The sequence below is a fragment of the Humulus lupulus genome, chromosome 9 (assembly GCF_963169125.1).
Source record: "Humulus lupulus chromosome 9, drHumLupu1.1, whole genome shotgun sequence".
NCBI classification, from domain to species: domain Eukaryota; kingdom Viridiplantae; phylum Streptophyta; class Magnoliopsida; order Rosales; family Cannabaceae; genus Humulus; species Humulus lupulus.
Window position 1 is genome coordinate 66,824,534 of NC_084801.1, and position 72,089 is coordinate 66,896,622.

The following is a 72,089-nucleotide window of genomic DNA, read 5'->3' on the forward strand; positions in this document are numbered from 1 at the left end:
AGGAATTAGAAACTCTGGCAGACGGATTGTTGAGGATATCATCTGGAGTAAGTGAATGAGACTGAATGGGAGCTGAGCGGACCAGTGGGAAAAGTAGGTGAGTATGTAAAGAAAGATTTAGGGGATACTTCAAGGTCAGACTACAGATAGGACTGGTATAAGGAATGTTGTAGAAGACGGTTTTGGCTGACAGAAAGTCTATTGGAGCAATCGAAGGAATCTGAGCCTGGTGTAGCTAGTGCGTCATACTGCAAGGATTGCTAGTATCGTCGGGTTAGGACGAAAAGTACAATGTTGGATACAAGAGGGGACGATGTCCCCAAGAGTTGATCTACGACCTGGTTATTGCCAGTTGGAAACCAAGGATAGAGACGTTTCGTGGATTGTCTAGTTTGCGCCGGCTAGAGTGTGAGGAGTTGGTAACAAAGATTCTGGAACAGTTCAAGCTACAGCAGCACAGGTAAGTTCTTTAGGCAGAGGATGCATGAACGGTATGGACAAGTTCCCTTCAAGCTCATGAGCAGTGCATACGGATTATCCCCAGACGGAAATGGTGAGCAAATGACTATGCGGAAGACGTTTGTACCCAGAAGGCGGTGTCTCAGGTAAGGTTCTACGGAGTGTTAGTTTGGGTGTCGTCAGGAGTACTCAGATTAGAGCTACAAGGAGAAAGGACAGGCATGAGGAGATTTGGTCTGAAGCCGCAAAGAAGCTAATGAAGAACGTTTGAAGAACAGAAAGCCTAGCAAGACTGGTAAGCGCGTCATCTATTGCACAAGCACCTCCGGAGACAACTACATCAGAGATGAGGAGAACAGTAAAACTTGAGGTTAGACGGACTGAGTGGTGTCACATCAGAAGGAAATTCAGACGGCAAGGTAGGAATTGATTAGTATCTGGTAATGCTGGAATGCGTGTGTGTTATGGTTAAGTAAAGAAGTGATGGCATAAAGGAATTGATCTATGGTAAGGGTATGGACTTGTGGGAGTGCGTCACGGATTGTGCACGCCCAGGCGCATCTGCCGCGAGGATTGATCGAACCTTGCGGGAGACGAAGGTATGAACCTGGTTGATATACTTGCAACGTTAAGTCGACTGTTGTGCATGGCGTAAGGTACTTAAGTCTTGGGTATTAGTGCGAAAGGTTAACGTGGAGACACAGATGTGGTGAAAAGTAACAGACGGATGATCAGTGTTTGAAATCCTCGATTGAGCGAGGGGAGATATAATTGGAGGCGGAACTCCTAACTGAGAGGCGTGTGTCAGTCAAGGAATAACGCCATAGACTGTAATAGAGTGGACAAGGCAACGACTGAGATTGGCGTAACGTTAGTAGGTATGATTAGCTGGTGAGTGTCACTGAGCTATAGAATCCGAAGTGCCGGCTTTGGTTGAAATAGGAAAGAACCCTGTTAGGGTGGTACAAGTTGGGATACCAGGGATGGATGAAGGATCCAATTAGATTTGGTTTTGAACGAGAATTCTGAATGGATATCATTCCACCTCCTTGGGTACGTCGTACCAGGAGGGTCGAGCGGGTGACAGAATCTAGTGTTTTCCTTTAGACCCTGAGGGGTTAGGTGATGTGGTGGCGTATCGAGGGAATAGACCACATTAGACCTTAAGTAAGGTATCCGCATAAGAAAAGTTTTAACTCAGTTGATCGAGTTAGTGTAGTTGGGTCAAGTGAACTGGTTTCGGGATGGAACGTCGATGATATTGAATGGAGACCCTATGGTATTTTAAATTTTGGAATGGATTTAGAGAACGAAAAGAGCAGAGTGGGAACCTGGAATTATCAATTGATTGCAAGTGAAATGCCAGTCTGAAAGTTTATCAGATATCTTAAGGGATTGAACGCTGAGTAGGCGAATACTTGAGGTATTAAGGGAAGTGTAATCCCTGATGAGTTAGTCATGGTAGCAGTTGCTGGTGTCTGGTTAATGAAACGCGACATAGGACATGGTAAAAGGTGAAGGATAGTGGATACTACTTTTTGGCAATGGCTCAGAGAGGAAGCCAGAGAGGCTGTTGGAATTCTTAAGGCAGGAGTGTCTGCCTATCTGAAAGAATAAAGAGCTGGTGAATTGTTAAATTATGAGGAAATAAAGCTCCGGAAGGTAAGAGTTGCATCTCTGCGTAATAACAGACGAGGATCTGTAAGGTGTTCAGAGAAAGAAGGGAGAGTTCGGACTCTTGATTCAACATAAAATTTCGAAGTTGTACTAAGTGTTAGGCCAGCGGGGCCTACAAGCTGATCCCACCTAGTAGAGGTGATGACGTTTGAGTATCTATGGAATCAGGAATAAGACAATGAATTGGTCATTGTAATCTAGGCAGACCCTGGGCTTCGGCAGGGTTGCAGTGTTAAAGAGGGGCTATCGAGAGTATGGCTATTAGACGAGATCTTGCGGGCAAAGATTGTTCTCCTGAAAGAGCGTTGGTGGGAACTAAAGTAAGACGATGGACCTTGGAGGTTATGGTTACAGTTGCGGGTTTACTGACTGATGTGTTTGGGTAAATTTCGAGGACGAAATTTTTATGAGGAGGGGATAGTTGTAACGACCCAAATTCGCTAATAAGGCTTAAGGGCCTTGATTAGTGTGCCAGGAGGGCAGGTTGGGATTTATGTGTGATTTTATGAGTTAAATGCATGGTTATGATTTAAAGCATGTTATTTGGCTATTTGTTTAACTGAGGTGCATGGCTATGTTTACTAGTATGCATGTAGGCCCGGATCGTGTTAGAAGGGCGTAATTGTAATTTTAGCCATGTTGGGCATAACTGTATTGAGATGTGATAATTGTATTCTGTGAATTGTACCACGTGAGTGTGGTTTTATTATTGTGATGCACGTGCCGAGACGGTCCTAGAGAGCTAGTTAACTCAAGAGTCGCAACGGGATTTCTATACCCGGCTCGGGAGGAGCCTAGGGGTACTTTGGGAATTTTATGGTTAAGTTGAGATTTAGCGGGTAATGGTTATTGGAGATTTAGTAACCTGGGTAACCATTAGTTACTGCTGTGGGTAACAAGTTTTAAGGTAAAAAGTGATAGAATTGAAATGAAGTGTAAAGACTTGAGTGCCCTTTGAGGTTTAGCTAAGGAGGATTAGTAGGAAAGGGTAAAATGGTCTTTTGGCAAGGGTTATAGACAAAATTCAGCTGGGATTTAGGGGGGTTCGGTTTGGGCATTTATGTCACTTGAGGCTTGATAGAAATTGAAGAGAAGAAAGAGAAGGAGAAAGAAGGTTAGGGCAAGAAGAAGAAGAGAAGGAGAAGTGGGAGTCTAGGAGGAGATCAAGGACTTTGTGTGGGTTCTCCATTTGAGGTAAGGGTTTTATTCACATCTAAGTTTTGATTTCTGTTTTGATTTGTAAAATCTAGAGCTTGGGTTGTGTTTTTGACCTTTGGGTTTGAGTTTTCTGAAAGTTGAAATCAAATGGGTGATTTTGAGTGTGATTGTGTTATTGAGTTGGGTTATGATGTTTATGGGTTGATGTATGGTCTATATGAAGTTTGGATTTGAGTTTTGGGGTTTAGGTATTGGTTTGGGGTGATTTGGAGAGGTTGAAGCTCGGGAAAACGCGAAGGAGAAACCCAGAATTCTGGGTCTGCGAAGGCGTGCCGCGACACAGGTTTTTCGTGCCGCGGCGAGGGAGTCCCTGACTGATGGGTGCCGCGGCACAAGGCAAATTTCAGGTTGACATTTTTGGCAATTTTAGGCCTTTGCTCCGAGGGTTCGGGGGATGTCTCCGGGGTGTTGTTTTAAGGTTTTAGAGGTCCTGAGAGTGCGGGATTGGTCCCGGGAAGTGGTTTTGGGTTGATTAGTATTGAGGGATGTTTCTTGTGTGTTGTGACTAGGTTGTTGGTGAGGCTCGTGCTAGAGGACCGTGCTCGCGGCTTTAGTGCATCAGGAGGCTCGGAATACAGGTAAGAAAACTATAACACCTGTAGGATAGGGCGTGGGCCCATAGTGTGATTGCCGGGCATGGCTCTATATTGCATGTTGCATGATGAGATGATTGACGGGCATGGCCCTATATTGCATTACATGTTAGGGTGCAGATTTAAATAAATTGGCATTTGTTTGAATGTTGCTTGATTTATGTTATATATGGTTATAATGAAATGAACGGCAAGGGCCGAGTGCGGCGTAGGCCGGGTGCGGCAACGGAGCCGAAAGTAACACTAAGCACATGGGATGCTTATGTTCAGGGCGGGGCCCGGGACCCAGAGGATATGTGTGAGATCCTTGCGGTGAGGACCGAGACCCCAGGCTTCGGTAAGGCTTCGGGGGCGGCATGGCCGTGTTTGCTTAGTCTAATGGTTGACTTGTTTATCTGTGGATTATCTGATATGATTAACTGTATATTTTGCATATGTTATGAAATGCTTGAGTTTTCTTGCTGGGCTTCGGCTCACGGGTGCTCCGTGTTGCAGGTAAGGGCAAAGGCTGAGTCAACCAACCATGAGTACGGAGAGCGTGAAGCGACGCGTACATGTTTGGCCTGCCCGACTGCTTTGGTTGGGGGTTTATTCGAAAATGGCTGTAATAATCTATGATTTTTATGATTAATCAACTGTAAACTTATTTCAATATGTAAATAGTTTTCAAACCTTATTTTGGGATCCCAAATGTTTAATAATAGAAGTTTTAATGAAACGTCGCATTTTCAAAGATTACAGCCCTAACTTTTAATTAGTCACACTTTTGTTTCAAAACCTCGGTTAGCGAGTTCATTGCACACTATTTTGTCTTAAAACTCACTTAGTAACGGCTCTAAGGAAGTAGGGCGTTACAGAGACGGTCCTAGAGAGCAAATTAACTTAAAAGTCACAACGGGATTTCTATACCCGGCTCGGGAGGAGCCTAGGGGTACCTTGGGAATTCTATGGTTAAGTTGAGATTTAGCGGGAAATGGTTATTGGTGATTGAGTAACCTGGGTAACCATTAGTTACTGCTGTGAGTAACAAGTTTAGTTGGAAAATGGTAGAATTGAAATATTAGTGAAAGGACTAGAGTGCCCTTGAGGACTTAGTTGGGAAAGGATTATTTGGAGGGGTAGCATGGTCATTTGGCAAGGGGTTTAGACAATTTTCAGCTGGGATTATAGGGTACACAGTTTGGGCATTTGGGTTATTTGATGGCTTTGTTAAAAAATAAAGAGAAGGAAAGTTAGGGCAATGAGAAGAAGAAGAAGAAGAAGAAGAAGAAGAGAAAAAGGGGCTGAAGTGGGAGTTTAGGAGGAGATCAAGGAGGCTTTTGGGTGAATTCTCTACTTAAGGTAAGGATTTTATGCATATTTAAGAGTTGTTTCTGTTTTGATTTGTGAAATTTAAAGCTTGAGTTAAGTTTTTTAAAGTTTTTGTTTGAAGTTGCTGATTTTGCAATCTAAGGGTGGATTGTTGGGTATGTTTGTGTTTTGAGCTTGAATATAGAATTTATGGGTTGTTAGATGGTTTATTTGATGTTTTAAATTGATCTTGGGGTTTAGGTATTTGTTTGGGATGATTTGGAGAGGTTTTAGTTCGGGAAAAACGCAAGAGAAAACCCAGAAATCTGGGTTCCCGAAGGAGCGTCGCGGCCCTGTTCTTAGGCGCCGCGGCGCTAGGCTATTTTCAGGATGGGAAATTTCGCAATTTCGAGCCTTTGCTCCGGGGGTTCGGGGGATGTTTCCAATGGATTGTTTTAGGAATTTGGGAGTCCCAAAAGTACGGGATTGGTCCCGGGAAATGGTTTTGGGTTGGTTAGTATTAAAAGTCTTATATGTGTGTTGTGACCAGGATTTCGAGGAGGCTCGTGCTAGAGGACCGTGCTTGTGGCCTTGGTGCATCGGAAAGCTCGGAATACAGGTAAGAAAACTATAACACCCGTAGGATAGGGCATGGGCCCATAGTGTGATTGCAGGGCACGGCCCTATATTGCATTATATGTTAGGGTGTAGACTTTATTGAATTGATATATATGTTCAAATGTTATTTGAGTTAGACTATCTGTGATTATAGTTGAATGATACGGCGCGGAGCCGAGAACGGCAATGGAGCCGAGAACGTCAGTGGGGCCGGAAGTAGCACTTAGCACCTGGGATGCTTATAGTCAGGGTCGGACCCAGTGGATAAATGTGATATCCTTACGGTAAGGACCGAGACCCCAGGCTTTGGTAAGGTTTCTGGGGTGGCACGACCGTGTTTGCTTAGTCTAATGGTTGACTTGTTTATCCATGGACTATCTGGTATGATTAACTGTATAATTTTCATATGTTATGTACTGCATGAGTTTTCTTGCTGGGCTTCGGCTCACGGGTGCTCTGTGTTGCAGGTAAGGGCAAAGATTGAGTCAACCAGCCATGAGTACGGAGAGCGTGAAGCGACGCGTACATGTTTGGCCTGCCCGACTGCTTTGGTTGGGGGTTTATTCGAAAATGGCTGTAATAATCTATGATTTTTAGAACTGATCAACTGTAAACTTATTTCAAGATGTAAATAGTTTTCAAACCTTATTTTGGGATCCCAAATGTTTAATACTATAAGTTTTTATTGAAACAACGCATTTTCAAAGATTACAACCTTAACTTTTAATTAGTCACACTTTCGTTTCAAAATCTCGGTTAGCGAGTTAATTGCACAAAGTTTTTTTTTAAAACTCACTTGGTAACGGCTCTAAGGAAGTAGGGCGTTACAAAAAGTGTGACTAAACTAGAGGTTAAGGCTGTAATCTTTGAAAATGCTTAGTTCCATTGAAAACTTTAAGTGTCAAACATCTGGGATCCCAAAATAAGGTTTACAAAATATTTACAACTCAAAAATAGATTTACACCTGGTTAACTATCAAAAGAATAAGTTAATACAGCCATATACAAAATGCCCCCAACCAAAGCAGTCGGGCAGGCCGAACATGTACGCGCCACCCCCATGCTCTCCATACTCATGGCCGGTTGACTGACTCTTTGCTTTTACCTGCCACACAGAGTACTCGTGAGCCGAAGCCCAGCAAGAAAACTCATACAGTATATAACATATGCATAAAATATAGCTGACATATAATCCACTGATAAATAGGAAAACCATCAGACTGAACAAACACGGCCATGCCGCCCCAGAGGCCTTACCAAATCCTGGGGTCTCGGTCCTTACCGTAAGGATAACTCATGTGTCCATTGGGTCCCACCCTGGCTATAAGCACTCCATATGCTAAGTGTTACTTCCGGCCCCAAGGTCGTACTCAGCCTTCGCCGCTCTCGGCCTTAGCCGTTCATTTCATTATAATCACACATATAGTACATTTCGAAATAATCATTCAAACATATAATAATTCATCTAAGGTTATACATTCGCACGTAATACAATCTACGGCCATGCCCTGCAATAACACTGTGGGCCCATGCCCTGTTCTCGGGTGCTACAGTTTTCTTACCTTACAATTCGATAGCTTTGATCACCTAACTCCTCGAGCACGATCCCACTCGAGCCCTAGCGCTCACCTAAACAAAATCCATAACTCAAAGTCATTACCAAACCTCAAGTCCAAAACCTAGCCTCAGGACCAATCCCGAGCCCCCGAGAAGTCCTAGATCCACAAAACAAGGTGGTGGAATCGAGCCCCGAACCCTAGGTCAAAATCCCTCAAAAATAGCCCAAAAACCCCTTTCTGTGAACAGTGCAACGCTACAGCGCTCTAAAGAGGGCGCTATAGCGCTACAAGAAGAACCACACATCCCCAGAAACAGGGCCTAGCGCTACAGTGCCCAAAGACTAGCGCTAGTTGCAGACTGGCAACACCCAAAATCGTTTTCTGCGATTTCTTTCAACCATTTCAACCCCAAACTTGTCCAAATCTTTCCCAAACCCAAAAACAAACTTATCAACATCTCACACTCATCCCAAGCATCCCAAGAACTCATAACCCAAGCTCAAGCAACCCAAAACTCAAGATCTACCATAATGAACCCTAAACCCAGAAAATCAGTCAAACATCAAAGTTAAAGACTTAGAAATCATACCGTGGATGGAATTTCGACCTTGAGTTAAACCCTAGACCTCCTTAGCTTGCTCCTTCTCAACCTTGGCCTGAATTCCCCTAAAATCCCCATCAATTCAGCTTAGATACACAGCTCAAACCAGTCAAACCCTAAAACTGAAACTTCTAAAAACTTACCTCAATGTTTGATGTGTTCTTGCTAATCCCTTGCCAATCTTCAAGTCTAGCTTAGGATCCTTGATGCTCAGCCTATCCTAGCTCACCACTGAGATTAGCTTCAAGACAAATGAAGGGAAATGGTGGGAGAACCACAAACCGTACCTTTTAGACCAAAACCCCACTGTTTTTCTCTCTTTTCTTTTTCTTCCTTTTTCTTTCTTTTCTACAGCCTTATAACTCTTTTCTACCAATTCCACTAAGTATAAAGCTTCATTTATCTTATCTCTAAAAAGCCTAAAGACCAGAATGCCCTTCCTATTAATTCTAAACCTTTTTGTCCATGTAGGGCCATTTTAGTCATTTTACCCAATTCCCACTAATTCCTCGAGTGTCTCTAATAATTTCCCGCTTGCCACCCAATACCTGATTAATCACCAAATATACATTCCTCATCATCAAGATTAACCTCAATATATTTTCCCAATTCCCATTTAAACTCCCCACGCTTGACCCGAGCCGGGTATAAATTCCCGCTTTGACTTTTCCGCTAACCCGCTCATTCTAGGATCGTCTCAAGTCACAGATCACAGATATCAACATAGTCATGCCCAAAATGGCCAAATTACAATTATGCTCTTTCTAAGACAATCAGGTCTACATGCATACTAATACACATAGTCATGCATCTCAAATAGTCAAATAGTCATATAACATGCATTAAATCATAATCATGCATTTAACTCATTAAAGTCACACACAAAATCCCATTATGCCCTCCAGGCACACTAATCAAGGCCCTTAAGCCTTATTAGCGAATTTGGGTCGTTACAGCACCCTCTATTTATCCCACTGACTCCGGCCCGCTTAAATCGAGCTCAGTGCATATTAAGTTGTCCTCGGCTACCAGTGGCCGAGCCGCGCCCTATGCGCTAGTGTAACCCTTGGCACCCTTAGGCTGTTGGTTCACTAAATAGCTTGCATGGCATAATACCATCTTTTCAAGCATTCATAATAGGGAACCCTTAGTCCCATCACATATATTCAACCAGGTGCAATTTTCTTACCTTTAATCTTTACAATTTTGGGATTACAAGCAACGCCCCTCAAGCATGATCTGTTCCCGAGCCTAAGCCTTTATCACCTAGTCACAAGCAAAGTATAGGGCCTCATTAATACTCAAGTTAGGGTTTCCAGTTACAAAACTAACTTCCGGGAAAACAAATCCCACCAAGCACGGTGGTGGAATGGTTCCCAAGCTTACTAGGTTTAATCTAAATCCTTAAAAACCCTAAAAGATCAAGTGGACAACCAAGGGCTGCGGCCCTTGAAGCTTAGCCGCGGCCCTAGCCTCAAAATAGAACCAAGGACCTCCTAGGCAAAGACACGCACCGCAGCCCTTGCATGGGAGTCGCGGCGCTCACCCCTGGCCGAGCCTCCTTGGCTCATCTTCATCCTAGGGCCGCAGCGCTCTAGAACTGAGTCGCGGCCCTTCCCTTCGAATCCAGAATTCCCACCATTTCTAGGCTTGAAACCTTAGCCAAAACCACCCTTAAGCTCCCTACTTCAACACCCAACAATCCCAACACTTTTAGCATGACTTAAACAACATAATTCCACAGAAAACCCAGCCCAACACACACTAGAATTCTCTTTTTAATTTCTGAAACCCAAGAACATAAATACCCAAAACTAACTAGTCAAGAACTCAAATTTAAACCTCTAATTCATGGAGTAAAGCTTACCTTATTAACAGAACCTTTCCTCTATCCAAAGTCCAGCTGATTCCCCAAGTTTCCCAGCTCAATTCCACCCTAATCAATAATTGGACAGCACCTCAATAACCAGTTGGTACACAAAGTTAAACTTCAGAAAACACATAGATTAACCCTTACCTTAGTCCTGATTTAGTCCTAGATTGTTTACTAAGCTAAGCCTCTAAATTTCCCCTGAATTCCTCTGAGTTCCCAGCAATCTACAGCTCTAATTTCTCAAGAATTTTCCTCTGTTTTTCCTCTTGAATGTTTCTTGAGAGAGAAGTCTAACTGAGGAAGGAAATAAGTCGATTTATATTTTTTTCTAAAGACTTCCTAACTTTTGTCTTACCCGCTAAGTTAATCCCAAGGCTCGGGGTGCCGGAAACGTCCCCGAGGGCAAAACGGTAAAATCCCCCAATATTCCCGCTTAGACTTCCTAACCTCAAATATATCTCCATATATTTATTCTCATAACCCAATAGTCCAAATAGCTACCTGATACCTAAAACACCCTTGACTTATCCAAAGTCAATTATTAAATCTCGTTGTGACTTTCTTTTCCGCTATCTAGCTCTAGGATCGCCTCGAGTCGTGCTCTGCAGTTCTACCCACATAATAATGTGGTTCTCACAATTACCATATTCACATATATCACACTAATATCAATATAATCATACAGGAATTCCAATCATACAATTATACATTTAAATCACATTTAATCCAATAATTCCCTCCTGGCACACTAATCAAGGCTCTTAAGCCTCATTGGCGAATTTGGGGTCATTACAGCGGGTGTCTTGCTTATTGCAAGAGCACGGAACCTAAAAGGACAAAGTTGAGTCCTAGGCCGATAAGGTATGTATTTGTAGGCTATGCCTCAGAAAGTAAAGGCTATAGGCTATTAGACTTTGAGTCTAATGTCATAATTGAATCAAGAGAAGTTGAGTTATTTGAGAACTTGTTGTATAGGGACAAAAAACCTCAAGAAATTATCCCATTTGAAGGAACTCAGGAGGAGATACCTTCAAGGGTTGTAGACAAACCATTATTTCCTAAAAGAAGCCAAAGGATTAAAGAGGTGGGAACACAAGACAAGTGCTCACAAGTGGAAACACTTTACTTAGTAAAGGGTAATCACAAAGGAGACACTTGGAAGTATCCAATGGTACTTTGAATACACGATGCTCCTATAACCTTCCAAAAAGTTATGTCTTCAAGAGACTCCATCTCTTTGAAAGATGCGATAAATGATGATTTGGATTCAATTATAACCAACCACACTTGCAAAATTATTGATTTACCAAAAGGATCAAAACTAATAGGATGTAAGTGGATATTTCGAAGAAAATATCAAACCAATGGGACCATCCAAACCTTTAAAGCAAGTTTGGCAGTTAAAGGGTTTAGACAAAAGAATGTATAGAATATTTTGATACCTATGCATCGGTGGCAAGGACAACTTCAATAAGAATGTTTTTGTCTTATCATCAATACACAACGTATATGTTCATCAAATCAATGTCAAAATGAAATTTCTAAATGGTAACCTCGATGAGGATGTTTACATCGAACAAGTGGAAATTTTTGTTCTAAGAGGAAATGAATATAAGGTGTGCAGACTTGTTAAATCATTATATGGTTTAAACCAAGCACCTAAACAATGGCATGAGAAGTTTGATGAAGCCATTGTTTCAGATGGGTTTTGACACAATAGTGCAGATAAGTGCTTATATTCTAAGACTTGCAATGACTATGTCATTCTAGTGTGTATATATGTTAATATTAAGTATTGACATGAAAGACATATTTTAAAAAAAGAGGTTTTATCTTCTACTTTTAAAATTAAAGACCTTGGAAATATTGATACCATACTAGGTATCAAAGTAAAAAGAAATGTGTATGGATACGCCTTAGGTCAAGCTCACTATGTTGAGAAGATGCTTAACAAATTCTGTCATCTTAATATCAAAGAGGCAAAAATGCTCTTTGATTCAATCCAAAATCTTGGAAATAATGAAGGGAGAGCGTTGGCTCAATTAGAATACGCAAGTGTAATAGGGAGTTTAGTGTATGCGACACATTGTACAAGAGCGGATATTGCATTTGTGGTTAGTAAACTAAGTAGGGTTACTAGTAATCCAAGTATCGAACATTGGAAGGCCATAGAAAGATTTTTTGGATACCTCAAAAGGAATAAATAACGATACCTCCAATATTCAAAGTTTCCAAAGATATTTGAAGGATATTTCGATGCTAGTTGGATATCTGACGTAGGAGATAATCTATCTACAACCGGTTGGGTGTTCACCTTCGGTAGGGGTGCGATTTCTTAGGGATCTAAGAAACAAACATGTATACGTCACTCAACCATGGAGTTCGAGTTTGTAGCTCTAGCGATAACTGGCAAAGAGGTCGAGTGGCTTAGAGATCTCGTGATGGAGATACCCTTAACCGCAGTTGATGTATCAACGATCTCGATACATTGTGATAATCAAGCCACATTGATTAGAGCCTATAGTAAGATATACAATGGGAAGTCTAGACATATAAGTCTAAGACGTGACTACATGAGACAATTGATAGATGAGGGAGTCATATCAATATCGTATGTCAAATCATGTGAGAACTCAGTGAATCCATTTACCAAACCTTGTTAGTTCCATAAATGAAGGGGTGGGACTAAAACTCCTTGACAAATGGATTCCCAAACAATGGCAACCAAACTCAAAGATCGTTTAAATCGAGTGTAGAGTTCGAAGGGTAAGAATAAGTTGTTGATAAGGGAACAGTTGACAATATTAACAAATTATAGTCTCATTAATATAGTAAATGTTGGTTGCTACCGGACATGAGGGTTAAGTCATAGGCTTTTAATGAAATTCAGTTGAGTACAACAAGCATCTCTAAAGGTAGCAATGATGTTGTAAGAATTTCACCTATGTGAACCTAGAGGTGGTGCTTCCTCTCAAGAGAGTAGGAGTTTTCTCTCCTGATGGTTCATGAATGGATAAGAACAATGCCATAAAAGTTACTAAGGGCACAAAGTGGGAACACATGAGTAATTAAGTAAGTGTGTGAGATACTATCAGTTTTATAACTAGGAATGCTTAGTTCAATCTTTTAAGACTACTAAGTATTTCAGTAAAGCTTTGTAGTATTTTCACTAAGATAAAGTTCAAACTGAAATGTACTTTATGTGCTAATATCGTTCACACTAGAGAAGGAGGGTGTATTTAACCAAGTGGGAGAATGTTAGGATTTTTTGAAATACATAGTGAACATTGGTTATGCGCAAAAAGGTGCAAAAATCATTATAATTGTACTGAAGTCAACATGAGCGGGTAGACTTTTATTGTAGGCATTTAAAATTATATTTTTGGGTCTAAAGTGTTTATTTGGAGTATATAAGAGTACCCAATAATTTTGGAGACATTTGGAGATGTATTGGGTCGATGTATGGGGTGACAAGTCAGAGAAGGTTGCATTGCATCGCCTGTTGAGAGGCAATGCATCACACTCCTTACAAAATTTATGAAAGGCAATGCATTGCCGGTGTATGGGTGATGTATCGCCTACCTGCATGCAGTCGATGCATCGTGTGGATTGTTCGTACGGAGCTTTACAGTTACATATTTTTTGCTCCAAAACTTATTTCAAAATGCTCTAATCTCATCGATTAAGACTAATGATGGTTCCTACACTATTTATGGGGTTCATATGAGATTTTAGTGAATAGATCACTCTCCACTCTCTCTCTCTCTTTCTAAAACCCTTTCTCTCTAACTCATAAAGATCACTAGTTTTCTCTAAGATCTTCATCAAGAAAGCTTGACTTGTTTGAAGACCAAGGCTTGCTAATCCCAATCTCATTCCACCATTGTAGTAGCTTCAAGAAATATCTTATGGGAGGCTAGGAATAGAGATTTTTGGACAACAATTCTAATTGTGTCAGGCCTTCTTGACATCAACATTGTTTCTCACATAAAATCATAACTTTTATGATTTTATGTAGCTAGGGTTTTTATCACACAAATCATTTCTTCTTCTTACTCTTATTTGTGTTTTATCTTCCATTGTGTCTATAGTTATATTTTTATTAATTCTCATAAATTACAATATACATTTGTGTTACAAAACTGTAATCCCAACAACTAACACTTAGAATCATAAACTATTAGGTGAATAACAATTTTAAGATGGCTTTAGATTCATATTTAAACCCAATCTATTGGCTACATAAATAAGATAAAAACAAGAATCATAATATTAAGCATTGAAAACATAATAATTTTATATAGATGGTGTTATCCCGAAAATCAGAAGTGAATGACGTGGCAGGAATTAATTGCGCGTGGCTGACACCTGGAAAACCAGTGTTCGACTATTGACCAAGAAGATGTTCGGAGTTATGCGATCAATCCATCATGGGTCTCCAATCCAGTGCTGGTTCCCAAGCCTAACGGCAAATGGCGAACCTGTGTGGATTTTACTGACCTCAATAAAGCCTGCCCAAAGGATTGCTTCCCACTCCCAAGAATCGACCAACTGGTCGATGCTACCGCAGGACACGAGATCCTCTCGTTCATGGATACATATTCGGGCTACAATCAGATTAGCATGCATCCCCCTGACGAGGATCACACCAGCTTTCGGACCGATACGGGCTTATACTGTTATAAAGTAATGCCCTTCGGACTGAAAAACACAGGTGCGACTTACCAGCGGCTAGTCAACCACATGTTTAAGGAGCTGATCGGAGTAAACATGGAGGTGTACGCGGACGACATGCTGGTAAAGTCTAAAAAGGCAGAAGGACATGTGCAGGATTTACAAGAATGCTTTGATGTACTCAACAAGTACCAGATGAAATTAAATCCTCTCAAATGTTCCGTCGGAGTTGGATCAGGGAAGTTTTTGGGGTTCATTGTAAATTCAAGAGGAATCGAAGCCAACCCCGACAAGATAAAAGCCCTGATCGACATGAAATCGCCAGAGAAAATTAAAGATGTACAAAGTCTGACCGGGAGAATCGCAGTCCTAAATAGATTTATTTCGAAGTCAACGGACAAGTGCGTCCCCTTTTTCAATCTACTTAGAGGCAACAAGAAATTTGAATGGACAGAAGACTGCGAGCAAGCCTTTCAAGCCTTGAAAGCGCATATGGTACAGCCTCTCGTTTTATCAAAGCCGGTCGAAGGAGAGACTTTATTCAATTACCTGGCGATCACTGAAGTTGCTGCTAGTGCGGTATTAGTACGAGAGGAAGAAGGCGTACAAAAAGCGGTATACTATGTTAGCAAGAGGCTGATTGGGGCAAAACTAAGATATCCGCCCATTGAAAGGTTAGCATATTGCTTAATCCTGGCCTCGAGGAAGTTACGCCCTTACTTCCAAGCCCATTCCATCACAGTGCTAACCGACCAGCCCCTTCGGCAAGTTCTCCAAAAACCAGAGGCGGCTGGACGATTATTAAAATGGGCAGTCAAACTAGGGCAGTTTGATATCACATATTCACTGCGAGCAGCAGTAAAAGGACAAGACTTGGCTGATCTTATTGCAGAGTGCACTGAACTCCCAGACAGCGAACAGTGCGAACAGCCTAGCGCGCCTGAGCCTCAAGAGAAAGCTCCTTCGTGGAAGTTATTCACGGATGGGTCATCCAACGAATCCCACGCAGGAGCGGGAGTGATATTGATAATGCCGGAAGGGCATCGATTTCACTGCGCTATTAGGTTTGACTTCACCGCGTCAAATAATGAAGCTGAATACGAAGCCCTCCTCGCTGGACTGAGAATGGCCAAAGACATGGACATAAAGACGCTTGATATTTACAGTGATTCACAGCTGGTGGTGAATCAAGTCCTAGGGGAATATCAAGCGCGGGGCTTAAAAATGGTAGCCTACTTGAATAAAACTAAAGACCTGCTAGCCCAGTTCACGAAGTATACCCTCCAGCAAATACCGCGGGATCAAAATTCAAACGCAGACGCCTTAGCCAAACTCGCAAGCGCGAAAGATGCTGACACTCTGAACATTGTGCCAGTAGAAAGATTGAGTGGGCAGAGCATACGAGCGGTTGAATCCATTATGGAAATTTGAATGGAGGATACATGGATGGCACCTTACTTGGAGTATCTGACAAACGGTGTACTACCAACAGACAGAAACAAAGCCTGAACTCTACAAAGGCAGGCCGCTAGGTACATACTGGTCGATGGTGTTATGTACCGAAGAGGATTTTCCATACCACTACTCAGGTGTATCACACCAGAAAAAGCTAAGGAGCTAATGAGAGAGGTACATGAAGGCTTCTGCGGGGATCACGCTGGGGGGCAGAGTTTGGCAAAATAGATTCTCTAAGGCAAGGATACTTCTGACCAACTATGAACGAGGATTCGATGGAATTTGTATGAAGATGTGATAAATGTCAAAGGTTCTCCAAAATTCCACGAGCAGCTCCAAACGAGTTGAAACAGATGTAGAGCACGTGGCCTTTTGCGGTATGGGGATAGATTTGATTGGATCCCTGCCAACGGGAAAAGGCGGAGTAAAGTACGCAGTCGTGGCAGTTGATTACTTCACCAAATGGGCCGAAGCTGAACCACTCGCTACCATAACGACCAAGAAAGTTCTTGACTTTGTCATCAAGAACATTGTTTGCCGGTATGGTTTGCCCCGAAAGATAGTTTCAGACAATGGAACCCAATTTGACAGCGACTTATTCACCGACTTCTACAAGAGGCACGGAGTTATCAAAAGCTTTTCTTTAGTTGCGCATCCCCAAGCAAACGGACAGGTCGAGGCCGTGAATAAGACTCTTAAGGACACTCTGAAAAAAAGGCTTGAAGACGCTAAAGGAGCATGGCCGGAGCAGCTGCCTGAAGTCCTCTGGTCGTATAGAACGTCTCACCGAACAGCAACAGGTCATACCCCATTTTCCCTAGCCTACGGATACGAAGCTATGCTACCTATCGAGTTAGATCCCCCCTCACATCGACGCTTAACATACGATCAGGACCAGAATAGCCAACTGATGATGGAGTCCCTAGACTCAATTGATGAGATACGAGAAAAAGCCCAACTCCGAGTTGCTACGTACCAGCAAAAGGTCACCCGGTACTTTAACTCAAAAGTAAAAGAAAGAAAATTCAACGTCGGTGATTTGGTGCTACGATGAGTTTTCTTAAACACCCGCGACCCCACTGCTGGAGTACTCGGACCTAACTGGGAAGGACCTTACCAGATTGAAGAAGTCCTTCACCCAGGCACCTACAAACTTGCACGCCTAAACGGAGATCTCGTTCCATGATTTTGGAATGGAGAACACCTGCGCAAGTATTATCAGTGAACAGTCCTTTTTAAAGAACTCGCTTGTATTAAAATTCTACTTTTTACAAGTTTTGCAAAAAAGGGTTAGCCACGTTGTATCGCTAATCGCTTATAAATGTAAGATCTTTTTTAAGATCACTCGTAAAAACATGTTTAGTCCATTTTTAATACGAGATTATAAGGGACTGTGCGCAGCCAGTCATTCTTGCCAACTATTGTAAATTTATTTTTACAAGTATTTGTTCATTACGTGTGTTGTTTTGCTGTATTACAAGTGTTAAATGTTGCAACAAGCAGTAATGTTCGGGCAGGTCGTGGTTAAGGCAAGTGACCCAGGACCTAAAGCTCCTTGATCACTTGGGGGGCATATAAGGTACATCGATAGCAAAGCATACCACAAGGTATGTAAACACATGAACAAAATAAGTGAAAACATGCTACGGTACTTAAGAGTATTTTTCAAAATTTATGATTTTGTTAAATCAAACTAAAGTGCTATGCTAAGTTCGGTCATGCGAACAGGTATTATAATAAAAAGATTATAATATCAAAGGCGAACGTTTACACCGCGAGCATTAGCGCTCGGATGTAAAAATAGAATTAAAAGGATTAAAAACCTTTACACCGCGAGCATTATTGCTCGGATGTAATTGTTCAAACATAAGAAAAAGAGCTGCCCTCGCAGCAATAAAATTAAAAAAGGATTGTCTTTACTAAAAGATCCGTAGGCCATAAAGCGAAAAAAAAAGAAAAAATAAATATTAATTTTTTCTGGGGAGCAGGAGGGCCTTCTGGATTAGGAGCGTTTGGACCAGCCGGAGGTTTAGCCACAGCAGCAGCAGCAGGAGTTTGGGCCTTGGCGGCCTTGGCTTTCTCTTCTGCTTCCAGCCGAGCAACACACTGCGTCATCAGCGTCTCTTGCAACTGCTTGGAGAGATAGCTGATGTCTGCCTCCCGATTGTGCTTCCAGAGGTCGTAGAAGCTGAGGAAGGTGGCTTCCTTATACTTCTTCAGAGTTTTAACTCCGTCCTCCTCGAGCTCGCGCACCCGTTCCTCAAGCTTCTTTACCTCATCCCTGCTAGCGGTCAGGTCGAGTGTGAGCTGCTTGCACTCTTGGGTGGTGAGTTTGCAGTTCTCCTTCCATTTGTGCCGCTCGTCGATGGCTTTGTTCCGGGCCGCTTCGCTCTCCTGAAGCTCTCGGGTGAGAGTGGATTGATCCTCGCATAGCTGCTTGTTCAGCTTAACCAGCTCCCTGTTCTCCTCAAGCAGCTTAGCCTTCTCATTCTCAAGCGCTTGCGTGGCCTGGCCAAGCCTGGAGTCAAAGTTCCTCTCTCGAGAAACCATCGCCCCGGCTCGACGCCAGCTGGCAGTCAAGGACAAAAACCCCTGAAGAAAAAAGTGAGTTAAGAAAGGAAGTTTAGCATAAATGACAAAGAAGCGAAAGACGACTTACACTGGCTATCTCGTTCAGCTCCCTGTTGATGATTTCGTTGATGTCCATCGTGGCAGTGTTAGTGATGGCGACCTGGGCGCGCTTGTGCTTGGAGAGCCGATATAATCTCTCCCTGGCCATGCCAACTATGTGGCTGGGCAGGGAGCCTTCGGACAATTGGTCCGTGGTCTCTTTGTCTGCGGCCTTTGAGGAAGGCTGAGGGTCGACAGTCGTGGGAGTTTGCTGCTCGGGGGCAGGCGGATGTGTTAAGTTCTCTTTGGAGGGGGCGTCGGTGGGAGCGTCTTCTGTTCGGGCTTTCTTTGAAGGGGTCTTGCTACTTTCCCCGCGAGCTCTTTTGCTGTCCTTCTTCGAGACAGAAGCTTCAGCAGCAGCTTGGTAATGAGCAAAGAAGTCTCCGGGGTCCATGCCTGCACAAAGAATGACATTTCAAATGATGAGTTTAAAGGGTCGCAGAGAAACAAAGGATAGAATATAAGAGATGCAAAAGTAAGGTACCCGAGCTACACCTACTGGTCGTAACATTATCTACTGAACTACCTAGTTCCTGGAAGAAATCTTAATTTAAAGAAGGAGCGCTCCTAAAGTTGTCGTCCCCATCAAACAGGTGGATGGGAATGGGCAAGTTATTTAAAAACGATAATGGTGTACCGTATACATCCTACGAGTCGTCAAACTGTTCGGCAGGCTCAGCAGCCTTTTGTTTCCCCTTGCCCTTAGGGACCGACGGTTCTGCTGCTCGATGGGGAGCAGCGGGTTCCCTGATTGTAACCCCAGTTGGCCTCCTCCTGGGAGGGGGTGACTGAGGCTGCTGCTCGGGACCCTGCTCGCGTCCCGCGCCAGCATGGACACCACCCACCGCAAGTTCGCTGGTCGTAGGAGGGGAGCCCTTAAGGCCAGCCAACCTAAGGTTAGCCTCAGTGATCAGGTTTTTCACTCTTAGCAGCATTGGGCATACTGGCTAAGAGTGCTGCCCTCGACTCCATTCCTGGAGTACAGTGAAACAGTTGAGTATTATGACAAGAAAAAATTTAAAGGGCAAGAACTACTGGCTTAAGGCTCGTTATTCCTCTTACCTCCTCGGGTGAATGCTAGGTTGTTCGCAGCAATGTCAGGTGTGAGAAAGTATTCCAGGTGATACTTCCCCACATTGGAGATATGGGTGGTCTCGGACAGAAACGTGCGTCCAGTCTCCTGATGGCAAAAATGGAAGAACCCCGTACCGTCTTGATTGGGGTTGGACTTAAGGTCAAAAAGATAATTGACCTCATGAGGAGAGGGGGCTGGCCAATTCTTGAGTTTGTAAAGGATATAGAGCACTGTCAGCATCCTATATCCGTTCGGGGTAATCTAGAAAGGGGCCACCCCGAAGTAATTAGCCACCCCTTGGAAAAACGAATGCAGAGGCAAGGTGGCACCCGCCTCAATATGATATCTCGACAAGGCGCTGAAAGCCCCCCCTGGCAGGTTGGCTCGTTGGTCGATGGAAGGCCTGACTAGGGTCACCCCCGTCAGATTGTACTTGGTTAAATAATTGGAGACCATGCGAATGGTCACCGTGCTCGGAGATACTACATGCCACTCGACAGCCGGCTGGACGGCATGACGAGGACGGGCATGTGCTTGGACTTCAGTCTCGGGAGGAAATTCTCGTCGACCACTGGTCGAGGGGGCATCAGCAGGAGGCTGACTTGGAGAAGGGTTGAGCCTTTTTCTGGCCTTGGTTTTAGTTTTGGCCATTTTCTGGGTAGGAGCTGGTGGAGGATTTGGGTTAGAGCGTGAGAATGGAATTTCTGGGATTAACATGGATGGATTCTCTTCGCCTTCGAGCAATTGGGCTAAGAGATCGTCTTCGATAGGTCTTTCTCCTCCCCAAGGGTCTTGCATATGAACTGCAAACAGACAATGGAGGAGATAAGACAATCTGCGAAGTAGTGTGGGGAAGCTGGGATAACGTTGTTCGTGCCTAAATAACCAGCAGCATCCTAATCCTACGCTAACTTCAACGTGGGTAAATAATAAAAAAGAGCAGGGAAAGAAGAACGTATTCTGAAAAGAACCTTTTTTCAACTCCCAAAGGGCAGGAAAAAATTTCAGTTTTTTCGTCTAGCTTAAAGGTTGAATCTTTCGACAACCTAGCGTCCCAAATCAGAAACTCTATCTATCAAAGTACTAATCTAACCCATACAAGGCATGACGATGTACTTCTACAAAATATTAGGCAACTTATACTAAATACCCTAAAAACCCTATTCAAGAACGCAGACATATCAGAGCAAGAAAATAGCATGCATGGCGCAGTACAGAGCTTAAAGGATGGAATCCTTACCTGAGAGGAGGAGGGGATTCGTGAGAAAATGAAAACTTGAGGCGGAAGACCTGTAGCACGACGTCGGACTGGTTTTCGAAGCTCTGAACACTGGTGCGAGTTCTTGAAAACTTTGGCGAAAGTGACGGGTAAAAGTTTCTTGAAAAAGAAGAAAGGCTACTTATAAATGTATATATAATTTTTTCTTGGGCTCGCATTCAGTTCATTAAAACCTGGTTCACTATTACAAACAAATTAAGAACAAATGCTGAAACTCATGCAAATGCTGGAAAGGTCTGTTTCCAATAGAACACACAAATGTCCAATAATTGAAAATCATCACAAATTGATTTCTAAAATGTAGCACACATCAATAAATTCCATCATTGTAATCTATTTAGCTTGATAGATAAAGCTTCACATAATGGTAACAAAAACTTGCATGTTTTACTACATCTGTAACAGTTAGTAAATGGTAAATGCAGGTCCGGCATTCAAAGGGAGGACACTCCAATATGTGCCATGATCATCAATAAAACAGCTGAGCCATTTAACTCTGTAAGAACCTGTGGAAAATCTAGAAATGTCAAGCAAGCAACTTGAGAATCCCTGTCCTCTCTCATCTGGTTCCAAACAAACAAATGTGTTCGCAAACCCATGTTCAATAATGCCGCTAGCATGCTTAGTATTGATCGTATTTTTTGTACCACACTGTGTCACGTAATGTAGAAGTTTTTCATTCATTTCTACTATGTCGTCAGTTTCCCAAACTTGATAACTGCTTCTAGATTTCTCCTTATTTTCTGGAATTGGTTTTGGCTCCTGAAAGGATACTCTGCAGTAGAGCATGCCATACAACTTAATGGGCCGAACTGGAAGATCTGTGGGAACATTTCTTAGCTGAAGACAGAGACTTAAAGAAAGGCTGCCACCTTGTGCAACAAAAATTCCATCTGCATTTTTTGCGACATTGACAGCAAAGAGTTCTGACCCAATGCAAGGCCTGAAATGACAAAAATTCAATTCTCTTTCATAATTTCAGGTGCCATTTAAATTGTGTTAACCTGCTTTGAATTTTCACAAATTATAAAAAAGACTTGCTTTAAAGCACAATTAAAAGTAACATAAACTAGAAATAGCCAAAATTCTATATGCGGATAAAAAGTAAAAATGCCAACAGTAGTCACATAAACAGATAAAGATAATTGAAAAATATTAAAAATCCTATAGATGCATACCATACTTTTGATTAATCAATCTAAGAGCTAAAACAAATCACCCATAGTTGGACTAAACCCGGAGGTTAAGAGCTCAATGGTGTTACACAATTTACTGTTACAGGTGCCTAAAAGAGGAAACTCATGCTTTGGTGAACGTATACAGCATAAAAGTTATTGAGATCCTTCAGACTAGTCCTATCGCTAAAACTAAATAAATAACTTGATATCTGAGAAAAATTGCTAAATTACCTTAACCGAAAAAAGTACTTGGGGGTCCTGGAAGGGATTTTCATCCATTTGATAAGAATTTTGAATATAAGTTGTAAAGCATTCTTAGTAATTCGGTATGTATCTTTATCTGTAAGAGTTCCATCTGCCTCACTTCGCAAGCAAGCTATATCAAACACAGCAACACGACAAATATTAAGAACATCTCTTGCTTCACAACCAAAGTTCAAGGCTTGATTTCTGAACTGCATGTTACAGCAATCTACATTTGTGTGGTCATTGGTATTCGTGATCTGATAGATTTTTGTACTGACCTCATGGTCTATGTGCAACAACCTCCCAGCTAGGTTTTGTAATAGATGAGCACGTAAATTGTTTGTTGAGCTTTTCAAACAAGTATCATGAAGGTTAGGAATGAAAAGAGAAAACCCGGTTATAAAGGCGAGGAGCGATGTACTGAGTGCAAGGCCTGAAATGATTTTCGAACTTTCACTGTCCATGTCTATGAAGGATGCGCTAAATAGATCAAATTCCTTTGCCAGCCTCTCCAACCTCAGAGACACCTGAGTGATTTGTTCTAAAGAGAACAGGCAATCAACGATGGAACTTTTCTCAACCTGCCCACTGTCATTACCGCTTTCCCAGACAAATGGAATAGCACCTAGAGTTTTAAGAACATCCCCCACACATCTTAATGTTTTTGCTCGTAAAGACAGAAACCATCGCTGAAAAAAAAATGCTTGGCATGTAACATTAACTTCTAATGTTTCCTTCGAGGAGCAAAGACTGTTGTAAGCACTAAAAATCACCTCACTACAATTGGCTTGACAAAAACTATTGGTACCATCATGGCCAGTTTCACCTAAAGCATTGCAGCAATTTGAAATATTGGGTCTGATTTTCACTAATTGGTCTGCTAAGGAACCTTGATTTTCCAAACTCAGCAACATAACTTTTTCTTCAGATTTACAAAATTGAAATAGTGATTTTAACCAGTGACTGCAGGAATCAGAATGAACCAGCATAATTAGCTGCTGAAATATGAAAGAAGATGTGAGCCATGTACCCTGACATGCAGAATACATTCCAACTTTGTAAGCCAACCAATTCCTATTTTCTGCCAATATCTTCTTTGCAAATTCAAGTGTAACCAATTCATGCTCCACTGAGTACTTATGCTGCAATATACCTGATATTTTGTCAAGATTGCAACTGTCCTCACTCTTATTCATACTGTGACCCCAAATGACAGGAGAATGTAACAATAGAGAGTAGATTGTGTGTGTATAGCTATCAAAAACTTTGCTTTCACATACATGTTCAACCATAAGCTTCACTTTGTCAAATACAATCATAGTGACAACACTGGCTTCTTTACTTTGAATTTCAAGACAGGTTACCATAAACCTATAAATTTTATAAACAAGCTTCAATCTGATTACTGTGCTCTTTTCTCCCTTCCTGTTAACATTCTTATAAACTGAGGTACCTATTTGAGTTGTAGTCACAGTATTGTCGTTCACATTGGAAAGGTATTTCAAAAATACAAAAATCCGATCAAGAAGTATGACAACTGAATCTGGGTGTGCACGAACTATAGAAAGAAGAAGATTGAATAAGTTACTAACTTCTTGAAACACTGCAGAATCAGAAGGACAAGTATTGAACAGTGGCTTCACCAGCAAGGTAATCCAATTAAAGATTAGCGAAATCACCATGAATGTAATTGAAGGACATGACCAGTTGGAACCAATATCTCTTCTTCCTTTGAATTTATTTGATATGTCAACTAGAATACAAACAGCCAGCAGGCTCTTTGACATAAATGGAGACAGGGATGCATTCTCAGCAACAGTCAACAGTTTATCAAGATCAAGTACGTCACTGGGTAGACTGTGCATGTTCAGAACCATCTGCAATTGTCCAAAGTAAATCAAAATAATTTATATTTGACAGCATTAAACAAATATATACATGATTTAGAAAGTACCTTATGCAAAACCCTTAAAGAAACGCATTGAATGTTTGCTGGAACTAAAGATTCACCAAGGGTGCTGAACAATGCTTCAGCCAGATTTGCATTAGCAGAAAAGTGGGATATTCCTTTATTAAACATAAAACAAAGGCATTTTAGTGCAGTTTCTTGCAGTCTCAAAGTCTTATCTGGGCTGAGAAACAAGAAAAGAAAGCCAATCTGCATCCAAATGTCAATAAGAAATACCCATCAAGTATCCACAAAAATCAAATAACTATTGTTCTCAATGTTGGGAGCTTCTTGCTATAATATAGTACTTTAGCAAAAACAAAAAACAAGCCATTCAGATTCTTTTAACATGTACTGACATGACATCTGTTATTTTAAACTCATTGAACAATAAGTTAAGACCAAACATTTGATAAGTGAATTTGTTTATATTAAATTATTTGTGCCTTAGAAAGTTCTCCACAGAAGCAGGAGTATAAGTTTCCAAGAGTTTTTTAACGTATAAAGAAAAAATCTTTTCAATTTAGCAGATTTTTACCTTGAAACAGATGATTAGAGAAAAGGTAATTTTCTGGTCTATATTTCTCTAAAATGAACAGTGTATATATACACTTTCAGGGGTCCCTATAAAGGGAAATAAATCAAAGAGTAAAGACAGAAAAATCAGGACTATTTCTACTTTCCTATTCTGTCAAAATAACATATTTATACAATCATATCTCTATAATAAATTTAGATTTTCCTACACTCCCCCTCAAGCTGGTTGAAAGATATCCTCCATTGCCAGCTTGTTACTAAGAAAATCAAACTGTTTCTTGTAGAGTCCTTTTGTGAAGATGTCTGCCACTTGCTCTCCAGTAGAAATATAGGACATGCACACCAGCCCTTTTTCTATTTTCTCTTTGATGAAGTGCTTGTCAACTTCAATATGTTTAGTCCGGTCATGAAGCACTGGATTGTGAACACTGGATTGTGAACACTGGATTGTGAACACTGGATTGTGAGCAATTGCAATTGCAGATTTGTTGTCACAGTATAGATTCATTGGAGATGGTTGTAATGACTTTAGTTCTTCAAGCAACCTTCTTATCCACAAAATTTCACACATGCCATGAGCCACTGCTCTGAACTCAGCTTCAACGCTACTCCTTGCAACAACATTTTTCTTTTTTCTGCGCCATGTAACTAAGTTACCACCTACAAATGTGCAATAGCCTGAGGCAGATCTCCAGTCTGTTATGCTTCCAGCCCAATCAGCATTCGAATAGGCTTCTATTTTCAGGTGTCCCCGAGCTTTAAACAAGAGACCTTTTCCAAGTGTCCTTTTTAGATACCTTAGGATCCTATAGGCAGCTTCAAAATGTTCAGGACTAGGTGAATGCATAAATTGGCTTACCATGCTCACTGAGAATGCTATGTCAGGACGAGTATGTGATAGCTAGATAAGTCTCCCAACTAATCTTTGATAACGCTCTCTATCCTTTGCATTTGTCACTTTGGCAGGCTTCAATTTGACATTGGGTTCAGTAGGTGTTTCAGCTGGTTTACAACCGATCATGCCAGTCTCATTGAGCAAATCAAGCACATACTTGCGTTGATTCACAAAAATACCTGCATTAGATCTTGCAAACTCTATTCCTAGGAAATATTTTAAATTTCCCAAGTCTATGATCTCGAACTCTTCACCAAGCTTTACCTTCAACCTTTCTAATTCATATGAATCATTTCCGGTTAGAACAATGTCATCTACATATACTATTAGGTTCGCCACTTTTTCTTCCTTTGAGTGTTTGTAGAACATTATATGATCAGCTTGACTTTGAGTGTACCCATCAATTTCAACACCCTACCAAACATTTCAAACCAAGCTCTAGGAGATTGTTTGAGTTAGGGGTGAACATTTGACCCGCAAAACCCGCCCGACCCGAACCCCGAAAACCCGAATTTTCGGAAAACCCGAATTTTCGGGTTTATTCCGATCCGAACCCGAAATATGTCGGGTCGGGTTCGGGTTTAAAATTCAGTAATGTCGGGTTCGGGTTCCGACCGAAATTTTAAAAAAAAATCTGAAAAAAAAAAAAGATAATAACCCTAAATCTGAAAAATCTAAAATTTCTTACCTTCTTCTCTTTCACTCTCACTCACGCACGGACCCCCCTTCTTCTCAGCAGAGCTGCCTCCCTCCACCACCACCTCTTCTTCTCGCCTCGCCTCGCCTCCCTCACATTATCTCTATCTCTCACAAACCCAGCAGCCGCCTGCCTCCTCTGACTCCATCTCTCACGGTCGTCGATCACGGCAAGGGTCCACTCTCGTCTCATGTGGCCTCCCCTCTGACTCCGTCTCTCACGGTAGTCGGTCACGGCAAGGGTCCTCCCGTCAAGCGGCCTAGAGGTATTTTGTATAATGTTGTGAAATATATGCTGTGAATGGATACGTTCTTTACTATTTAGAGATTTCGTATACACTCCCATCTTCATTTTGGATTTAGGAATATTATTAGAACTGTATATTGTATAATGATAAATGTTTATTGATTTGGGAATGTAATATCTAACCATTTTTTTTCTAACCTGGTGATTTAATTGCTCAACTTAAAATATTGACTCAAAGCTTCACTTATAATGTTTATGGATTTAATTTAGAACTGTATGATGTTTACAAATTTGTATTTTATTATTTATTGTGAACATGTTTTTGTTTTTTTTTTACTTAATCTCCCTCAAAGCTTTATTTAATAGCTTTTGAGACTAAACTTGTATATTATAGACTATAAGTTGATTTCATTTATTATAACCTCAAGTATTTTCAAGTATGAAACCAAAAGGAAAGAGCTAGCTTTTACTATAATGTACTATGAAAAAAAATGGTATTTTTGCAAAATTGGGCTTTTCGACCCAAAATCCAACAGGCTCAGCTCAACCCGAACCCAACCCGAAATCCGAAACCCGAAAACTTCGGATCGGTTTCGATTTCGGTTTTCTCCACCCGAAACTCGCAAAACTTGAACCCGATGAACCCAAAACCCAAAAATTCGACCCGTGTGCACCCCTAGTTTGAGTCCATACAAAAACTTTTTCAGTTTGCAAACATTTCCAAAACCAAAGTGTTTTTCAAAACCCGGTGGACTCGTATACACTTCCTCTTCTAGATCTCCATTGAGAAAAGCATTTTTCACATCTAATTGGTGTAAAGGTCAATTAGAATTAACAGCTAGTGACAATAACACCTGAATAGAGTTGATTTTAGCAACTGGAGCAAATGTCACTTGATAATCTATCCCATAGATTTGAGTAAACCCTTTTGCCATGAGCCTAGCTTTGTATTGTTCCACACTTTCATCAACTTTGCTTTTTATTGTGAATACTCACTTACAACCTACAATTTTTTTCTCCTTTGGTAAAGTGACAATCTCCCAAGTCTCATTCTTTTTTAAAGCACTCATTTCCTCAAACACTGCAGCTTTCCATCTCGGTTCACCCAATGCTTCCTGTATGTTTCTAGGCACAACAAGCTCAGAAATTTTAGTAGTAAATGCTCTATGGGTTTCAGATAGGCGGTTGTATGAGATGTATTTGGCGATAGGATGTCTAGTGCATATACGAGTTCCTTTTCTAAGGGCTATGGGAAGATCATCTAGTTTAGAAGATGTTTTAGAGATTGATTCTTGAGTAGGTTCAACAGTAGGTATGTTCAAATCAGATTGAGGAGGCAGAATATTATTTGGAGATAAATCAGAAATAGGAGTAGAAGAAGAATTACCTTGTGTATTAGAAGAGCCATCGTCCAGGGACTGATTTTGACTTGTGCGGGGATGATTTGATGATCTTTACCTCTTTCAAAGACATTTTTTCTAGAATAAACCACAGGCTCAAGATTGTTACGATTTTTAATCAATCGTAGCATTTCTTGTTCTGACAGACCAAGTTCAGATTCAGCATTAGTAGATTGAGACTGAATTTTTTCAGAATCAATAATTGTTTTTGGCAAAGGCTTAAGAATTTCTCAAAATTTTGGTTCACCTACATTCTCCCTCTGAAAGAAATATCCATAGTAGTGTAAACACGTTTAGTAAATAGGGTTAAAACATTTATAGCCCTTTTTATTAGGAGGACAGCCCAAAAAACACATTTTTCAGCTCTTGGATCTAACTTAGACCCATGGTTTTAAAAAACGGTTGAGGCGTACGCCTCGAGGCGCGCCTCGAGGCGAGGCGGTAAAAAAACGCCTCTGAGGCGCCGCCTCATAGAGTGGAAGTGAGGCAGACGATTCTGAGGCGAGGCAAGCTGAGGCGGACTGAGGCGTATGCCTCATGTTTCTGTACTTTTTGGTTGTTTTATTGCCTCACACGTGGGGCTTTTTTAAAATAGTGTTTTGGGCTTTTCTTTTAACTAAATGGGCTTAAAGTTTGAGCTTATTTTATCAGATTTTAAGTTAAAAAAAACCCTAATTTCTTCCTAACCTTCTCACGACAATCCCCTCTTTTCTTCTCTACCATCATCTCACAGCAGCATCTCCCCTAATTTCTCCCCTCTCTCCATCATCTCGCAGCAGCATCTCTCCATCATCTCATCTCTGCTCTCCCTCACACTCTTCGTTTCTCTCATTTTCACGCAAGAAGCTCTCTCCTCACTCATTTTATGCATTTTATGCTCTCTCCCTCACACTTTTCTTCTCTACCATCATCTCACAGCAGCATCTACCGATTAATACATTTTATCTATATGATTTTAAGACTTATATAACTAGTACTTTTATAACTTTGATATGGACTTATGTGTTCTTTGTTATGAATTCTATGAATTTTATGAAATTTCATGAATTTTAGGATATTTTATGAATTTTATTATATTTTTAAAATTTTATTTGTTCTTATATTTGAGGCGTACGCCTTGTTGCGCCTCGAGGCTTACGCCTCGCGGTACTAAGAGAAAACGTCTCGCCTCGCGATTTCGCCTTTTAAAACCTTGCTTAGACCTAGATCTATTTGGAAGATGAACATAAGCCGTGCAACCAAATATTTTCAAAGGCACAACAGAATTAATTCGACATGCTGGATAACTTTTTTTCAAACTTTCTAATGGAGTAATATATTGTAAGACTTTAGTGGGCATACGATTAATTAAATAAGATGCAGTAAGAAGCATCTCCCCATAAATATCTAGGAATATGCATATAAAACATCATAGCACAAGCAACTTCAAGTAAGTGCTTATTTTTTCGTTCAGCTACCACATTTTGTTCGGGAGTATCTGGACAACTAGATTGATGCAAAATGCATTTTTCCTTTAAAAAATGCCCCAAGGTATTATTAAAATACTCCGTGCCATTATCAGTTCTCAAAATATTGATATGTGTTTGAAATTGATTTTCAATCATTTTATAAAAATCTGAAAAAATTTGTTCAACCTCGAACTTTTCTCTCATTAGATACACCTAACAAAGAAGAGTATGGTCGTCTATAAAAGTAACAAACTATTTTTTTCCATAATTAGTAGTAACCTTTGAAGGTCCCCAAACATCACTATGAAATAAATAAAATGATTTTGAAGATTGATAAGAAGTTTTAGCATAAGACTTACGTTGACTTTTGGCCAATAAACAACTTTCACATTGAAAAGATAAAGGATTCAATTTCTTAAGTAGTGTATATATACACTTGCAGGGGTCCCTATAAAGGGAAATAAATCAAAGAGAAAAGACAGAAAAATCAGGACTTTCTACTTTCCTATTCTGTCAAAATAACATTTATACAATCATCTCTATAATAAATTTAGATTTTCCTACAAAAACTGAACTTTCAATACCCAAAATGAATGCATTGACCACTCCAAGAAAAAACTGTAAACTTATATATTGAAGTAAATGTAATGAACATTTAGCATTTGAAAAAAACTAATAGGACCTTTACAAGTTCACATATGCAATTGGAAGTACAATGATATTAACCTAGTTATATTAGAAATGTTTGGCAATTATAGAACAAGTAATTCTTCACACTTAAAACATTCAATTTGGATCACACCTTTGACCTTTGCATTACTTCCATGTGGCTTCATAGGTTACCTGGTCAGATATCAGAACTGATAATGTTGATGCAATTTTTGACAGTGACAGCAACATTGTCATCTGATAATTTTCTTCTGGGGAGTCTAATACTAGCTTTAGACCTGTCTGCAACCAATTGTTAGAATCACCTTACAATCATTAGTTATAATAGTAATAGTATATACTACATACAATCAACGAACACCAAGAGAAAACACGAGCAGTACAGAATAAGGGGGATGGGAGGACAAGAACTAAAGCAACAATTTTTTTTATCAAACACAGCATAATGTATGAATTATGATTGTTTCAGTTGAACAATGTATCGAACATTCCTTTCGGCTGTAAAAGAGGAAGAAGCTTAAATTAAGTTTCGGGCAGCTGATATGCATAGGACTAGGATTTGAATAGAGTAGAATGGAATGTCCTATATCCTGTTGAATTTTGTGCAAGATTGTAACAACGGGAATATATTTTAACAAAATAATTATTAATATCAAGACTAGCCATGTTTGGCAGGAGGCTAATAGACCTCGTCTCACATTTGTGTACACTCGGAAAGGTAAGAAAGAGAAAGGTATATGTAGCTGAAAGCTTATGTGGTTTAGAGTTTGTTAGAGGGGTTGTGGTTGTATGGGGATATGGTACACACGGGCTTATGGTGAGGTAGGCTAAGTTGTGAATAAGTGTCCCCGTGTGGAGATTATAGTAGCTGTAACTAGCTTTTGGGAGAGATCCTGGCTCTCGAACTCCAAGTTATCTAATACAGACCAGATTTCTTGGTTCAATTTTGCTTTTGGCTACTATTCTATTCATTCTGTGCAGGAATTTCCTATCAAAGTGGCATCAGAGTTGACACTATCGTGGGACCAAAGAAGGATACTCCATTGGAGGCCATTGATGAACGCTTGGAGAACCAACAACTGGGTTTCCGAGCTAAATTGATGGGAGTCCGATCAGATTTTCAGCATCTTCCTCTAGAGATGGACACCTTGATGTCGGAATTTGCTTCAATGTTGAAGAAAATGGATTTTCTAGTGGGTCACATGACTCAATTGTTGGTTTCCTTGGGGCAGCCTCGCACAGAGACCACGACTGCTAGCAATGATCGGCAACGGAAGGCGGTTGAAGCTGAGATATCATCGACGTCAGGTCCACAACCGACTGAACAAGGACAAACTCATTAGCCTCTATCAAAGACGAGTGACCCTTGGAATTACAGCGACCATGGCTATGGTCATGAGAATCGGCCCCCACGGATGGAACTTTCGTTGTTTTTTGGCGACAATCCGGATGGTTGGATTTTCTGGGTGGAACGCTATTTTTTGCTGAATAGGCTATCGGAGGCACACATGCTGGAGGCGACGATTATCGGACTGGAGGGGGATGCTCTGTCTTGGTTCCAACTGGAAAACCAAAGAAGACCAATCACCTCATGGATGGCTTTAAAGACCTTGCTTCTTTTATGGTTTCGCATAGTGCCAGTGGGGTCGACGGTGGAAGAGTGGTTGTCGGTGGTACAAGAAACGACGGTGAAAGAGTACCTAGTTAATATGGGAGGCATTGGCGTCAAGGGTGGTTGGCGTCAAGGGTAGCTTTGTTAAGGGATTGAAGGAAGACATCAAATGGGCTTTGCACATCTTGCAACCAGTGGGTCTGGCCCAAGTAATGGAAACAATCCAGAGAGTTGAAGAAAGTCAGCAGTTACTTAAAACAGGCCCAAACCCACCTGCTCCAAGCACAAAATACAATCCCAACCCTATCTCGATTCTGAAGCCCTCCTTTACGTCATTCATGACTAGAAACTCGACCTTCATGTCGTTCTCAACTCCGGCAACGACAGCGCAACCTAGTGCTGGGCAAGCTAAAACAGTTACTCCGACCAAGTCACCTTTGGTGCAGTGATTAACAGAAGCTGAATACCAAGATAAAAAGGCTCGCAGTCTTTGCTTCAAATGTGACAAAAAAAAATTCACAGGACACGAATGTAAGATGAAGCTTTTACAAGTATTGTTGATGACGGATGAGGAAGAAGCACCTCTTAGTTTGGAGTTTTCACCGCCTACCCCAGACTCGGGTAGTGAGGACATTGCTGAAGAAACTTTGGCCACTTTGTCTCTAAATTCCTTGGTTGGCATATCATCGACACACAATGAATTTGGCTAGGAAGATCGGGCAGCAACAAGTGACAATGCTTATTGACAGCAGAGCCACCCATAATTTCATCTCCACCAATGTGGTTAAAGCAGCTAATTTCCCAATAATGGCGACAACTTGTTTAGGAGTGCTCTTGGGAATGGGTAGCAAGGTGAGAACAAAAGGAATATGTTCCCAAGTGAACTTAGATTTGGGATCATTGCAAGTGGTTACCGATTTTCTACCATTGGACTTGGGTGGGGCAGATGTGATTCTTGGTATCAAATGGTTAGAGACTCGATAATATGCCAGTAAACTGGCAAACAATGGTTTGTGATTTGAAGTAGTTGGGGCGTGGGTGACTTTGCAAGGTGACCCAACTCTATGTAAATCACAGATTTCATTGAAAGTTATGATTCTAACTGCACCGCATGAGGGGCAGGGGTTTTGGGTTCAGCTGACCCCATTAGCGATGGTGCCTCCAAGTAATGATCAACAAGTGCCAGAATCAGTGTCGAGATTACTCCAACAATACCAATCGATATTTGACATGCCACCTGGGTTGCCACCAAAGAGGGTCCGAGAGCATACCATCACCATTCGCGAGGGAGCTGGTCCAATCTCTGTTCGCACATATAGATATGCACAAGTGCAAAAAGACGAGAACAAGAAGCTAATGGAGGAGATGTTACGGACAAGGATTGTGCAGCCAAGTACTATCCTTTTTTCGAGGCTCGTATTGTTAGTGAAGAAAAAAGATGGTAGTTGGCGGTTTTGGGTTGATTATAGAGCGTTGAATAAGGAAACAGTGGCGGACAAGTTTCCCATTCCAGTTATTGGATGAATTACATGGGGAAACTATTTTTTCTAAGTTGGACCTCAAATCTGGATACAATCAGATCCAAGTGGCAGCTAAGGATATAGAGAAGATCACTTTTCGCACTCATGACGGGCACTACAAATTCCTTGTTATGCCTTTCGACGTCACAAATGCGCCAACCACTTTTCAAGCCCTCATGAATGAGGTATTCCGTGATTTTCTACGCAAATTTGTGTTGGTATTTTATGATGATATATTGGTCGACAGCCCCACTATGGAGTCACACAAGGTTCACCTAGAAATGGTTCTGCATATGCACCAACACCACAAGTTATATGCAAACCAAAAAAAAATACTTGTTTGCTCAACCTCGGGTAGAGTACCTTGGCCATGTGATTTCAGCAAAAGGTGTCTACGTTGACCCAAGCAAATTGAAGGCAATGGAAGGGTGGCTGGTCCCCAAGTCCTTGAGAGATTTGAGGGGTATTTTGGGCCTTACGGGGTACTATCGAAAGTTTGTGAGAGGATATGGATCCATTGCAAAGCCTCTAACGGATCAACTCCGTAAAGATGCCTTTGGGTGGAATTCCGAACAACCATGTGTTCAGTTCTAGTTCTTGCCCTACCGGATTTCTCAACTCCTTTTGTTCTAGAAGCGGATGCCTCGGGCTCGGGATTAGGTGCTGTCCTAATGTAGCAACAGCGGCCTATAGCCTACTTCAACCAATTATTATCGCTGAAAGCAAGGACGAAATCGGTTTACGAAAGGGAGCTTATGGAAATTGTTTTGGCAGTCCAAAAATGGAGACCATATTTGTTGGGAAGTTCTTAGTTCGCACCGAACAACGAAGCTTGAAGTATCTTTTGGAGCAACATTTGGTGGCATCCGAGCATCAAAAATGGCTAACTAAACTGCTAGGTTACGACTTTGACATTTAGTATAGACCGGTCGGGCCTAGAGAATAAGGCCGCAGATGCTCTCTCCTAGATGTATCAAGGAGCTGAGTTCGCTACCATTGGCCCCTACAGTCATCTCCCTACTTGATGTGTGAGCACATGTGGCAGCTAATCCGCATTTGTCCAAGATTATTCAAGAGGTGCAACTTGGTAAGGAAAATGAAGGTGTGGAAAATAGCCTCAAATTTTTTATTATTTGAGAGCTATGCCATTTAAATAGGCAACAACCTATAGAGATATTTGGTATTGAATACTTAATATTCTGGAGCAATTACAATAAAATCAAATCAGGAAATATACATATTGGTTTCACATTCTATGTAACTAATATCTCTAACAAATATTTAAATAATATTAGCTAATAAAATAAAACAGTATTTTCTACACCCTCCCTCAAGCTGGTGCATGGAGATTCCATATGCCCAGCTTGCAAACATTCTCGTTGAAACTGTCTTTTGATAAACCTTTAGCGAACATATCAGCTTGTTGTTGTTTGCTAGGAACATATACAACACATAACTCTTTTCCTTTAATTTTTTCTTTGATGAAGTGTCGATCCACTTCCACATGTTTCGTTCTATCATGATGAACTAGGTTATGTGCAATGCTGATTGCTGATACTAAATAAATTTAGAGGCTCTGTTCTTTGAAGTTTCAGCTCCTAAAATATGCGTTTGATCCAGATTAATTTGCATACTCCTTGAGCAAGGGCTCTAAATTCTGCTTCTGCACTGCTTCGAGCTACCACTGGCTGTTTCTTACCTCTCCAAGTAACTAAGTTCCCCCAAACTTTGGTACAATAGCCCGTGGTTGACCTTCTATCCTCAATAGAACCTGCCCAATCCGCATCTGTGAAGGCCTCAACACCTCAATAGGAGCAAGGGAGGAATTACTTACATCAGGAATAGTCTGTGGATCAGATTCATGAGATGTTGGAGCATTAGTGAATTGTACTACTTGAAGATTTTTTGATCACCGAGAGTAGACTAAGAGTTCCTTAGGCATAGGTGGCTGAGATTCTTGATGTTCAGATGGGTTTGGAAATTCCGGAATTTCAGGGATAGCCTTTGGAAGGCAAGTATCCCAACTGGAGACATCACTCATTGTCCCTCCCTGAATCGAAAGGTTGGGATAATAGGGTTGCTCTTCATGAAATGTAACGCCAATTGAAATGTACACACGACAAGTGGGGAGAAGGTAGCATTTGTAGCCCTTCTTTGTAAAAGAGTAACCCAAAAAAATGCATTTAAGGGCTTGAGGATCAAATTTAGAGCTATGTTGACCAAAAACATGAACATAACAGACACAACCAAATGTTTTCAAAGGAAGATTAGAAACCAGCAGTGTTTATGGGTATACTTTGAGAAGCATAGAGAGAAGAGTGAAATTTCAACACTCGAGATGGCATTCTAGTGATAAGATAGGCAGTAGTGAGTATTCCCTCCTCCCAAAAGTGTTTTGGAACAGAAGTTGTGAACATAACAGCTCGAGCAACTTCTAATAGATGTCTATTTTTGCGCTCGGCAATCCCATTTTGTTGGGGTGTGCCTCCACAAGAACTTTTATGAACAATGCCATGAGAGAGGAGATAATCACCCAAGATTGAGTTAAAATATTCAGTGTCACTGTCAGTGTGTAAGACTAGAAGATTTGCATTGAATTGAGTTTTGATCATAGAGTGGAAATTTTTAAAAATTATGGCAGCATCATATTTAGATTTAAGCAAAAATACCCAACCCTTGTGTGATCATCAATAAAAGTGATAAACTATTTTGTATTTGTAGTGTTTGTTATTCGAGATGGTCCCCATATATCACAATGAATAAGATTAAAAGGCTGTGGTGATTTGTAAGGGATAGAACAAAAAAATAGCACGAGTATATTTAGCAAGCTGACACATTTCACAATGAAATAAGCTCATCAAGTCTTTATTCTGAAACAACTTAGGGAATGAATATTTTAAATATGAGAAACTAGGGTAGCCTAGCCTATAATGCCACCGAATAATATCATTATTATCTGAAGAAATACAACTAGAAACAAAAACTTTTGTGACTTGAGCAGGAGGAACTGAGTCAGTAGTACAGCCCGCTACATGCATTCGCATTCCCAATCATCTTCCCCGAGGACATATCCTGAAAATGACAACCAAGTGGTGAAGCAAAACAGTTTAGATCTTGGGTTTACAAAAAGAAGGTTACAAGACAGATTGGGAACATGGAGAACATCATGGAGTATAAGGGAAGATGATAAACGTATAGATCCTTTACCAGCCACAGAAGAAAGAGAACCATCAGCAATTTTAATTTTGTGAGTACCTGGGCAAGGAGAATGTGGTAAAGTGGCTGGACTGACCAGTCATGTGGTCTACAATCCAGGCAGTTTTGTGAGCATTGAAGGCAACAGAAGTACCTTGATTAAGAGTAGACACAAGTTCAGGTGTGAAAGCACTAGTTGATGTGTTTAATAGCTGACGGAGTTGAGTGATTTGGGCTTGAGAAAATGGAAAAGGCTCAGGTGGAGTAGCGATTAAGGCCTGACTGTCGGAATTGGTGCGATTAGAGGAGCGAGGCTTCCCATGAATCTTCCAGCATGTCTCCTTGGTATGACCAACCTACCTGCAGTGAGTACACCAAGGGCGTTCACGACGAGTCCCTTGAGAGTCTTCACCATCATTAGGACGTCGAGCAGAATGGTCAGTTTCAGCAGCAACGGAGAGCCCATCATGACCCTTTTCTGACTTTCCTCCCTGTGAACTTCTGCAAATGCCTCACGAATGGTGGGAAGAGGATTTTTCCCTAAGAGACGACCACGAACCTTGTCTAGGTCTCGGTTAAGTCCATGGAGAAAATCAAAAAGTCTCTCGATCGAGCATCTTTTGATAAATAGAAGCATCAGTAGAACATTTCCATTCAGGTACATAAAATAAATCAATCGCTTGCCAAAGATTATAAAGAATGCCATGGTATTGAGTTACCGAAAGAGAGTTTTGTCGCTAGTCCCTAAGTCGAGACTTGAGTTCAAAGACCTGAGCAGAATTCTCCAAATCCGAGAAGGCTTCCTGGACAATATCCCACACAACCTGAGCAGTGGAGAGAAATAGATAAGTCTTACCAATATCAACTTCCATGGAATTGATCAGCCATGCCATAATGAGAGTTTTTTGACTCCCATTTGGAATAAGATGGATCAACAAGGTCAGGAGCAGCAATAGAACCATTCAAATACCCCAAGCGGCCAAGTCCACGTAGACACATCTTCACAGATTGGGACCATTGCAAGAAGTTTTGACCACTCAGCTTGTGGATAATGATTTGGAGAGAATTTTGGTGATCAAATGGAGTAGGAGAGGCATCAGAGGAATTCTAAAGAGTTTGTTGATGGAGGAGTTGGCTGAGTTATCACCAGTGATGGAAGCCATTGGAGGAGTTTGGTTGGTGGGGTCTGCCATAAGGGAAACAAAGGCTGCAATTGGGAAGAAGGAAAAAAAAAATTGTTTGCGATTTCAAAAATGGCAGAAAAAAAATGTAATCTCTAGGGTGAGGGTATGGTACCATGTGGAAAATAGCCTCACATTTTTTATTATTTGAGAACTATGCCATTTAAATAGGCATGGTACAACTTATAGAGATATTTGGTATTGAATGCCTAATATTTTGGAGTAATTACAATAAAATCAAATCAGCTAATTACAATTAAATTAGCCTATCAAATATCTAAGAAAGGAAATATACAGATTGGTTTCACATTCTATGTAACTAATATCTCTAACAAATATTTAAATAATATTAGCCAATAAAACAAACCAGTATTTTCTACACAAGGGTACACTTATAATCAAGGATGTCAAAAGTTTAAGGGCAGGTTAGTGTTTCCATCTTCTTCACCTTTTATTCCACTCATATTGCAAGAATATCACGGCTGCAGTATTGGGGGACATTCAGGCGTGTTCAAGACATTTCAAAGGGTAGCTCCCAATCTTCATAGGCAGGCAATGAGAAAAGATATTCAAAAGTTTGCTGCCAAGTGTGATATGTCAACAAAAAAAATATTTAGCCCAATCTCTAGCAGGGTTGCTGCAACCTCTTCCAATTCTTGCTCAAATTTGGGAAGAAATTTCCATGGATTCATAGAAGGATTGCCCCACTCAAACGGGTTTGATTCCATATTTTTAGTAGTGGACTGTCTCACCAAGTATGGGCATTGCATTGCGCTGCGCCATCCTTTTTCAACCATCACAGTGCAGCAGTTTTTGTTCGCAAAATTGTTAGACTTCATGGCTTACCTCGGTCTATTGTTTTGGATCGAGACAATTTTCCTCAGCCTATTTTGGAAGGAAATTTTTCGTTTGCAAGGCACAAATCTCAAGCGCAGCACCACTTACCACCCTCAGTCAGATTGCCAAAGCGAGGAGGTTAACCGCTGCCTAGAAACTGTGGAAAAATATACTCTTGATTGTTATTTTTACTTCTAAAGGAATAGCCTTTAAATAGACTGAGTACAAAGGAATATTCTAGGTATAAACTAATTTACATTAATTACACCTTAGCTGTAAAAAACTAAGTAATAATTCAAATTATTTCTACACCCTCAGCAGGTGCATACAAGTCCCACATGCCCAGCTTGCACACTTGCTCATCAAAGCTTTTTTTTTATAATCCTTTTGTTAGCAAATCAGCAGCTTATTGTTTGCTTGGCACATAAACGGGGATAATTGCGGCATAAGTACCCAATGTTTGGGTTTTGTACGCGGCATAGACCCAATGTTTATTTTTAGTGGCAAAAGTACCCAAAGTTAGTAAAACTGTAATTCCTTCAGTCTCCTCCGTTAGGCAGACACGTGTCACGTTTTTATTGGTCCAAATCATAATTATTTTTAAACATTGGGTACTTATGCCACGTACAAAACCCAAACATTGGGTACTTATGCCGCAAATATCCCTAATATATTATTGAGTTGGACCAATCACGAAGTGACACGTGTTGGTCCAGTCATCACGAAACGGAACCTAACGGAAGAGACTGACGGAATTACAGTTTTACTGACTTTGGGTACTTTTGCCACTAAAAATAAACATTGGGTCTATGCCGCGTACAAAACCCAAACATTGGGTACTTATGCCGCAAATATCCCCACATAAATGACACATAGTTCTTTTTCTTCAATTTTTTCTTTTATGAAATGACGGTCCACCTCCACATGTTTGGTTCTATCATGATGAACCGGATTGTGTGCAATATTAATTGCTGATTTATTGTCACTGTATAGTCTCAAAGGATTCTCTCTTCGAAGTTGTAGTTCTTCAAGAACTCGTTTGATCCAAATCAATTCACATACTCCTTGAGCAAGAGCTCTAAGCTCGGCTTCAGCACTGCTTCTTTTAACAAAAGGATGTTTCTTGCTTCTCCAAGTAACAAGGTTTCCTCATACCTTGGTACAATATCCAAATGTTGATCTTTTGTCCTCAATTGAACCTGCCCAGTCTGCATCAGTGAAAGCTTCTATGCCTCTTTCTCTATTTTTTCTGAACAACAGACATTTTCTAGGTGTCTTCTTTAGATATCGTAATATCCTGTAAACTGCCTCCAAGTGTTCTTCAAAAGGGTTGTACATATACTGACTGACCAAGCTAACTGCAAAGGCAATATCAGGTCTGGTGTGAGATAAATAGATCAATTTTCCCAATAGTCGTTGATATATCCCTTTGTCTACATGTTTCTCCTTTTCTTTCTTCTTGTACTTCCCTTTGGGTTCCACTGGGGTTGCTGTTGGTTTACGTTTGAGCATACCAGTCTCTTTGAGTAGATCAATAACATACTTACGTTGAGAGACTGAAATCTCCTGCTTGGTTCTTGCAAACTCCATACCCAGAAAGTATCTCATCTGACCAAGATCTTTTACCTCAAATTCTTGGGCTAGTAGTCTTTTAAGCTCCATTCCATTAAGGTCATTTTCAGTTAGAATCATATCATCAACATAGATATTAAGAATTACATTCTTACCATCTGGTGAGTGTTTGAAGAATAGAGTATGATCCGACTGACCTTGTTTGTACCCATGCTTCTTGATCACTTGATTGAACCTCTCAAACCATGCTCGTGGTGATTGTTTCAAGCTATAGAGAGATTTCTTTAAGTGACATGTTTCTTTTCCATATTTTCCTTCGAGACCAGGAGGAATCTTCATATAGACATCTTCCTCTAAATTTCTGTTTAGAAAGGCATTCTTAATATCAAGTTGCTGCAATGGCCAATTAAGATTAGCAGCTATTGATAGGAGAATTCTTCCTGCGTTTAGTTTTGCCACTAGCGCAAATGTCTCTGTGTAGTCCACCCCATAAGTTTGAGTGAACCCCTTTGCAATCAGTCTCGCCTTGTATTTTTCTATAGTACCATCAGCTTTGTATTTCGCTGTGAATACCCACTTGTATCCTTCAACATGTTTGTCTTTTGGCTCAGCAACTATTTTCCAATTACCATTTTTTTCCAACACCCCCATTTCTTCTTTAATCGCTTTCTTCCACTCAGGAATGGACAAGGCTTCATCAATATTTTTTGGAATAATTGTCTCCTCAAGTTTGGCAGCAAAGGCTCTGAATTTCGGTGAGTCTGCTGTAGCACACATACTTAGATATAAGATGTAAAGTACAATTTCTCACTCTTTTTTTGCAATGGGCAGATCTGATTCTATCACACTCCAACTAGGATTAGAATCAAATGAAATTGGACTCAAAGAATCACTTACATTGGGATTTGTCACTGATTCAGACTCATGGGAGATGAGATCCGTAGCAGGCGGTATTACTTGATGTCCCCGTCGTCTAGTATAAACCAACTCTTTTTCTGAATTTATTTGGTCTGTCTTTTCTATTTCAAAAGTGTTTTGTTCAGAATTTAGCACAGAGTTAGACTCAATTGGCGGACTAGACTCAGTTGGTGGATTAGATTCAGTGGGTGGACTGAATTTAGGTCCTATCATTGGTAAACATGTATCCCAATAGTGAGTATTCTTAACAATCCCTCCCTGAAGCGAAGTGTTGGGATAAAAAGGTTGCTCTTCATTGAATGTGACATCTGATGAGACACTAAGGTGACGAGTGAGAGGGTTGTAACATTTGTAGCCCTTTTTGGTGGAAGAATACCCCAAGGAAAATACACTTTTGAGAACGAGGATCAAGTTTGGTATGAGTAGGTCCTAAAACATGAACATAGGTGGTACAACCAAACGTTTTTAGTGGAATATCTAAGAGTAGGTGAGTCTTTGGATAAATCTTAAGAAGAGAAGATATTGGAGTTTGATAGTGTAAGACACAAGAATGCATTCTATTAATTAAATAGGTTGCTGTCAAAATAGTTTCTCCCCAAAAAATCTTAGGAACAGAAGTAGAAAACATGAGAGCCCTAGCAACTTCTAATAGATGTCGATTTTTCCTTTCAGCAATCCCATTTTGTTGGGGAGTACGAACACATGAACTTTGATAGACAATGCAATTAGAGATAAGATAATCACCATAGATGAAATTAAAATATTCTATATCATTATCAGTGTGCAGAACTTGGAGAATAGCTTGAAATTGATTTTTAATCATTGAATGAAATTTTTTGAAAGTGGCAGCGGCATCAGATTTGTCTTTTAAAAGAAGCACCCAAGTTAAACGAGTATGATCATCTATAAAGGATATAAACCAGCGAGTTTTAGAGACATTTGTAACCCTGGATGGCCCCCACATGTCACTATGAATGAGAGTGAAAGGATGAGATGCCTTATAGGGGCGAGAACGAAAAACACTTCGAGTATGTTTTGCAAATTGACACACTTCACATTGGAACATGTTCAAGTGTTTGTTTTTAAACAGACTAGGAAACAGATGTTTCAGATAGGGAAAACTAGGATGTCCTAATCGATAATGCCATCGCATAATATCAATATTAGAAGCAATACAGCCAGAATGCAACATTTTATTACCTTGAGCAGATGAAGGGTCAACATCAAAGTAGTACAGCCCGCTACATTCTCTTGCACTTCCAATCGTCTTCCCCGAGAACAATTCCTGGAAATCACAATGTAAGGGTGAGAATTTCACAATACAACCTTGATCAAGGGTAAGTTTGCTAATTGAGAGGAGATTACAAGATAGATTTGGCACATGGAGGACATCTTTAAGAATAAGGACAGGAGATAGATAAACGGAACCTTTACCAGCCACAGTTGATAGAGAGCCATCAGCAATTTTTATTTTACTAGTACCTGAACAAGGACTCTAAATAATGAACTGATGAGATTGACCAGTCATGTGGTCAGATGCGCAAGAGTCGACGATCCACAGCGAAGTTTGAGCATTAAACACAACAAAAGTGTTTGGAGTGGAGAAAAATCCCGGAAAGTTCAGATCTGGTGCGGAAGTTGACTTGAGAAACCTATGGAGTGGAACAATCTGATTTGTGGGGAAAGGGAATGTACCACGCTGAGCAACAGTCATAGCGCTCCCTTTAAAATTGTTTTCAGCAGCCGAGTGCTGAAGATTAGGCTGTTCAAAGTGATGGGTAACAACCTCAGAGAGCGTTTTTGAGATTTCACTGATGATGGAATTATCGCAAGTGGTGTTGAGATCAGTTGGAGAAGTGACTATGGTCGATTTTCAATGGTCAGAAAGGAAAAATCAGAGGAAAGGTGCTGGTTGGGAAGAAAAACAATATCTGTGTACAGTACCGCGCATGAATAGTGACGCACGTGAACAGTATCAGTCGGTGATCTGGAAGGTGGACGCCAGGGTTTTGTTGACTAGAGGCTGAGCAATCTCTCTGTGGTGGAGGTAAGAAGAGAAAACAACTTTAAAATAGTTTTCTAAGGTTGAACCTCAAGAGTACCAAATCCTAATTTTTGAAGAAAGGGCAGAAAAAATAAGCCTAATTTTGGAAAAAAATTCTCAAATTTTAAGCTCTTAAAACTCTGATACCATGTGCAAAAATATACTCTTGATTGTTATTTTTACTTCTAAACGAATAGCCTTTAAATAGGCCGAGTACAAAGGAATATTCTAGGTATAAACTAATTTACATTAATTACACCTTAACAGTAAAAAACTAAGTAATAATTCAAATTATTTCTACAGAAACATATTTATGTTGTTTCGTTAGCTCCAAGCCAACTCAGATGGTGAAATGGCTACCATGTGCAGACTATTGGTACAATACTTCACACCATTCAGCAGCAGGAATAACTCCATTTAAGGCTGTCTATCATCGTGATCCTCCACCTTTGCTTCGTTTTGAGCCAACCAGCACAAAAGTTTCAGCAGTCGAACAAACACTTCATACAAGGGATGAGGTTCTTGAACTGCTGAAAGTGAATCTACACCGAGCTCAACAGAAAATGAAGGCACAAGCGGACCGTAAGAGGAGAGATATTCAGTTTGAAGTGGGAGACTTAGTCTATGTTAAGCTTAGGCCCTATCGTCAAAGTCTATAGCAAAAAGAAAGAATGAGAAACTCAACCCACGTTTCTTTGGTCCCTTTGAGGTGTTAGCTTGAATTGGCTCAGCCGCCTACAAACTTAAGTTGCCTCCAAAATCGCAAATTCATCTTGTCTTCCATGTTTCACTACTTCGTGCAGCTCTTGGACCTCAACAAGTTGCCACAGCACTTCCAAATGATCTCTCAACGGACTTGGAATGGTCTTTAGAGCCAAAGCAAGTGCTTGATGTTCGTCCAAACACTCACAAGCAATAGCCCCAAGCCTTGATCAAATGCGTGAACTTACCGGAGTTTGAAGCCACTTGGGAAGACTTAAATGTCCTTCATCAGCAGTATCCTAGTTTCCACCCTAAGGACAAGGTGAGACTTTAGGCGAGGTATTGATAGACCTCCCCTCACATTTGTGTACACTCGGAAAGGTAAGAAAGAGAAAGCTATACGTGGCTGAGAGCTTACTTGGTTTAGAGTTTTTTAGAGGGGTTGTGGTAGGCATGTAAATGGGGCAGGTCTACCCTGCCCCGCCACGATTAGTTTCTTGGAGCAGGGCGGGTCGCCCCGCCCCGGCTTAATCGAGGTGGGTGTGCCCTGTCCCATTTATCCCATGTAACTTTTTTTTTAGAAACATTAAATTATAATTTTAGAATTTTCCCTAAGCCTATATATTATTATTTTATTGTAATATTTATATTTTACACTTTGTATCAACTACACCATCAGATATTATATTTTGTTTTTTTTATTTTAAAATTTACAAAATAAATACAAAAATAAGGATGAATTATATAAAACATATTTTTCAATATTTAGAATATAGAATTAAAGATATTCTAAACTACATATAAAATGTCAATTTTAAGTACTATGTATATAAGTAGTTAGAGTATAGAAAAATTGCCCCGCCCCGAATTCCACCCCGTTTTTACCAGGACAAAGATGCCCCGTCAGGTCGGAGTCCCGCCCCGCCCTGCCTCACCGCCCCATTTTGCCATGCCTAGGTTGTGGTTGTAAGGGGATATGGTATACGAGCTTATGGTGAGGTAGGCTAAGGGAATAGTGTGTGAGCTAAGGTAGTAGGGGGGTGTGGAGATTATAGTAGCTGTAACCAGCTTTAGGGAGAGATCCTGGCTCTCAAACTCCAGGTTATCTAATACAGACCAGATTTCTTTGTTCAATTTTGCTCTTGGCTACTGTTCTATTCATTGTGTGCAGGAATTTCCTATCAGAGGCAGAGTTATATTATCTAAAGAAAGAAAGGGGAGATGCACTCCTGAAAATCCTTAGTAAAAAGGATAGAAAGAGAGTTTAGCACTTCATACAAGTGGCCTCTTATGGGTTCCCTCTTGTTCAAGTAAGCATAGACTTTAATCACAAACCCAAACCATGTCATAGCATGAAAATCTTGATATGACCAAAACACTATAAAGTTAGATCAATACTTTCACCAATGTCCCCTTACTCGACCAAAGAATAAGGCAGAGGGAGCATTTGAAGTTCAGAAGACACTCTTACATGCAGGCAAGTTTTATATTGTACCTTATAAGCTCTAATTGCAGTTGAATATGAATATCTCATTTTCGCATAGACTTTAGCTGCACCCAATCTAATAGGCAACAAGGTTTGAGTCGAACTCATCATATTAACCAGAATCTCCAAGACAATACATGGAAAGTCATCTGATAACTCACAAAAGCATCCAGCAGCAAAAAGAGCGGCTTTTACCTGTAAAAACCATATAAATACAAAGATCAAAAATCATTTCGAACAGGCTCAAATTAAATAAAATTGAAGAATTCTCTAAATATTTCATAATAGAATCTCCATGTTTAAATTTATTCCTAAAAAATTCGGGCAAAACCACACCTAGAAATCACTACAAATGCTAAGTGTTATAAAAAAAAAAAAAATTGACCTTGAACAACACTTCTTACAAAGAATAGGTCATTACTTTCAGACAATTTATAAGCAAACCATGAACTGAACAAAGAGCGCAAAAAAAAAAAACACTAACCTCACCTCCAAAAGATGAGAAGAGACCAAACTTGAAAGCACCAAATAGCGAATGTGAGCACTGTCCTTGGCGAAATCTGCCCAACAACCAAAGAGAGCCAAAGCTAGAGCCTTGGAATTAGAATCGCCATTGTCAAATACAACCTTGACTCGAGTCAGCAACTCAATGTGGTTGCAGACCCTTCCCTTGGACAGCAGCCCTTTATATCGTCTCCCTTTGCGTTTGTCACGGTGCCTATACTCCGTTAAAAACACTTTAACAACACAAAGTTTGGTGTGTTCGTCTCCAGACTTGAAAGCATCGGCAAGGCGCAAGAGAATGGCGTTGGCGAAGAGACGATCCTCCCCGGGAATTAGGTCGAACATGTGGCATGCGGCCAGTGTGGGCGGTGCCGGCTCGAGACTCCAGCGCAGGAGTCTGGGTCCGAACTGTTGAATGGCTTTCGCAGAGCGACCTGGTAACTTGGAGCGAAGACCTTTTTCTAAGTCGATGCTCCATTCCATGGCATGAGCTGCTGAATTTCTCTCCATAGTCAGTTGGAGGGACACGAGAAACCAACTGCCACGGTGTGGAGGCTGTGCGAATACGACTAGCGGCAGTATCTTTCTATTTGCAATTATATTTAACACTTTTCTTTATTACATTTAGGGATAATTGCGCCTAACCTTAGCCTAAAATATTTGGCCGTAATACTCAATACTGTTGGAGCCTCACTCCATATTCTCAAGTTAAGCGTGAAATTTAACTAAAATCGGAACGGAAATTTCACAAATAATACTTAATAATACATAATATTATTAAAAAATTCTAACACTATTAATATTTTCAAATTTAATACCCAAAATACTTCTTCCATTATATCAAAAAATCCTAAAACTTTCTCTTCCTCTCTCTTCGCTCTCTCTCCCCCACTCTATCTCATTCTCACGAAATCATCTCTAAAACCTACAAATTTGTATAATTTTCTTGTCAAAATCATTGTTAGTCACCTCCATTGTCTCTAAGAAGTCGTCAATATCAAAGACAACATCTATTTTGAGAGTTTTTGGAGGAGAAAAATCATGGGTAATAAGATTGTACATTTTATGTATTGGGTATTATTTGTTTGCATTTTTTTGGCTATTTTGAACAGACTTGAGCCTATAATGGTGTATTTTTTGGGATTTTTAGAGAGATTCCGCAATCTGTGTTTTTCTGCAACTTTTTTGCTCGATAGGAGCTCGATAACGGTTCTGTTATCCAAAAAGCAGGCATGGGTGACATGGCAGACTTTTTGAACACATGGCTGACACCTGGCAGAAGTTCTGTTCGACCATCGACCAGTGAGATTCCCCTGACGAAACATTTGAAGCTTATATACGACCAGCCTGGTCGTATACTCCATATATTTAGAGATAATTTTGTACAATTGTAATCATATCCGAGATTATCTCTCATGATCCATGATGATCCGATTATTTAGGAAAGAATATATGTAACTGATTCATGTAATCCTCCTTGAGCCTATAAATAGATAGAAATAGCTCAAGGAAGGGACTTTTGGCTGATTTAAGTTTACATTTTACAAGAGAATTAAGGCAATTATCTTACGATTGTATTATTCATTTCTCTTAGGTCTGTGAAACTCAGAGAACCCTAGTTCTATGATCACTCCTTTAAGAACTGATATCAATAATAGCTTAAGTGGACGTAGGTCATTACCAGTTCTTGGGGTCAAACCACTATAACTTTGTGTGTCATTTATTATTTTTTGCCATTAGATCTATTTCAACACTTTACATCACATCAAGCATTTGACTCCGTGTCAGTTGACCAATTCGAGGGTCAACATTCTAGTGCTTTCATTGAGAGCTTGATACGAGATTGTTGAAGCATTAATGGCGAAAACAACAAAGAAGACTGGGCAGGCAGCTGGTGCTGCACTGTAACGACCCAAATTCAGTGTTAAGGCTTAAGGGCCTGGAGTAGTGTGCCTGGAGGGCATGATGGGATTTTGTGTGTGACTTTATTAAGTTTAATGCATCATTATGATTTATTGCACGTTATATGACTATTGGATTATTTGAGATGCATGACTATGTGAATCAGTATGCATGTAGAACTGATTGTCTTAAAATGAGCATGATTGTAACTTGGCCATGTTAGGGCATAACTGTGATAATTATACTATGTGAATTGTGCCATGTGAGTGTGATGTTTTACCAGGATGCACGCATCGGGACGGTCCTAGTGAGCCAGTTAGTCTAAAAGTCACAACGGGTTGTTGTACCCGGCTCGGGAGGAGCCCAGGGGTACTTCGGGAATCTTGTAAGTTGAGTTTAGAAAGAGTGATTAGTATTGGTAATTTGGTAACCATTTGTAACTGCTGTGAGTAACAAGTTTTAAGATAGGAAGTGGTAGAATTGAAATGAAAGTGTTAAGACTTAAGTACCCTTGAAGGTTTAGCTTAGAAGGATTAGTAAGGAGGGGTAATTTGGTCTTTTGGCAAGGCAAATAGACATTATGCAGCTGGGATTTAGGGGGGTACGGTTTGGGCATTTGGGTCACTTGTGGCTTTGATAAATTAGAAGAGAAGGAAAAGAAGAGGAGAGAAAGGCTAGGGCAAAGAAGAAGAAAGAAGAAGAGGTGTAGAAAAGGGCTGAAGTGGGAAGCTTAGAAGGAGATCAAGGGAACTTTTAGGGTGGATTCTACTCTTGAGGTAAGGATCTTATGCTTATTTAAGTTTGTTTTCTGTGTTGGTTGAGGAATTTAATGCTTGAGTTAAGATTTTCATGGGTTTTGATTTGGGTTGTTGAATTTGAAATCAAAGGAGTGGATCTTGTGTGTATTGATGTTTTGGATTTGATTCTAGTGTTTATGGGGTGTTAGATTGTTCATATGAGGTTTGGATTTGAGTTTTGGGGTTTAGGTTTTGGTTTGGGATGATTTGGGGAGGTTAAAGCTCGGGGAAAATTGCAGGAAAAACCCAGAATTCTGGGTCTGCGAAGGCGTGCCGCGGCAGGGTTTTTGTGTGCCGCGGCAAGAGAGCTTCTGTCTGATGGGTGCCGCGGCACAAGGATGTGGTGCCGCGGCACAAGGCAATTTTCAGGGTAGCTCTTTTTGGCAATTTTAGGTCTTAGCTCCGGGGGTTCGTGGGATGCCTCCGGGGTGTTGTTTTAAGGTTTTAGAGGTCCCGAGAGTGCGGGATTGGTCCCGGGAAGTGGTTTTGGGTTTGGTTAGTATTAAAAGTGTTTTATGTGTGTTGTGACTAGGATTTCGGAGAGGCTCGTGCTAAGGGACCGTGCTCGTGACCGTGGTACTTTGGAAAGCACGGGATACAGGTAAGAAAACCGTAACACCCGAGTTTAGGGCATGGCCCCACTGTGTGATTGTAGGGCGTGGCCCCGGATTGTATTACGTGCAAATGCATAAACTTAAATGAACCATGATGTGTGTGAATGTTTATTTTGAATGTACTATATGTGTTATTATGATGAAACGAGCGGCAGAGGCCGGGTACGGCATAGGCCGGGGCGGCCGTGGGCCGAAAGTAACACAGCACATGGGATGCTTATATTCAGGGTGGGACCCAAGGGATACATGAGTTATCCTCGCGGTGAGAACCGAAACTCCAGGCTTTGGTAAGGCCTTGGGAGCGGCATGGCCGTACTTGTTTATTATGGTGGTTTTCCTATGTATCAGTGAATTATTGCCAGCTATTTACTTTGCATATGTTATGTGTTATTTGGGTTTTCTTGCTGGGCTTCGGCTCACGGGTGCTCCGTGTGGCAGGTAAAAGCAAGGAGTCAGTCAACCGGCCATGAGTATGGAGAGCGTGGGGGCGGCGCGTACATGTTCGGCCTGCCCGACTGCTTTGGTTGGGGGCATTTTGTATATGGCTGTATTTAACCATTCTTTTGATAGCTGATCAAGTGTAAATCTATTTTGAGTTGTAAATATTTTGTAAACCTTATTTTGGGATCCCAGATGTTTTATAATTAACGTTTTTAATGAAACTAAACATTTTCAAAGAGTACAGCCTTAAACTCTGGTTTATTCACACTTTTGGTTTTAGAAACCACTTGAGTCAATTAGATGCACAATTTCTGTTTTAAACTCACTTAGTAACGGCTCTAAGGTAGTAGGGCGTTACAACTTGGTATCAGAGCGAGCCAAGGTTTATTGGTTCTGGAGATCGACCGAACATGTACGCACGCTGCCATTGAAAAGCTCGACTCAGGGTAGTTTGGTATGATCGGTTGATATATTCATGAATATGTGTTTAATGCTTTGTGTGCCTGCCTAAATTATTATGAGCATGATCATTGAAATAACATATGCATGATGCCAGGGCAAGGCCCGTTGTATGCTGCATGATATTTGTATGGCACTTTGGTCGATTGATCTTGGTTGTTGTTGAGATTGAGAGGTGGAAATTGGACCTTGTTATCATGCCTAATGAGCGGTGTCATTGATTGCAGGCATTTAGTTGCAATGCCTTGCCAATCATCGAGACTCCGCGGCATTCAGGCCGAGGATGATAACCAGGGGCAGGACCCTCCACCTGCTCCTCAGAACTGGCAACAGATTTTAGCAGAGATGGAGGCTAGGTTGAAGAAAACAGAGGATGAGCTTAGTCAGTACAGGCAACCAGCTCCTCCACCGGCCACTGTGATACCACCGCCTAGTGTGGTACCGGCTCCGGTTCAACCTGTGACTGGGAACAGGTTGGAACCTCTATATGAAAGATTCAGAAAACAACAACCTCCTACCTTTGAGGGGGGAGCAGACCCACTGCAGGCTGAGCAGTGGATGAGTACAATGTCGGTAATCCTGGACTTCATGAGGGTTGAAGGAAGGGATAGGGTTGATTGTGCCAGTTATATGCTTAGACATGATGCACGAATATGGTGGGAGGTGGTGGGGCAGCGAAGGGATACTGCTATTATGACCTGGGAGGAATTCAAGAGCCTTTTCAACGAGAAATATTACAGCGTAGCCGTTCGAGCGGCGAAGGCGGATGAGTTTAACAGTCTGACTCAGGGCAGGTTATCTGTCACTGAGTACGCCTTGGTATTTGATAGATTGGCGAAGTTTGCGCCAGAGCTTGTGCCGACTGATATGGCCAGAAGGGACAGATTTGTACGGGGATTAGGTGCAATGATCGCCCGTGACGTGAGTATTACAATGGCTCCAGAGACTACCTATGCGCAAGTGGTAGACAAGGCCCTCACTGCTGAGAGGGCTGAGGATCAGATCTGGAAGGATAGCGCTGCTAGGCGTGATACCAGGAGGGTAATGCCTTCTTCTTCTGGGCCTAGTCGGGGCAGCGGCCCCAGTGAGCAGAAGAGGAGAGTACCAGACTCATTTACTCCCTATGGTTCCGACAGGAGGGTTCGCGGTTCCGTGGGTGGCCGCCAGGGCGGTAATGACAACTGGAGGAGTTATCCATGGTGTCCTCGATGCAGGCGACGGCATCAGGGCGAGTGCCGGTCCGCCTCTGGAGCGGGTACCGGCATCAGGGCATGTTTTGTTTGTGGAAGCACCAGCCACTTGAAGAAAGATTGCCCGCAGGCTAAGAAGGAGGAGCCTAGGCAGGGTGACAGCCTCGCGCCTGCTAGGGTCTTCACCTTGACTCAGACTGAGGCAGAGGCCAGCCCATCAGTGGTCACAGGTCAGATTTTTAGCGCTGGATCCTTGTTTACTGCATTGATTGATTCTGGTGCTACGCACTCATTTGTTTCTGCTAGAGTGATTGATCAGCTGTGTAGACCTAGTATTTTGTATGCTAGGGGTTTTCAGACTGTATTGCCTACAGGAGAGCTGGTAGTCTCTAGGAGGTGGGTTAGAGCCTTACCAGTAGTGGTAGATGGTAGAGAATTGTTTGTTGACCTGATTGAACTAGATATGGACGATTTTGACATAATACTAGGGATGGATTGGTTGACGCGATATGGAGCAACAATTGATTGTAGGCGACGAATGGTGACCTTTGAACCGGAGGGCGAGGCACCCTTTGTGTTCGTGGGATCGGTGGATGGACCGCGGGTACCTGTGATCTCGGTACTAAAGGCTAGAGACCTGATGCAAGAGGGTTGCATAGGATTCCTAGCAAGTATAGTGGATTCCTCTAAGGTGGCGGCAGTGGGACCGAATGAAACCAGAGTCGTCTGCGAGTTTCCAGACTTGTTTCCAGCAGATCTGCCGGGGTTGCCGCCACAGCGGGAGATCGAGTTCGTCATTGAGTTGGCTCCGGGAGCAGAGCCAGTATCCAAAGCACCTTACAGAATGGCTCCAGCAGAATTAAAGGAATTGAAGATTCAACTGCAGGAACTACTTGATTTGGGGTTTGTCAGACCGAGTTTCTCGCCGTGGGGTGCTCCAGTTTTATTTGTTAAGAAAAAGGATGGATCGCTCAGGATGTGCATCGATTACAGGGAGTTGAATAAGCTGACCATCAAGAACAAATATCCATTGCCTAGGATCGACGATTTATTTGATCAGCTTCAAGGGAGTATAGTGTTTTCGAAGATTGATCTCCGATCAGGCTACTATCAATTGAGGATCAGAGATGAGGACATACCAAAGACTGCATTTCGGACTCGGTATGGGCATTATGAATTTCTGGTTATGTCCTTTGGATTAACCAATGCCCCGGCGGCATTTATGGATTTGATGAACAGAATTTTTAAGGATTACTTGGATAAGTTTGTGATTGTGTTTATTGATGATATCCTAGTATACTCCCAGACAGAGACAGAGCATGAGCATCATCTGCGTCTAGTGTTGCAGCGGTTAAGAGGGCATAAGCTATATGCCAAGTTTAGTAAGTGCGAGTTCTGGTTATCGCAAGTTTCATTTTTGGGCCATATTATCAGTAAGGATGGGTTACTGGTCGACCCAAGTAAGACGGAAGCAGTGAGGGTTTGGCCTAGACCCAGCAATGTTCCTGAAGTTAGAAGTTTCCTTGGACTAGCAGGTTACTACCGGCGGTTTGTAGAGGGGTTCTCCAGAATTGCTACTCCGTTGACAGAATTGACAAGGAAGAAGACCAAGTTTGTGTGGACAGATCGATGCGAGAATAGCTTCAAAGAGCTGAAGCGGCGGTTGATTACTGCACCAGTGCTGAGCCTGCCAACAGATAATGAGAAGTTTGTGGTCTACTGTGACGCTTCCAGACAGGGTCTGGGATGCGTGTTGATGCAGGCTGGGAAAGTGATAGCGTACGCATCAAGGCAATTAAAGGAGTACGAGCAGAGGTATCCCACGCATGACCTGGAATTAGCTGCAGTGGTATTCGCACTTAAGATTTGGAGACACTATCTGTATGGAGAGAGGTGCGAGATATACACTGATCACAAGAGTCTAAAGTATTTCTTTACCCAGAAGGACTTGAACATGCGCCAGAGACGGTGGCTTGAGCTGGTAAAGGATTACGATTGTGATATCCTATACCATCCTGGGAAGGCTAATGTGGTGGCTGATGCATTGAGCCGAAGGGGCCCAGGACAGTTGTATAGTTCGAGGCAGATATCTGACAGACTAGCAGGAGAGATGACCAGAGCAGGTTTAGAGCTAGTGGTTGGGAGGTTAGCCAACATTACTCTTCAGTCAACACTCCTCGAGAGGATTAAGGAAGCACAGGGAAAGGACCCCCAGTTAGTTGAGCGTAGAGAGAACGTCCTATCGGGAGCAGCTAAGGACTTCTCTATTTCTGAGATGGGTTTGTTGAAGTACAAAGGACGGATTTGTGTTCCGATTGATCCAGACATTCGGCGAGAGATTTTGGACGAGTCTCATACCACTCCCTACTCTTTGCACCCAGGTTCTACGAAGATGTACCATGACCTGAAGGTTTTGTATTGGTGGTCAGGCATGAAGAGGGACGTGGTGGACTATGTGGCTAGATGCCTAACCTGTCAGCAGATTAAGGCGGAACACCAGAGGCCAGCAGGATTATTACAGCCTCTTGGGATTCCCGAGTGGAAATGGGAAGATATTGCCATGGACTTTGTGGTAGGATTGCCAAAGACCGTGGGTCAGCATGACTCGGTATGGGTGATTGTGGACAGGTATACCAAGTCCGCCCACTTCTTACCTGTGAAGACGACTTATACTGTGGAGCAGTATGCAGAGCTTTATGTTAAGGAGATCGTTCGACTTCATGGGGCTCCGAGGTCAATAGTATCCGACAGAGACCCCACTTTCACTTCCAAGTTTTGGAAGAGCCTGCAGAAGGCAATGGGCACGCAGCTTCGGTTTAGTACCGCTTATCATCCTCAGACGGATGGACAGTCTGAGAGGACAATTCAAATACTGGAGGACATGTTACGAGCTTGTGTCTTGGATTTTGAGGGATCTTGGAGTAAGTATCTCCCTCTGATTGAGTTTTCGTACAATAACAGTTATCAGGCGACTATCGGAGTGGCTCCGTATGAGATGTTGTATGGTAGAAAATGCAGATCACCGATTCACTGGGATGAGACAGGTGAGAGAAGGTATTTAGGTCCTGAGATGGTTCAGAGGACCAATGAGGCACTTGAGAAAATTAGAGCTCGTATGCTCGCCTCCCAGAGTCGCCAGAAGAGTTATTCAGATCAGAAACGCAGGAGCGTAGAATTTCAGGTTGGTGATCATGTATTCCTCAGGGTTTCACCCCTGAGAGGAGTAAAACGATTTGGCGTTCGGGGCAAGCTGAGTCCCAGGTTTGTTGGCCCATTTGAGGTTCTAGAACGAGTTGGGGAGGTGGCTTATAGGTTAGCAATGCCTCCAGCTTTATCAGGAGTTCATGACGTGTTTCATGTGTCCATGCTCCGGAAGTATGTTTCGGACTCTACTCATGTGTTGAGCTATGAGAACTTGGAGTTGGATCGGGACTTATCATACGAAGAAAAGCCTGTTCAGATCCTTGATAGGAAGGACAAGGTCTTGAGGAGCAAGACCATCCCCTTGGTTAAAGTATTGTGGAGGAACAGCAAGGTCGAAGAGGCGACATGGGAACTGGAATCAGATATGCGGGAGCGGCATCCCGAGTTGTTCAGGTAAATTTCGAGGACGAAATTCTCATGAGGAGGGGATAGTTGTAACGACCCAAATTCAGTGTTAAGGCTTAAGGGCCTGGAGTAGTGTGCCTGGAGGGCATGATGGGATTTTGTGTGTGACTTTATTAAGTTTAATGCATCATTATGATTTATTGCACGTTATATGACTATTGGATTATTTGAGATGCATGACTATGTGAATCAGTATGCATGTAGAACTGATTGTCTTAAAATGAGCATGATTGTAACTTGGCCATGTTAGGGCATAACTGTGATAATTATACTATGTGAATTGTGCCATGTGAGTGTGATGTTTTACCAGGATGCACGCATCGGGACGGTCCTAGTGAGCCAGTTAGTCTAAAAGTCACAACGGGTTGTTGTACCCGGCTCGGGAGGAGCCCAGGGGTACTTCGGGAATCTTGTAAGTTGAGTTTAGAAAGAGTGATTAGTATTGGTAATTTGGTAACCATTTGTAACTGCTGTGAGTAACAAGTTTTAAGATAGGAAGTGGTAGAATTGAAATGAAAGTGTTAAGACTTAAGTACCCTTGAAGGTTTAGCTTAGAAGGATTAGTAAGGAGGGGTAATTTGGTCTTTTGGCAAGGCAAATAGACATTATGCAGCTGGGATTTAGGGGGGTACGGTTTGGGCATTTGGGTCACTTGTGGCTTTGATAAATTAGAAGAGAAGGAAAAGAAGAGGAGAGAAAGGCTAGGGCAAAGAAGAAGAAAGAAGAAGAGGTGTAGAAAAGGGCTGAAGTGGGAAGCTTAGAAGGAGATCAAGGGAACTTTTAGGGTGGATTCTACTCTTGAGGTAAGGATCTTATGCTTATTTAAGTTTGTTTTCTGTGTTGGTTGAGGAATTTAATGCTTGAGTTAAGATTTTCATGGGTTTTGATTTGGGTTGTTGAATTTGAAATCAAAGGAGTGGATCTTGTGTGTATTGATGTTTTGGATTTGATTCTAGTGTTTATGGGGTGTTAGATTGTTCATATGAGGTTTGGATTTGAGTTTTGGGGTTTAGGTTTTGGTTTGGGATGATTTGGGGAGGTTAAAGCTCGGGGAAAATTGCAGGAAAAACCCAGAATTCTGGGTCTGCGAAGGCGTGCCGCGGCAGGGTTTTTGTGTGCCGCGGCAAGAGAGCTTCTGTCTGATGGGTGCCGCGGCACAAGGATGTGGTGCCGCGGCACAAGGCAATTTTCAGGGTAGCTCTTTTTGGCAATTTTAGGTCTTAGCTCCGGGGGTTCGTGGGATGCCTCCGGGGTGTTGTTTTAAGGTTTTAGAGGTCCCGAGAGTGCGGGATTGGTCTCGGGAAGTGGTTTTGGGTTTGGTTAGTATTAAAAGTGTTTTATGTGTGTTGTGACTAGGATTTCGGAGAGGCTCGTGCTAAGGGACCGTGCTCGTGACCGTGGTACTTTGGAAAGCACGGGATACAGGTAAGAAAACCGTAACACCCGAGTTTAGGGCATGGCCCCACTGTGTGATTGTAGGGCGTGGCCCCGGATTGTATTACGTGCAAATGCATAAACTTAAATGAACCATGATGTGTGTGAATGTTTATTTTGAATGTACTATATGTGTTATTATGATGAAACGAGCGGCAGAGGCCGGGTACGGCATAGGCCGGGGCGGCCGTGGGCCGAAAGTAACACAGCACATGGGATGCTTATATTCAGGGTGGGACCCAAGGGATACATGAGTTATCCTCGCGGTGAGAACCGAAACTCCAGGCTTTGGTAAGGCCTTGGGAGCGGCATGGCCGTACTTGTTTATTATGGTGGTTTTCCTATGTATCAGTGAATTATTGCCAGCTATTTACTTTGCATATGTTATGTGTTATTTGGGTTTTCTTGCTGGGCTTCGGCTCACGGGTGCTCCGTGTGGCAGGTAAAAGCAAGGAGTCAGTCAACCGGCCATGAGTATGGAGAGCGTGGGGGCGGCGCGTACATGTTCGGCCTGCCCGACTGCTTTGGTTGGGGGCATTTTGTATATGGCTGTATTTAACCATTCTTTTGATAGCTGATCAAGTGTAAATCTATTTTGAGTTGTAAATATTTTGTAAACCTTATTTTGGGATCCCAGATGTTTTATAATTAACGTTTTTAATGAAACTAAACATTTTCAAAGAGTACAGCCTTAAACTCTGGTTTATTCACACTTTTGGTTTTAGAAACCACTTGAGTCAATTAGATGCACAATTTCTGTTTTAAACTCACTTAGTAACGGCTCTAAGGTAGTAGGGCGTTACATGCACCATCTCAACCGCCTCCTCCCCCAAACATGGCTGAAAATGAGCCACACTTGGAATTTGATGAGGAGGAATTGGACTCCGAGATGCTGAGAAATACCCTCGGGGTATTGCAAGATGAATTGGCCAATCTGAGGGTCAGTCAAGAAAGTGTTGCGGAGATTATGGCGCGGCAGCAACAAGAGATAGAGCATCAGCGCCAAGAGCTAAGTGAAAGACAGGCGGAGATGGACCGTCGTCAGAGGGAGGCCATGGCAGCCCTCGAAGCAGCCCTGCAGTTGGCTAGGAATCAGGTTGCACCTGCCTCACAGCCTGATCAACCCTCGAATGGGCCACCCCAAAGGGGTCCCAATCCTAACCCTCTGATCCAGTCGACGAGCCCTCAAAGGCCCGAGCAGCCACCAATGCCTCAGGATGATGTCCCACCAAGGGATCCTGAGATGCAACCTCCATCCCAGGCTGGTCGAGGCAATCCCCCGCAGCCAAGGCAGAATAGGGCCGGGCAGCAGCCCCGTAGTCCTAGACGCCATGGGGGTGAAGAGCTGAACCCACCGAGCAGGGGACAGCGTCCTTCTGGCAACAGAAGGAACTCATAGATAAGCTCTGTGGTCAAGGGCCCCCCACGGCATGATAATGCGCGGGGACCTACCGACCAGCGCAAGCCTCCCCCTAACGCTCGGGAAGTTCCAGCTCGAGAAGGCAACCGAGGGGACAGTCGGTCCCACCATAGCCAATCTAGGTTCAGAGATGGGCATGGTTACAATGAGGCCGACTCAGGCAGAGGTAATGTCGATCGGAGAAATGAAGAGAGAGGTGGAGGCAGAAGCCCACCACCTAGAGAAGACCAACAAGAAAGACATAACGCTGGGGGGTAGCCCAGACAAAACAACGTTTTTAATCGGCTCGGAGCAAGCGAGCAGCGGTGAAGAGACGAAGACTTAAGGGATGTACTCAACGACCGCAGGGAACGGCACGATGAATACATCCCCCCAGCAGCTGAGGCCCCGGCGATTCCTGAAGCCGTGCAAGCCTAGATAGATGCCCTGAACCAACCAGTACAACAGCTGGTCGGGGGAAGGACGTCTCACATCGAGTACGATAGGAGAAGGGGCACTCCTTTCGTTCAGAGGATAGCTATGGCAGAAACTCCCAGCAAGTTTAAAATGCCCACACTTCCGAACTTTGACGAGTATTGTAACGACCCAAATTCGCTAATAAGGCTTAAGGGCCTTGATTAGCGTGCCAGGAGGGCATGATGGGATTATGTGTGATTTCAATTATTTAAATGCATGGTTATGATTTAAAGCATGTTATATGACTATTTGTTTATCTGAGATGCATGACTATGTAAGTTAGTGTGCATGTAGGCCCGGATCGTGTTAGAAGGGCATAATTGTAATTTGGCCATGATTGGGCGTAACTGTATTGATATGTGTTGATTGTTGAGGCCACAGTGGTATGTGGATGTGTCTGTGCTTTGTGACTCGAGGCGATCCCAGTGAGCAGGCTAGCGGAAAGTGTTGACAGGAATTTATACCCAGCTCGGGGCGAGCCTGGGGGTATGAACAGGAATTCAGAGAAATAGATTGAGATTTATTTTGATGATGGGGGATAATTTTTTGGTGATTTATCAGGTATTGGGAAGCAACGGGAAAATATTAGAGACACTTGAGGATTAGCGGGAATTGGGTGAATGACTAAAATGGCCCTACTTGAACAAAAGGATTTAGAATTTATAGGGAGGGCGTTTTGGTCATTTGGCTTTGAGATAGGTTAAGTGAGGTTTTATACACTTAGTGGGTTTTGTAGAAAAGGGTATAGGCTGAAAAGAAAGGAAGGAAAAGAAAGAAAGAAAGAGAGAAAAACAGATGGGTTTTGAAGGGATCGGTTTGGGGTTCTAGCACCTCTTCTCTTCAAATTTCTTGGGGCAAAGCTTAGTGGAGAGAAAGGATAGGCTGAGCATCAAGGATCTTGGGTTAGACTTGAAGATTTGGCAAGAACACATCAATGTTTGAGGTAAGTGTTAGAGATTTTCGGTTTTAAGGGTTTTGATGGTTTGAGCTGTGTTTTGAGCTGAGTTAATGGGAATTTTAGGGATTTCTGGGCAAGCTTTGAGGGAGAGCAAGCTAAGGAGGCCTAGGGTTGAATCAAGGTCGAAATTTGCAGCAATGGTATGATTTCTAAGACTCTATCTTTGTGGTTTGCATAAATTTCTGGTTTAGGGTTGTTCATGGTAGATTTTGAGATTTGGGATAAATGTTCTTGGGATTTGAGGATTTGGGATGCTTGGGATGAATGGAGAGTGATCATAAGATTGATTTTTGAGTTTGGTAAAGATTTGGGGAAGTTTGGTTTGAGATTGGGTGAAAGAAATCGCAGAAATGCGATTTTGGGATTTCTGGGCTGCAACTAGCGCTACAGCGCTAGTCAGTGGGCGCTGTAGCGCTAGTCCCTGTTTCTGGGGGGGTGCATTCTGCTTGTAGCGCTACAGCGCCCTCTTTAGAGCGCTGTAGCGCTGCACTGTTCACAGAGGGGAATTTTTGAGTTTTGATGATGGATTTTGACCTAGGGTTCGGGGCTTGTTTCCGCCACTTTGTTTTGGGGATTTGGGACTTCCCGGGGGCTCGGGATTGGTCCCGAGGCTAGGTATTCGGACTTGGGGTTCGGTGTTGACTTTGACCTATGTTTGTGCCTAGGTGTGCGCTAAGGCTCGGGTGGGATCGTGCTCAAGGAGTCAGGTGATCTAAGCTATTGATTGGAAAGGTAAGAAAACTATAACACCCGAGGTTAGGGCATGGCCCCAGATTGTATTATGTGCAAATGTTTAAACCTTAAATGAATTATGATGTGTGTGATTATGATGAAATGAGCGGCAAGGGCCAAGTACGGCGTAAGCCGGGGCGGCCGTGGGCCGAGTACGGCGTAAGCCGGGGCGGCCGTGGGCCGAAAGTAACACCTAGCACATGGGATGCTATAATCAGGGCGGGGCCCGGTGGATTCATGTGTTATGCTATAATCAGGGCGGGGCCCGGTGGATTCATGTGTTATGCTATAATCAGGGCGGGGCCCGGTGGATACATGTGTTTGCTTAGTCTAAATGGTTGACTTATTTATTTGTGGATTATCTGTTATGATAAAACTGTATACATTGCATATGTTATGTTCTGCATGAGTTTTCTTGCTGGGCTTCGGCTCACGGGTGCTCTGTGTTGCAGGTAAGGGCAATGACTGAGTCAACCAACCATGAGTACGGAGAGCGTGAAGCGACGTGTACATGTTTGGCCTGCCCGACTGCTTTGGTTGGGGGTTTATTTGAAAATGGCTGTAATAATCTACGATTTTATGACTTATCGACTGTAAACTTATTTCAAGATGTAAATAGTTTTCAAACCTTATTTTGGGATCCCAAATGTTTAATAATAGAAGTTTTAATGAAATGACCCATTTTCAAAGATTACAGCCTTAACTTTTAATTAGTCACACTTTTGTTTCAAAACCTCGGTTAGCGAGTCCATTGCACACTGTTTTGTCTTAAAAACTCACTTAGTAACGGCTCTAAGGAAGTAGGGCGTTACAAGTATGGTGACCCGGTATCTCATGTCAACAAGTTTGAGATACAGATGGGCATTCAGAAAGTGTCCGAAGACGTTCGGTGCAGGATCTTTCCTGCAACACTTTCTGATGCTGCACAGGAGTGGTTTTTTAAATTCCCTCCTGCAAGTATTATATCTTGGGAGATGTTCGTAAAGGAGTTTTACGGACAATTCTATGCAGGTCGTGTGCACCCAACTGAGGCTAACTAGCTGGTTGAAATACGCCAGCAAGAAGAAGAACCATTGAAGGATTACATCCAGCGTTTTATGTGGGCAGCCGCTGGAGCCAAAACAGTGGGAGATGAAGGAAAAATGATGGCCCTAACTGCAGGAGTTAGGTGTCGTACGCCTTTGTGGAGTAGCCTCAGGAAGCATGGGGTTAAGACTACCCAAGAATTCTTGGATCGAGCTGATCGATACATCAAGCTCGAAGATGCCATTGCCAGTGAGGGAAAGCCCCCAGGCAAAGATAAGGAGACTGAAGACCCCGCTAAACCTGCCAATGGGTCAAAACCCAACAGCAACGGTAAAGGCAATGGAAACGGCAAAAATGGGGGGAAGAGACCCCATAATGAACCTTCCACCTCCGAGAGTAAACGCGCTAAGAGCAACTGTTATGAGCCACGGTTCACTAACTACACTGCCCTTGTCTAGTCTCGAGCAGAGGTGTACCAGGCCACAAGTTCCAGTGTGCCTTATAAGAGACCCGCTGCCATTCGAAAGGATATTTCAAAAAGAGATACCACCAAGTTCTGTCGTTTTCATAACGATTACGAACACGATATGAACGAGTGCAACCAGATGAAAGATGAAATCGAGTTCCTTATCAGACAAGGACACTTAAGGAGATATGTACGGGCCTCGGGAACTTCCCAACGAGAGGCTCCAGGTGGCAACGAGCATGCGCCTGCACGCCAACGCTCGCCACCTTTGCAGCCTGATCCCGTAGCTGGCACTTTACTCACCATCTGCGGCGGCCCGCACCTTGCAGGAAATAGCAAAAAGGCAAGGGAACGATATGCTCGGACCCTAGACCACGACCAGGACATCGAGATGATGACTATGGAGAACTGGGCATCAAAGAAGGCTTGGTTAGAGGACGGTGAAATAACCTTCTCTGATAGCGACTCCCAGCATGTCCGGTTCCCGCATTCCGATCCGCTGGTCGTGGATGTTCAAATTGCCAACATGATGGTAAAGAGAGTGCTGGTCGATATAGGAAGTTCAGTTAACATCCGTTCTGTAACACCCTAAGTTGCTAATAAGGTTTAGGACTTTAATTAGCGTGCCCGGAGGGCAATAAGTGAATTAATATGATAATATATGAATTTAAATGAATATGTGATTAGAATGCATGTTTAGGTGGTATAAATATGCATGTGGGCCCTGTTTGTATGATAGGGGTAAATTGGTAATTTTAGCTCGTTGAGGGCATAAATGTGATAATTATATTATGTGGTTTGTACTACATGGGTGTGGTGATATTAATGTGACGCACGTGCCAAGACGGTCCTAGGGAGCTAATTAGTTTAAAAGTCACAACGGGGTTAACTACCCAGCTCCGGAGGAGCCCAGGGGTGTTTTGGGGATTTTGTAAATTGAGTTCTTGTGAGTTAATGGTAACTGGAAATTTGGTAACTTGTGTAACTGTTAGTAACCGCTGAGAGTAACAGGTTCAGGTGGGAAAATGGTAGAATTGTAATATAGATATGAAATGACAAAGGTGCCCTTGAGGCTTAGTTAGGAAGGGATATTTGAGGAAGGGTAGAATGGTCATTTGACAAGATAGATAACCTTCGGCAGAAGGAAAAAGGGATATACGTATAACACTTGGTGATAGTTAGTTCATGCTAAAATTTGGGACCTAGAGATAGAACAAAAGAAAAGCAGAAGAAAGAAGTTGAATTTGAGTCTTAGGAGGAGGATCAAGAGGTTTGAAGTGACCAAGATCAAGCTTAGGCCAAGGTTGTTTAGAGGTAAGAGTTTGTGCTCTGTTTTTGTTGAATTTAAGTCTGAATTTACAGAGATTGAGTGTGGAAATCTAAAGGGGATATGGCTGGTTTCACTTGGAAATTCAACTAGGGTAATCAAGAGGAAAGAGGTTGGAGGCTGGAATTGAGAAGGGTTCAAGCCAGATTCTTGATTGAGGTAAGAGTTCTAACATGTTTATATTTTAGTTTCTGATGTGGTTTAAGATTTTAGAAGCAAGGTTCATATTTTTCAAGCTATGGTTTAAGTCCTAGAAGCCATGGTTTAGGTTTCTTAAATTTGAGCTCAAGAGTGGATTTTTGGGTGTGATTGTGTAATTGAGTTTGGTTATGATGTTTATAGGTTGTTAAAGGGTTCATTTGGGGTTTTGAATTGATTTTGGGGGTTAGGTACTTGTGTGGGATGATTTGGAGTGGTTTTGGCTCGGGAAAAACGCAGGGGAAAACCCAGAAATCTGGGTTCGCTAGGAGCGTCGCGGCCCTAGGCCATTTTTGACAGCCAAAAATTGCATTTTTAGGGCTTTTGCCCGGGGACTCGGGGGATGGTTCCAATGCCTTGTTTTAAGGAATTAGAGGTCCCGTGAGTGTGGGAGTGGTCCCGGGAAGTGGTTTTGGATTGGTTAGTATTAAAGAGTGTTTTACATGTGTTGTGACTAGGATTTTGGAGAGGCTCATGCTAGAGGACCGTGCTTGTGAACATGGTGCATCGGAAAGCTCAGGGTACAGGTAAGAAAACTGTAGCACCCGTAGAGCAGGGCTTGGGCCCATAGTTTTGTTGCAGGGCGCGGCCCTAGATTGTATTATTGCTAGGATGTAGCATTACAGGAATGATTATGTATTTGATTGTTATTTGAGTATGCTAAATGTGGAAATAGCAGAATGAATGGCGAAGGGCCGGGAACGGCGAAGGGCCGAGAACAGCGAAGGCCGAGAATGGCAGTGAGGCAGGGAATACCACTTAGCACATGAAGTGCTCGTGGCTAGGGTGAGACCCCAATGGAGACATGGGATATCCTTACGGTGTAGACTGAGATCCCAGGCTTTGGTAACGCTTCTAGGACGGCATGACCGTATATGTGTTAGATTTTATGGACTGTTTGACTAGATATGGGCTATCTACTGTTATGATTGTATATTATGCATATGTTATGTACTGTTTGAGTTTTCTTGCTGGGCTTCGGCTCACGGGTGATCCGTGTTGTACGTAAGGGCAAAGAGAAAGTCAACCAGCCATGAGTATGGAGAGCATGGGGGCGGTGCATACATGTTTGGCCTGCCCGACTGCTTTGGTTGGGAATATCTTGAGAAATGGCTGTACAAACCCTAGTTTTGATGGTTAACTACTTATAAACTTGTTTTGAGTTGTAAATATTTTATAAACTGAGTTCTGGGATCCCGTATGTTAAACTCTTGAACTTTTAATGAAATAGAGTACTTTTCAAAGATTACAACCTAGACTTCTGTTTAATCACACTTTTATTCTAAAAATCTCGTTTAGCGAGTTGATTGCAAATTTTAACCTCACTTAGTAATGGCTCTATGGTAGTAGGGCGTTGCACGTTCATTCGCTGGAACGGATGAAGTTGTCCTTCAAGGACTTGGAGCCCTGCAACCAAACAATTTACAGCTTCTCTGGTGAGGGACTCGCTCCAATAGGGTCAATCAGACTTTCGGTAACAGCAGGTACAACGCCCGCTACCAGGACATTAATCACTACTTTCATAGTAGTCGATTGTCCTTCGGCTTACAATGCTATAATCGGAAGTCCCATACTGGTTGACCTTCGGGGTGTCACCTCAATATGGTACCTGGCCATGAATTCCCAACAGACGCAGGGGTAGGACGTGTGTTGGGAAATTAGAGGGAAGCAAGGGAGTGCTATAATGCCTTAATTAGTAAGGCTAAGAAGGGAACGTCGAGGAGCACTCCCCTAGAGCGGTTGCAGATGGCCATTGATACACAAGCCCAATCAGGTGATGAAGTCACCAAATAGGGTGTTGCCCAAAGTGAGGATAGAGACTTAGATCCTCGCTTTGGGGATTTTGAGGAAGATGTTTGACCTGTCGAGGACCTAGAGGAGGTCCAGCTTGACGAAGAGTTTCCGGGCAGAGTAGTGAAGATCGGCAAAATCTTGGAAGCAACAACGAAGCACGCACTGGTGGAATTTTTAAGGAAGAACCAGGAAGTTTTCGCCTGGTCACATAAAGACATGGCTGGGATAGATCCTGCAGTCATTAGCCATGTCCTGAACGTCGACAAAAGCTTTCCACCCATGGAACAGAAAAGAAGGCTGCTCGATAAAGATAGATCGAAAGCCTTAAAAGAAGAAGTTGAAAAATTGAAGGAGAATGGGTTCATCAGGGTGGCATTTTATCCATCGTGGGTCTCTAATCCAGTACTGGTTCCCAAGCCTAACGGCAAATGGTGAACCTATGTGGATTTCACAGACCTTAATAAAGCCTGCCCAAAGGATTGCTTCCCACTCCCAAGGATCGACCAGATGGTCGATGCAACTACAGGACATGAGATCCTCTCTTTCATGGATGCATACTCAGGATACAATCAGATCAGTATGCATCCCCTTGACGAAGATCACGCTAGCTTTCGGACCGATACAGGGTTATACTGTTATAAAGCAATGCCCTTCGGACTGAAAAACGCTGGTGCGACTAGTTAACCACATGTGTAACGACCCAAAATTACTAATAAGGCTTAAGGGCCTTGATTAGTGTGTCGGGAGGGCATAATTGGAGGTTAAGAGAGTTAATGGTAAGAAAGTATGGATATGGTTATTGGATAAGCAGGCGGGCTCTATTTGGCTGGTAAGGGCTTAATCATAATTTTGGCCCGTTAGGGCATAAATGTGAATGTGTGTGATAAATTGTTGAGACCACATTATTATGTGGATAGATAGATAAATATATACATGCGTGTACATGTGTGTGCATTTGTAACTATCGGCACGAGGCGATCCTAGGGAGCAAGTAGCGGGAAAGTCACAACGGGGTTTAATAGTTGACTGTGGATCCGTCAGGGGTATTATAGGTGACGGGTAGTTATTTAGACTATCGGGTTATGAAAATAAATATATGGAGATATATTTGTGATTAGGAAGTCTAGACGGGAATATTGGGGAATTTTACCATTTTTTCCCTCGGAGACATTTTTGGTACCCTAAGCCTTGAGGTAACCTTAAAACTTAAGTTAATAATACAAAATAAAGGAATTATTTGGAAACTTAGAGAACTCGACTTAGCCTCAGCCTTTCCCCTTGTCTTCTTCCTTTTCTCTTACCCTCAAGAAGAACTACATAAATTAAGGGGAATTTGATTGGAATTCAGAGAATTTGAAGCTATGACTTAGGAGCCTAACTCAGGGATTAGCCGAGGATTCCAGCAAGAGTAAAGGTAAGCTATAAGTTTGTTTATAATGGTTAAATTCTGTGATTATGCTGGGTTTTGAAGAGATTGTGGATTTTGACATTTAAAGGTTGAATTGAGGCTTGGAGCTTGGGAGTTAGCTCAGATTTGCTTGGGGGATTGATTCTGCAGCAAAGGTGAGTTTAAAATTAAGGTTTTAATGTTTGAGTTTCTGAGATTTTCTTACTCGTTTTGAAGTTCTTAGGTGTGGGAGTTTCATAAATTAAGTGTTGAGGGGATTTTAGCCTGGATTTCTGCTGGGTCTTTACTGCTGGAAGCATGCTAGAGTGTTGGGATAATTGAGTTGTGTTATTGGGATTGTTTAAAATGGGTTTGGATGTTAGAAATGGGGGAAATTCTGGGTTCGAAGGGAAGGGTCGTGGCTCTATTCTAGAGCGCTGCGGCCCTAGGATGAAGATGAGCTAGGAGGGCTCGGCCAAGGGGGAGCGCCGCAGCACCCAAGGCAAGGGCCGCGGCGCGTGTCTTCCTTCAAGGAGGGCCTTGGTTCTGTTTTAAGGGCAGGGCTGCGGCTAAGCTTTGGGGGCCGCAGCCCTTAGACGCATACTTGAACGTTCAAGGTTTTAAAGTACGGGGATCGAGCCTAGGGTGCTCGGGATCAATCTCACCACCGTGCTTGGTGGGATTCGACTTTTCGGAAGCTAGTTTTGTATACGGAAACCTATATTTGAATATTAATGGAATCCATTATCTTGGTTGTGACTAGGTGATAAGCTAGGGCTCGGGAGATGGATCATGCTCGGGGGTCATCCTTTCTAATTAAAGCACTTGGAATCAAGGTAAGAAAACTACACCTATGTAGGTGGATAGGTTGGGACTAAGTGTTCCCTATATTTGTTTGTATTGCTATGTGAATATGTTGGGACTAAGAGTTCCCTATAATTATATGAATGTCATGAGGTGGTATTATGCCACTAGGACATGTGATAAGCGGCCTAAGGGTGCCAAAATCAACACTTGCGCACATGGCGCAGCTCGGACACTGGTATCCAAGGACAGCTTATTAATCACTGAGCTCGGTTAAGCTGGCCGGAGTCAGTGGGTATGTCACTGGGACAGTGAATTAAATAGAGGGTGCGGCCTGCGGGCATTAACCTTAGTTATTGCTTGACATGTGTTCTATTGTTGATTATTGTGTATGATTTGATGAGTATCTGGAGTTGAATTATTGGTTATTGACCAGTATGCTGCCTTGAATGTACTTTATGGTGTGCTGGTAATTGATTAATGCCTTGTGATTATTTGGATTATGTTATACGAGCTGTTAGCTGCTAATACTGTTATATTATGATGTTATGTTTTCTTGCTGGGCCTCGGCTCACGGGTGCTACGTGGTGCAGGTAACACTAGTTGGCCATGGGTTGGAGAGCTCTGGGGGCGAGGTGTACATTGTCAGCTGCTCGGCCACCATGGTCGGGGGATTGTGCAGGGACGGGAACCTAAACTGTGAATTTTGCCATTAGAGTGGCTTGGTTGTTTATTTGTTAACAAGAATTTTATATTTACGATATTTAAACCTTGTTTTGGGATCCCATGTTTCAAACGTGTGTTTCAGTAAAACTTAATCGTTTATAACCAAAATTCTTTTTAACCTAACTTGTTTAAGTCATTAGTTACACGTTTTGAATCAAATGACTTGATTAGCAGTTCTTGCACTACTTCAAATACACAGTGTAGCGGTCTTGGTTATCCAATGCGTTACAACATGTTTAAGGAGTTGATTGGAGTAAACATGGAGGTATACTTGGACGACATGCTGGTAAAGTCGAAAAAGGCAGAAGGACATGTGAAGGATTTACAGGAGTGTTTCAATGTTTTGAATAAGTATCAAATGAAGCTAAATCATCTCAAGTGTTCCTTCGGAGTAGGATCAGGAAAATTTTTGGGGTTCATTGTCAATTCGAGGGGAATCGAAGCTAACCCCGAAAAGATCAAAGCCCTGATCGATATGAAATCGCCGGTGAGAATCAAAGATGTGCAAAGTTTGACTGGAAGGATTGCCGCACTCAGTAAATTAATTTCAAAATCGACGGATAAATGCGTCCCATTCTTTAATCTACTTAGAGGCAACAAGAAGTTTGAGTGGACTGGAGACTGCGAACAGGCTTTCCAGGCCTTAAAAGCCCTCATGGCACAGCCTCCTGTCTTATCAAAGCCTATAGATGGAGAAACTTTGTTCATTTACCTTGCGATCACCGAATATGCTGCTAGTGTGGTGCTAGTAAGAGAAGAAGAAGGCGTACAGAAGGCAGTGTATTATGTAAGCAAGAGGTTAATCGGGGCTGAGTTGAGGTATCCTCCAATCGAAAGATTAGCCCATTGCCTAATTTTGGCCTCAAGGAAGTTACGTCCTTACTTCCAAGCCCATCCCATCACAGTCTTAATTGACCAGCCCCTTCGGCAAGTTCTACAAAAACCAGAGGCTGCTGGACGTCTGTTGAAATGGGCAGTCAAACTCGGGCAGTTCGATATAACGTATTCACCGCGAGCAGCAGTAAAAGGACAAGTCTTGGCTGACTTCATCGTCGAATTTACTGAACTCCCAGATAGCGAACAGAGCGAAAAACCTAGTGCGCCTAAGCCCCAAGTTGAAGCTCCTTCGTGGAGGTTATTCACGGAAGGATCGTCCAACGAATCTCACGCAGGAGAAGGAGTGATATTGATAACGCCAGAAGGGCATCGATTTCACTACGCCATTAGGTTCGATTTCACCGCTTCAAACAACGAAGCCGAGTATGAAGCCCTACTCGCTGGGCTAAGGTTGGCCAAAGACATAAGCATAAAGGTGCTGGATATTTACAGTGATTCACAACTGGTAGTGAATCAAGTCTTGGGGGAGTATCAAGCACGAGGTCTAAAAATGGTGGCCTATCTAAACAAAACCAAAGATCTGTTGGCACAATTTGAGAAATATACCCTCCAGTAAATACCTCGAGATCAGAATTCAAACGCAGATGCCTTAGCCAAACTCGCAAGTGCGAAAGATGCTGACACTTTAAATATAGTGCTAGTGGAGCGACTACGCGAGCCGAGCATATGAGCAGATGAAGTCAGTATGGAGGTACGGTTAGAAGACACATGGATGGCACCGTACTTGGAGTATCTCACGAGTGGTGTACTACCAGCAGGTAGAAACAAAGCCAGGACTCTTTAGAGATATGCTGCTAGGTACATACTGGTCGATGGTGTTCTATACCGAAGAGGATACTCCATGCCACTGCTCAGATGTATTACACCAGAAAAGGCTAAACAGCTGATGAAGGAGGTACATGAAGGCTTCTGTGGGGATCATGCTGGGGGGCAGAGCTTATCGAAGGAGATTCTGAGGCAGGGTTATTTCTGGCCGACTATGAACGAAGACTCGATGGAGTTTGTGCGAAAGTGTGATAAGTGTCAGAGGTTTTCCAAAATCCCATGCGCAACCCTTAATGAGTTAAAGCAGATGCAAAGTCCGTGGCCCTTCGCAGTATGGGGTATATATTTAATCGGGTCATTGCCAATAGGAAAAGGTGGAGTAAAATACGCAGTGGTAGCGGTCGACTACTTCACCAAATGGGCTGAAGCTGAGCCACTTGCTACCATAACGACAAAGAAAGTTCTGGACTTTGTCATCAAGAACATTGTTTGCCGATATGGATTGCCTCGGAAGATTGTCTCAGACAACCGCACCCAGTTCGACAGTGACCTATTCACAGACTTCTGCGAGAGGCATGGAATCATCAAGAGCTTTTCTTCAGTTGCGCATCCACAAGAAAATGGGCAAGTCGAAGCAGTAAATAAGGCACTAAAGGATACCCTGAAGAAAAGGCTCGAGGAAGCTAAAGAAGCATGGCCAGAACAACTGCCTGAAGTACTCTAGTCGTATAGAACTTCTCATCGAATAGCAACAGGTCATACACCGTTTTCCTTAGCATACGGGTATGAAGCTATTGTTGCCAGTCGAGTTAGATCCGCCCTCACATCGAAGAATCACATACGACCAAGACCAAAATAGCCAACTGTTGATGGAGTCCCTAGACTTGGTTGAGGAGAAACGAGAAAATCCTAACTCCGAGTAGCTGCGTACCAGCAAAAAATCGCCCGGTATTTTAACTCTAAAGTAAAAGAAAGAAAGTTCAGCATCGGAGACTTAGTACTTCGAAGAGTTTTCTTAAACACCAGCGACCCGGCTGCTAGAGTACTCGGACCAAACTGGGAAGGACCTTACCAAATTGAAGAAGTCCTTCATCCAGGCACATACAAACTTGCACGCTTAAATGGAGATCTCGTTTCGCGCTATTGGAATGGAGAACACTTGCGCAAGTATTATCAATAAATAGTCCTTCTTAAAGGACTGGCTTGTATTAATTTTTACTTTTTACAAGTTTTGAAAAAGGGTTAGTCATGTTATATGGCTAATCGCTTATAAGTGTAAGATCTTTTAAAGATCACTCGTAAAGACATGTTTAGTCCATTTAAATACGAGAATTATAAGGGACTGTGCGCAGCCAGTCATTCTTGCCAACTTTTGTAATTTTTTTTACAAGTATTTGTTCATTACGTGTGTTGTTTTGCTATATTATAAGTTTTACATTTTATACCGAGCAACAATGTTCGTATAGGTCGTGGTCAAGGCAAGTGACCAAGGACCTAAAGCTCCTCAGTCACTTGGGGGGCATATAAGGTACATCGATAGCAAAGCATACCAAGAGGTATGTAAACACATGAACAAAATAAGTGAAAGCATGCTACGGTACTTAGAGTATTTTTCAAAATTTTTATCTTGTTAAATCAAGCCAAAGTACTATGCTAAGTTCGGTCATGCGAACATATGCTATAATGAAGCAGAAATATTATAATATCAAAGAGAATTCTTTTACACCGCAAGCAGTACTGCTTGGATGTAATTGTCTTAAAGTAAAAATAAAATAAGCTGCCCGTGCAGCAAAATTAAAGAAAAAAAATCATTGTCTTTACATCACGACCCGCAGGTCGTATGGTAAAAGAAATATAAAAGAAAAAAAAAATTAAGCTTGAGGAGCAGGAGGATCCTGGGGAGCATTCTGATCAGCTACGACTCCTGCGGCTTCCCCTCCCTCCTCTCCGGCGGCCAGCGGAATGTCTGGGGAGGCAGGAATCCGGGCTCTCTCTTCAGCAGCCAACCGAGCAGTGCAACGGGCTAGCTCAGCCTTCCTGGCGTCCTCTGGAAGATATCTGAAGTTGGCACTTTGATTGTGTTTCCAGAAGTCATAGAAACACCGAAGTGTCGCATTCTTGTACCTTTCCAAGTCCTTGGCATTTGTAAGCTTGAGTTGCTCCACCTGGCTCTTAAGGACGGCAATGCTCTTGTCCTTAGCACGATTCTCCTCCTGAAGCCTTTTGACTTCACGCCATTGGGTTCGGCTAGCATCTTGGTAATCATCTCTCTACTTTCTTACATTTTCCAGAGAGGCTTGCTTTTCTGCTAGCTCCGCAGCCAAGCAATCCTTCTGCTGGGTGACCACCTCCAGCTCCCCAGCGTGCCTAGCCTTCGCGGCTTGAAGCTCCTCAGTAAGCTTCGCTCGGGACTGCTCGATGCTTGAACCCGCACGGGCATGAGCAGCAGTCATTGTCAGCATGGCCTGCAATTAAAGAATAAGAGTTAGGCCATCTTCAAAGAAGAAAAAATCAAGACCATGATCACAAAAAGAGAAAGAGTGCTTACACTGGCCACTTCATTGAGGGCCCTGTTGAGAATCTGGTCGACCCCCATGGATTCAGCTTTAGCCATGGCCTCCCTGCAATGGTCATGCTTAAGGATATGGGCGAGGCAATCCTTAGCTGATCGCAGGGAGCAGTTCGAGAGTTTGGCCCCAGGCAGTTCAGCTTGCTGGGCCTGTTCGGTTGGAGCCGCAGGTGAAGGATTCGTGGCAGCAGGAGGAGGGATTTCCTTCTCAGCAGAAGCAGAAGGTTGGGTAGACAGTTGGC

At 42.3% G+C, this 72,089-nt stretch overlaps 2 protein-coding genes across 5 annotated transcripts; both read right to left on the minus strand.

The window, feature by feature from the left end:
• Positions 1-17,770: 17,770 nt before the first annotated feature.
• On the minus strand, positions 17,771-21,084 carry LOC133800891 (uncharacterized). The gene is made up of 3 exons (XM_062238997.1): positions 21,003-21,084; positions 18,677-19,083; positions 17,771-18,609 (listed from the first exon to the last, which is right to left on the minus strand). Exons 2-3 carry the CDS (start codon positions 19,079-19,081, stop codon positions 17,917-17,919), a joined length of 1,098 nt encoding a protein of 365 aa, XP_062094981.1. The 5' UTR covers positions 19,082-19,083; positions 21,003-21,084; the 3' UTR covers positions 17,771-17,916.
• A 216-nt stretch (positions 21,085-21,300) lies between these two features.
• Positions 21,301-46,508, minus strand: LOC133800890 (uncharacterized). Of its 4 annotated transcripts, XM_062238996.1 has the most exons (7): positions 45,857-46,013; positions 45,382-45,567; positions 42,341-42,425; positions 30,480-30,587; positions 24,420-24,623; positions 22,451-24,342; positions 21,301-21,984 (listed from the first exon to the last, which is right to left on the minus strand). In XM_062238996.1, the coding sequence occupies exons 3-7, from the start codon at positions 42,362-42,364 to the stop codon at positions 21,447-21,449; spliced, it is 2,766 nt and encodes a 921-aa protein (XP_062094980.1). In that variant the 5' UTR covers positions 42,365-42,425; positions 45,382-45,567; positions 45,857-46,013; the 3' UTR covers positions 21,301-21,446. The 4 variants fall into 4 exon arrangements, with proteins under 4 accessions (XP_062094980.1, XP_062094976.1, XP_062094979.1 ...); XM_062238992.1 differs by lacking the exon at positions 42,341-42,425 and having other exon boundaries at positions 45,862-46,508; XM_062238995.1 differs by lacking the exon at positions 42,341-42,425.
• Positions 46,509-72,089: the final 25,581 nt, after the last annotated feature.

Coding starts and splice junctions, on each gene's coding strand:
- LOC133800891 (XM_062238997.1), bottom strand. CDS start 19,081: ATGGACCCCGGAGACTTCTTTGCTCATTACCAAGCTGCTGCTGAAGCT. Junction 18,610..18,676: donor AGCTGAACGAGATAGCCAGT/GTAAGTCGTCTT, acceptor TTTTTTCTTCAG/GGGTTTTTGTCCTTGACTGC.
- LOC133800890 (XM_062238992.1), bottom strand. CDS start 46,386: ATGGAGAGAAATTCAGCAGCTCATGCCATGGAATGGAGCATCGACTTA. Junction 24,624..30,479: donor CAGTTCTGATATCTGACCAG/GTAACCTATGAA, acceptor ATTTGGATGCAG/ATTGGCTTTCTTTTCTTGTT. Junction 24,343..24,419: donor CTTTAAGGGTTTTGCATAAG/GTACTTTCTAAA, acceptor GGACAATTGCAG/ATGGTTCTGAACATGCACAG.